The sequence below is a fragment of the Diceros bicornis genome, chromosome 38, assembly GCF_020826845.1.
Source record: "Diceros bicornis minor isolate mBicDic1 chromosome 38, mDicBic1.mat.cur, whole genome shotgun sequence".
NCBI classification, from domain to species: domain Eukaryota; kingdom Metazoa; phylum Chordata; class Mammalia; order Perissodactyla; family Rhinocerotidae; genus Diceros; species Diceros bicornis.
Window position 1 is genome coordinate 30,123,137 of NC_080777.1, and position 68,991 is coordinate 30,192,127.

The 68,991-nt window shown below is 49.5% G+C and overlaps 3 protein-coding genes across 15 annotated transcripts; all 3 read left to right on the forward strand.

Moving 5' to 3' along the window:
* Positions 1–4,425: 4,425 nt before the first annotated feature.
* Positions 4,426–16,055, forward strand: TIMM17A (translocase of inner mitochondrial membrane 17A). Its single transcript, XM_058533810.1, has 6 exons — positions 4,426–4,504; positions 7,820–7,919; positions 8,035–8,098; positions 12,254–12,382; positions 13,167–13,277; positions 15,346–16,055. Exons 1-6 carry the CDS (start codon positions 4,479–4,481, stop codon positions 15,429–15,431), a joined length of 516 nt encoding a protein of 171 aa, XP_058389793.1. The 5' UTR covers positions 4,426–4,478; the 3' UTR covers positions 15,432–16,055.
* On the forward strand, positions 13,196–45,392 carry RNPEP (arginyl aminopeptidase). 8 transcript variants are annotated; one of them, XM_058533798.1, is made up of 12 exons: positions 13,196–13,277; positions 28,111–28,245; positions 32,333–32,473; positions 32,789–32,937; positions 37,334–37,450; positions 38,145–38,380; positions 40,200–40,313; positions 41,222–41,334; positions 41,472–41,580; positions 42,665–42,889; positions 43,712–43,854; positions 44,847–45,392. In XM_058533798.1, the coding sequence occupies exons 1-12, from the start codon at positions 13,275–13,277 to the stop codon at positions 45,003–45,005; spliced, it is 1,644 nt and encodes a 547-aa protein (XP_058389781.1). In that variant the 5' UTR covers positions 13,196–13,274; the 3' UTR covers positions 45,006–45,392. The 8 variants fall into 8 exon arrangements, with proteins under 8 accessions (XP_058389781.1, XP_058389778.1, XP_058389779.1 ...); XM_058533795.1 differs by lacking the exons at positions 13,196–13,277; positions 28,111–28,245 and adding an exon at positions 28,604–29,068; XM_058533799.1 differs by lacking the exons at positions 13,196–13,277; positions 28,111–28,245 and adding an exon at positions 29,116–29,448.
* ELF3 (E74 like ETS transcription factor 3) lies at positions 43,766–53,504 on the forward strand. Of its 6 annotated transcripts, none has more exons than XM_058533805.1 (9): positions 43,766–43,854; positions 49,234–49,404; positions 49,742–49,963; positions 50,181–50,279; positions 50,455–50,574; positions 50,743–50,832; positions 50,989–51,105; positions 51,907–52,102; positions 52,726–53,504. In XM_058533805.1, exons 2-9 carry the CDS (start codon positions 49,242–49,244, stop codon positions 52,838–52,840), a joined length of 1,122 nt encoding a protein of 373 aa, XP_058389788.1. In that variant the 5' UTR covers positions 43,766–43,854; positions 49,234–49,241; the 3' UTR covers positions 52,841–53,504. The 6 variants fall into 6 exon arrangements, with proteins under 6 accessions (XP_058389788.1, XP_058389789.1, XP_058389791.1 ...); XM_058533806.1 differs by lacking the exon at positions 43,766–43,854 and adding an exon at positions 48,731–48,856 and having other exon boundaries at positions 50,184–50,279; XM_058533804.1 differs by lacking the exon at positions 43,766–43,854 and adding an exon at positions 48,732–48,856.
* The last annotated feature ends 15,487 nt before the right edge of the window (positions 53,505–68,991 follow it).

A 68,991-nucleotide genomic window follows, 5' to 3' on the forward strand; every position in this document is an offset into this window, starting at 1 on the left:
CTGCATGTAAGTCCCTGTGTCTGCTTTGACTCAGGTCCCACAATTCCAAACAGCTGGCTCTTGTGACGAGCCGGTCTGAAGCCTTCGGCTCCCTAGAGCCCCAGGGACTGCCCGCAGACTCTGAAATTCTTCCCCAGAGAGGCATCACAGCTGGGGCTGAAGGATTTGGCAACCCAGAGCCCAGAGCACAGCCTCCTCCAGCCCCTGCTGTGCGGGACCTCTGCCCCACCCACTCTGCAGGGGCAACCGTTCTCCAAGCTCAGAATCCACTTCCACCTGAAACAGATTCATCCTGAGTATCACGGGATTCTGGTGTGGCCTATTCCCCAGAGAAATGTTGTGTTAGAGGGATGGGCAGAGTAAGGAGGGAAAAGAGACCCCAGGCTCCAGCCAACATACGTGAGGTGGGGATATAGGGAACCAGGACCAACTTCACTAACGCTTAGGGTGGTTCTCAACTGGCTGAATGACCCCAGGAAGGTCACATCTTTAGGAATATAGGGTGGTGGTATGGCGTAGCAGATAAGGCCACCGGCTCTGGAGTCAAATGACATAGGCTCAAATCTGAGATGTGTGACCTTGGGTAAGTTATTTAACCTCTCTGAGTCTTAGGACATAGATGATGGGGATCATACCAGCACCTACCTAAAGAAAAAGGTACCTACTGCACAGGGCTACAGAGTTACCAAACATAGTGAATAAGAGAAGAAGACGATAATAAGACAGAGCATGTGAAGTGCATAACAGCATCAGACATGTTGTAAGGATCTATGTGTTACTACTCAATAAATAATCACACTGGTTCTCTTCTTCTGGGGAGGCTGGAAGTTTTTCCAGAGCAGCAGACTTGGCTCTGGAAGTGAGCCACTGGCTTGGCCCCGCACTGCTGGGATGGGCAGAAATGGGCAGAGGAGAGCTCTGAGACAGAGCACAGGCCAGACTAATGTCTCCCTGAAGGGACAGCAGGGGGAGGGAAAAGAGGGGAGAAAGAGACAAGAGATTGCCTCCCCCCCAACTCCCACCCTGGCCAGGCAACACCCTTCTGCCCACCAAGTAGGCCCAGTCACAGATGGAACCCCAAACCCAGGAGCTGGCTGTGAAACGAGCCTTACTGTCCATGCCCATCTGAGTTTCTTGGTGACCGGAACAGGTGGCACCAGGGGGCAAGGAGCCACATACGTGGCCTGTGACCTCCTGATGGATGGGCTCTTTAGGCCCCCAAGGCCTCTGGCTCAGTGGAGCTCAACCAAGCTAGCCTCTAAGGTGCTAAGCACTGCGTGTCAGGAGGGGCAGGCTCTGAGAACATCCAGCCCCTTCCTCCGTGGGTCGGGTCTGGGAAGAAAGGAGGATTCCAGGTTCTTGTGCTCATCTGTGGTTCACTCACTTGCACACTCCCCACAGAAGCTATTTAAAGCCTGCTCTTCACCCTATGACCTCACTGTCTACTGAAAAGACTGTCTCCTTCTAGAATGAACTCCCTCAGCTACTGGAAAAAAGTAGATAAGACTTTAATATATCTTTATTATCCTGGAAGGAAAACAAATATACTCCAGGGAGGGACGGGAGCCATTTCTCCTTTACTGTCCTGTAATGTAAATAAAGCTGCCCCAGAGGAAGTCACCATGTGAAAGACGTCAGCTCCTAACGCTGATGTGTAGAAACATGACAGGTCTCGGAGGACATCTCCTAGCACACAGCTTACTCCTTCAGCCTTGCTTCTGACACTCTCCACTTCCACTGCCCTAGAACTTCATCACTTGACACAGCCTCATTCTCTCTGCTTCTAGTCTTTTCTACTCTCCCAGTGGGGTCAGCAACCCATCCAGTGACAGCACCACGTCACCCTTGCCTTCATGCCTTCAGTGCTGTCGCCCCCTCTACCATGAATGCCTTACTCTCTCCTCTCCACCTTCCAACATCCCGCCATTCTTCAGGCCACAGCTTAACTGCCGGCTGATCACTAAAGTTTTGCGAGCACATTCTAGCTCCCAAGGTTCTCTCCTCTCTGACCGCCTCCTGTATTCATCATGTCTTATGGCACACATGTTGACATTTTAGAATTTTGACCCAACAATTATTTCTCAAGATCACATTCTTTCTCCCCAAGTACATTTTGAAGACCCTGAGGGTAGAAACCATGTAACTATTCTTTGTATTTTTTCCACTTCAATCTTAAAACTAAGGACAATCCTGAGCACACAGTAAGGGTCTTCTCATGGACTTGGGGTTCTGAATCCCTCCAGTTACTCTCTCCGTCCAGCATCACCTGTGCACCCTTAACATCTATCAGATGTCCATCTTTCTCCAATCCTAGCCTCTATCAGTGGCCCCTCCCCCAAGAAAACAGGAACTAGTCTACCTGTCCAAGAGTGGAAGATGAATGAAAGCTAATTGTGGGGCGGGGGATGGCAAGGGTGGGAAATTACTGTAGGGTGGGGAAAAAGGCACCAGAGTAACTGCCAGACTCAGCACCTCATGAGCTCATCCACCCTGGGGTTCCCAAGGCACCAGGGCATCTCTTCCTGCCTTCACCGGCTTGGCTGGGGAAATCACACAACAGGCCCTGGGAGCCACAGCTCTTTCCGTTCACACTGGACCTATTTTCCCCAAAGCAATCCCCAGAGGACCTGGCTCACAGGGGTTTCAGCAGCAGCCCCTCACACTGGGCCCAGAACACTGACTTTCACCAAAACAGACCCCAGTGTGTGGGACTACCAGCTCACACTCCCCTTCCTTTATGCTAAGTTTTCCCTCAAGGACCCCTACGCCTTTCTTCTATCATTCCTTCATATCATTGACCTTCCTTCAGGGAGGGCCATGCAGTTCCTCAGGCTCCTTTAAGACTCACTAGGAAGAGATTAGAGTACCAAACTCTTTTCTTCCAAGATGGAAATGGATATTTTTGAGGCAAGGGTGACATCTTCCTCCTCTAGCCAACAAAGGCCTAAGTCCTAGGCCTTGCCTAGCCAAAAATGTCCTGTTACACCCTGTCCTCTGTTGCTGTCACAAGAGAGCAGAGGGAGAGAAGTCTAAGAAAGCTCGCTGGCGCCCTGAGCAGTGCCTCCCGGAACAGTAAGCTCCTTTAGGACAGGAACTGTGGAAAGAAGTGAGCTGGCTGAGCACAGCCTAGAGCTGGCCTCCAGCTTTGTAAGCTCAGAATTATCACCATTCCTAGTGATCGATTTGATTCAAAAGAACCGAGCTCACAAGAGGCAAATGCATAAACCAATATAACTACCAAGTGGACAAGGACAATTACGAGCACAGGCCAGGGTGTTTTCTCCTAAAGGAAAATCTATTCAGAAACCAATAACAACCAGAAGATTGCATAATGAATATGGAATAAGGGCAAAGGGAGGTGGCTAGAGCTATGGGATATTTCTCTGAATCCTGGTGAGAACAGAAAGAAATATCCTCGCCCCATGAGAATGCAATCCTCCAGTTACTGAAATGTTTATACCACTAGATCTGGAGTGCGGACTAAACATCAAATTCTTGCTCTGCGTTTGTTTCTCTTTCTGGGTTCCATGTTGCCCATCTCCTACATTCTCTCCTCAGCCTGTACAATTAATTAGATTGAAGCGTTCCTAATTACAGTCACACATTCCAAAAAGGACTCCTCGAGCTTACATATCCAAATCAGACGACTAGTTTGAACTGTTCTTCTCACACACAAGATACATTTCACTGACAATCTTCAGTTCTACCAAGGGTTCAGTTATCTGCTCACCTTATTTCCAAGATTTTGGAGGGAACCTCTCTCTTCCCTGCAGCTTCCTATTATTTATTACACTAACTTTTCCATAAAATAAATACAAACATACTTTAAAGTCAATCTCAAAAGTGCACAATGGAGAAGAGCTCCTTTAACAGCCGTCACATGACAGGTTTGCTTGACTGTAGGCTAAAATGGGCCAGTGGGTCCCCATCATTTTGGTCTCCTCTTCTCTGGGCTAAACACCCCTCACATCTTCTGCTGATCGTTGGAGGGAGCCCCGGAGAGGCCGTGTTCTCGCTCTTCCCAAATCGGCAGGGCACTCCAGACAGCCCTGGTGGTTCCTGGTCACAAACATTTAGTGACCATCTACTACATTCCAAGCCCTGCGACTATGAAGGAGGAGGACACTGTTTGCCCTAAGCAGCTACATGTGGGAGCTTCACAAATCATGAACTGTCCTCACGAAGCCGGGCGAGCCCTAGAGGAACGCGACCACATGTATATCAACGCAGACCCTGCCCCCGTGGGCTCGCACGCCCGGCTCACACAGCCAGACCCATCCCCTGCGAGGACCTGGGCGGGGCCTATCCGCCCCGTGGCCCCGCCCCCTGCCCGCCGGAGTCCGGCTCCCATTGGCTGCGGGAGGCAGCGAGCAGCCAATCCCCGTAGATGTCAACGCCCGCCTCTCGGGATCACTTCCGCCGTGACCAGCACACGGTCGCCCGGTTTTCCCGGCACCCCTCGCGCCGCCGGAGCCAAGATGGAGGAGTACGCGCGGGAGCCGTGGTGAGTCTGCCCTGGGCCTATCCGCTCCACCCCTGCCCACGGTCCCGCGCTGCCCTGTCCGTCCCCGAGGGGCAGGCCCGGCTCCGCCGCAGGTTTCTCCGCCCCAGGCCGCGTGAGGCCGCCCCGCCACCAGCGCTGGTGACCTTGCGGGGGGCGGGGCGTTGAGGAGGTCCAGGGCTGGGTTGGAGGGACCGCGGGCCTGCCCCCCACCCGGGGCCCAGCGACCTGCTGCGGGGTCAGCGCTCGTCCCCTCTGCCCGCCGAGTGATCTTGGGCGCTCCCTGCGCCTCCCGCCCTGTTCTGGTTGAGCAGGGGAGCTGGGTTTCCGAGGGGCGCCCCTCTCGAGGCGTCGTTTATATGGTCAGATGTGTCCGCAGGGCCGAGCATCCTAGATCGCAGGAACGTAGATTTACCCAAATGGCCTAGGTGAGCGCCTGTAGGCAGGAGCCTCTTTTCGGTGCTTGGAATTCTCCCTGGGGGAGGGGGCTGGGCAAACATTATCGGGAAAATAGAGTAGCATGTGTCCTCCGGAAAGCTAGGAACAGAAATTCGTACATTCAGCATCTATGGAGGGAGGGCTCTGTCCTCAGCGCTTGGTTAGGTTCAAGGGATAGAAGCATGAATACATCAGGCACATAAAATAGTTATAAAACGGTGTGATTGCTATCAGAAGTCTCAGGTTGCCTGAGTTTAAGGCTTCTGGGGTCATAAGTGAAAAACCAAATCTTGTTATTTGGGTTAATCGTCTGTTTTATTGTGTAAGAGCAGGATCCAAGGTGTTCTCAAGTCGTGAAAGGGCCCAGGACATTTTATTATTACCTTCCCGACAGTAGCTGTGCTGCCTGCTTTGTGACTTTCTTTCCCTCTCAAACGGGATACAGGGTCTATGTTTCAGCGCCTTCTGGCTCTTTAAAATTACCTCTTCCCAAGGGGGTACTTCTCCCCCTTCCTGGGTTGTGCTCAGATGCGTGAGACTCCGCACGTTGTACACTGCTGTTATCAGCTGCTGTTGAATGTGGTCTAATGAATGACACAGGTTGTCAGGAGGGCGAGTTATTTAACTTTGTTGAGTTAAAGATGTTCTAAGAATCATGTTTTTACCTGCTAATTCATTAGGTAGCCCCTTTGCTTTCTCTTAGTATGTATGTCCTGAAGCAATAGTCAGTTGTCCTGTTAGTTTTGTAGTCCACTGCCTTGGTCTTCTGGACTGCCCTGTTTGGTAAGAGCATTTTCTCAAGTCATCCAAGCTCAGACTACAGGCATCTTTTTCCTTCTTCCGCACCCCCCTCCCCCAGTATGCATCTGAATTCTTTCAAAACTTCTACTGTTCAGATCCTGTTGTCAGGCATCCTTTATGCCTTTTACAGTAGCTTCCTTAATTGCTTTCCGTACCTCCAGCCCCATTTAATACATCATATGGACTTATCCTAAATACTCTTTTTACAGTATGTTTTCTTTTCAAACACCCTTAGTCTATCTATGGTACAGTGGAAGGAATTTGGGGGCTTTGGAGTACTAGGTTTTGTATTTAAATTGGTCCTACTAGTTATCACCTCTATGACCTTGATCAAGTTATTTAATCTGTGTCTGAGCTTCTGTTCATCTGTGAGATGGTGAGGAGACAGACATACTCTTTTTTTTGTAAAGTTAAAAGATTAGGGATTCTATAGGAAAATAACCTAGCTTTCTTGAAAATCATGTTTTATTTGCGTTGTAATGCACTTAGAACATAGTTGATACTTGATAAACGATAACTTTTAACCGTGTTACTGATTCTCTGTTGCCTGTATTTCTCTGGCACTCGCATTCTTTTAGAGTCTGGATTCAACCTTCCTTTTATGTAGCCCATCACTTCCCTGCTGGAACGTTTTGATTTAGCTAGACTTTGCTCAGAAGCTATTTCCATCTTGCCTTAGTTTTGGACATCCTCTCTTGGGATACTCTGGCTGCTCTCTAATCTGAATCCTGCTGTTCTTTACTGATTTTTTTTAATGCTCATTAATTTCAGCTCCAACTAATTATAAGATCAGTTAGGCTAGATCTTTTAATGTTACCCACCACTCAGAGGGAGCCACTAATTCATTCTCCTTTGTCCTTCCTCTTTACTTCCTATTAATGTTTCTATAATTTTAAAGAAATTTTCCTAATCCTTTTTAATCTCAAAGCACTGCTTCTCAAACTCTTAAAGTAAAACCAAGTCACCCGTGGATTGTGTTCAACAGCAGACTCTGATTCAGTAGGTCCTGGGTGGGGCCCAAGAGCCTGCATTTCTAACAAGCTCCCAGGTGTTGCTGATTTTGCTTTTAGGACCGTAGAAGCAAGCCCTGGGTAGCAAGGCCCCAAAGCATCTTGCTGACAACTGGAATATGTGCTACATGAGACAGTCATTCTGTACCAAGTCCTGATTTGTATTATATTTGAAAAGGGTATGGTGTTTTGACTCCTAGGTTTTGTGTTTCTGTTTGGCAAAGTCAGAATTACTCATTATATCAGATTCTCCAGCAGCAACAGTATGCTGAGTTCACACGTTTCCTTGAGCATGGATTGCCCATGGATTCATTATGGCATTTGACCTTCGAGACTAGATAAAAGAAATTTCTTTTGTTTATAGTGGGTTGAAAATGAAGTTAACTATTCAGAGTTTTTTATAAGCCAGATTCCTAGAATAGTGGTTCTGTTTTACTGATCGGATTACTCAGATTTCAGTGTATTGTGTAAGTTAGGGTGCTACATTTGGAAGCTGGGTTTACAAATTTAACTTCTAATTATTGGATAGTAGAGTATTCCAATGTGTTAAATGGATCTGATACAAACAAGTTCCGAATGCTAGCTGGGACGCAGTAAACCTGGGAAGAATTTCAGACTTCTTAAAAATTTTAAAAACTTGTTTTCCTCTGCACCTATTGAATCTTCATTCTTCGGGTCTCAGCTTTAAATTTTACGGCTGGAGAGCTTACCCTGATCCCTAGGAGACTGGATCAATTGTTGGTCATAATGTAATTTCCGACATACTTGTTTATTCACTGTTGCACAGTGCCTGACTTGTAATGGATACACTTATTGTGAAATGAATGAAGTGCTGTTAACAGTAGGGAGTTAAAGCCAGTTTCATTCCTTCTACCTTAGATGATTTGGGGCTGAGTAAATATGGGGATGTTCAGATTCCTTTATCTTTGTGTCTGTTTTATGAGCCAAATGTTTATTGGTTGCAGTGGGCCCTGCACTGGAATCTTGCGTTCCCTACTGTGTTAGCAAAGAAGATTTGATGGCTTGTGAATGAGAAACATGGTCATCTTTGTTTTTCCCCTATTCTTAGCCCCTGGCGAATTGTGGATGACTGCGGTGGGGCCTTTACGATGGGCACCATAGGTGGTGGTATCTTTCAAGCAGTCAAAGGCTTTCGCAATTCTCCAGTGGTAAGTGGGCGAATGGTCTTCTTTTATCATCACTTGAGACCTAATATCACTGGTGGCTCCATCAGTAGGTTGGAAATACCATACTTCTAAAATATTTCTGGTTGCTTCTTTATAGGGAGTAAACCACAGACTACGCGGGAGTTTGACAGCTATTAAAACCAGGGCTCCGCAGTTGGGAGGTAAGCAGAATTTTTGCATTTGTACTCCAGACTGTCTTCTCTGTATTTGAAGATGAAGCTCTGTTTTGTTCTTCTCTTTTAGATTATACCAATTGGTGATTTTAGTTTAGTCTAACAGCTTGTTACAAATTAATATCTCTGTGGGTTCTTCTTTACTTATGGTGTATTCAGGAAGTTAACTTGAATTGTTGCATCCAATTGAAAATCTTGTCTGTGTCCTTCAAACGCTCAGTGATGTTTTGTTTTGGTTTGGCTTTTTCCTCTTATCCAGAAGGAAGACAGTGTTTTTAGCTCAGGCTTGTGAGAGTCAGGAGTGACAGCCTCTGGGGTAACACACAGCTGAAGAGAATGTGGTCTGAGACTTGGAGTTTCCTGAGAGAGAAGCCAGTCGGCTCCTCTCCAGGGTTCACTTTTGGACACTGTGCAGAGAGGTTGGTGCAGAATGTGAAAAGATCATATTCATTATACTTCTACACTTGGTTATGCAGAACCTGGGAGAAGAGAGATGATAGAAAAGCTTGGAGGTTATGTTCACTTACAAAGATATAGTCGGGTGGGAGAGACCATATATAACAGGTGTAAAAAACTTAATACTTTGTCATCCCTGAGAAATTGTATGTGTGAGAAGAAGGAGCCTTCCCTTTGTTTTTAGCATGTTTTTCTGTAGAGGGCAGTAGCTAGTAGCTCCCACTTATTGAGTACTTGCTTGGTGCCGAGCCCTCTGCTGAGTGTTCACGGCATTATTTCATCCTCATGGCAACACAACGGGTAAGTACCGTTATCCCCATTTTCCAGACGAGGAAGTTGAGGCACTGGGGGTTGACATGGTGGTATATCTCTTTCCTTTTTTTCCCTCTGTGATAACTGTACGCCCTGGAAAGTAAGTAGTGACTAATTTTCCTTTGATTTATTGGTTACTGTGTTGTTCAGGAATGACAAGTAGTATCAAAGTGCACACCAAACCCTGAACCCCTGTATGTGCAGAAGTCATACAGGTTTTAACAGGTTTATTGAGAGGCTGCTTCTATCGCATTACACATGGTGAGTGAATAATAAAACAATCAAGTAACTGTCACAGCCAAGAGGAGCTTAAAGACACACAACGACTGGATGTAATATGTCCTGGGGCCGAGAAAGGACATAGAAACGAAGGAAATTGGAATGAAGTGTGGACTTTAGTAAATAAAGTATCACTGTTGGACCACTGATTGTGGCACATGCACCACGCTAATGCAAGAGGTTGGAAATTGGGGACACCGGGTATGCGGTGTATGAGAATTCTCTGTACTGTCTTCACACCTTTCCTATGACTCTCAAACTATTCTAAAATTAAAGTTGATTTAAAAACACAGTCAAGGTGAAATAGAGGAAAAGTATATCGTGGTACAAATCAGTTGGGATCATTTATTTCAAATCCTTGGGATCGGCATTTTTGGTTTTTATTTTTGTTTTTCTTTTCGGGCTGGAAGATTGGCCCTGAGCAACACCTGTTGCCAATCTTCCTCTTTTTGCTTGAGGAAGCTTGTCCCTGAGCTAGTATCTGTGCCCATCTTCCTCCACTTTATATATGGGATGCCGCCATAGCACGGCTGATGAGTGGTGTGTAGGTCCATGCCCGGGATCCAAACCTGTGATCTCCAGGCCGCCAAAGTGGAGTGCACGAACTTAACCACTACACCACCGGGCCGGCCCCACAATTGGCCTTTTTAAGGAAACTATTCAGAAATCTTTATGGTGTCTTGAATTTTAAAAATAGTGGGATGACATTTTCAATTTAACTTAGTGACCATTTACTGAGCTCTCCCAATAAAGACCCAGTGACAGGCAGCCTGAAAAGTCATGTTTGAGTCCTAACGGGTCTTGTACTTTCACAGGGGAAGGAAGATATGCTTTTGACATGTTTACCTCTTTGCGTTTTAGAGTGAGATACTCCAGGCTCGTCTGTACTTCCCCGCCCTAGCCCTAGTGTCAGCCACTTCTGCTAGGAGCCCTGCTTCCTTTTAGTTAAGAACGGTATTTAGAAGCCCAAACTTGGGCACAGATGTATCATGGCTATTGGGGGTTGCTGGTCCCAGGCCTTCTTTGTCATAGAGCTTGCAGATGTGTGTGTCTATATATATGAACACACAGTAACCGCATGCATATCCATACACAGATTTATATTTCTATGTATCTCTACATACTGAAAATCGTGAGTTCACATTCATACTCTAATCTCAGTCCAGCTCCACAGGTTCCTTATTTCCCTCTCCCTTTTCATATGAAGACCTGGTGGGCTGTGGCACCCCACACCAGACCGCCCTTCCACGTGAATACACTGGTGCACCATGCCAGGCAGTCCCTCCTTATGGACCCTTCCTCAGCCTGCTCTGGCTCTGGCTCTCCTCCCTGGGCCACGCTTCTCCATGGACTGCTCCTCACCCTGCTTGGACTCAAAGTGTCCACACTCATCAGTAATAGGAGCTCACTCTGGCAGTTATTCTTCGGGGGATGGGGAGATTTCAGACTCTCTGAGGGAGTGGGGGGCTCGTTTGAGGAGGTTAGTGAGGTGATTCTAATCTACTAGGCAGCATCTCTCCCAGGGCAGAGAATTACCAAGTTAGACGAAAGAACTAGTTTATTTTTTATATATAGCATATGATGTCTAGTATTGGACCAAAAATGAGAGGACTTATGCTGTGCTTCAGCTGTTATATGCACTAGGTTTAGTTGACCATCTGAGAACTGGGAAGGATCCTGGTGATGATCTGGTTCAGATGTGGTGGAACCCAGGTTATTGTCCTTATTAACGTCCCCACTGAGATTTTGGAGGACGGAGAAGAAAGTGACCAGGCCTCCTTCATGCAGCTTTCCTTCTTTCTTTAATCTTAGTAAATATAGCAAGTCTTTTCATGTAGTGCAAGTCATATGTATTCCTTTTAGAGAATATACATATTCCTTTTAGAGGATTTGGAAAAGAAAAGCACAGAGAAATGAAATCATCTGTTATGTCACCCAGAGATGCTGACAGTTAAACTCTTGGTGTTGTCTTTTTGGATTTTGTGTGTACTTATACAAGTATATGTGTAGGTGTTTGTTTTCTATTTTACAGAATTGTTACTGTGTTTAGGAAGAGTTTATTTTTAAGTGCAAAATAATCTGATTTAGGATTGTTTTTATTTTTATTTATTTATTTAAATTCTGGCACATTTTTAGATGAGGTTAAAAATGTCTCGATGTGCACAGGATGTAGGCAGAGGAGTTTTCTGAAGGAGGAATGCCTGAAGGCAGAAGGAACATCCGGTCTACTCTTGGGGAGGAGCTCCCGGTGGTAAGGACATGGGAGCTGGGGGGCCTCGAGGAAGGTGTTAGTTCGGGAGATGGAGGAGACGATCTTGCCGGTGGCGTTGATAGTACCTTCGCTGTCTGAGCTGGACTCAGAGTCACTGCTCCCGGAGTAGGCGCCCAGGCCTGGGAGGATGCCGATACAGACCGCAGCGGAGGAGCAGTGGATGGAGGGACCACTCAGGGATGTGCTTCCAAGAGACACGCAAGACTGGGCTTCTGATAGGCTCTGAGTGCGTTGCAGAGAGAGGTGAGACCTCTCCAGGGACTGGGACATTGGCGGCGGCCATTGTTGTGGCCTGGTGTGGGCGTGCTGACACAGATGCTGTTGGAGTTCTCCCTGGGGCCTCGAGGGTTGTTTTTAGTTTCCTGCTTGAGGAACAAAGGATAGAAAGGAGAGTGGAAAGGTAACTTCCATCCCCGGGTGTTCCATAATTCTGTTTGCATCATTGATTTGCCACGTAGAGCTAGAAAAGAAAAGGAGAAGAAAGGAGGAGCAGCAGGTTTCGTTCGTGTGTTGCTTTTCAAGCAGAGAAACATTGTTCTGAAAGGGAGATTGAATGTGTCTAGCCTGATCTTCCAGGCCTGGCTCGTTTCTTCTAGGCTCTGGTCCATTGCTGATTTTCCAACTGCTATGATACAACCCAAGCTTTGTTAAAAAGACAAATGTTCTGACTTGTTCAGTGCTCATTCAGAGTTGAGTTTTTGTGTGTATTTGGAGTGTGAGAGTTTATAATGAGTGTTGTTATTTAAACTTATTTTTGACAGCAATATTTTAAAATGTAAGATGAAAAAATGAAATTTGTATTGTTTTGTTTTTAAATACAATAGGTAGCTTTGCTGTTTGGGGAGGTCTGTTTTCCATGATCGACTGCAGTATGGTTCAAGTCAGAGGGAAAGAAGACCCTTGGAACTCCATCACAAGTGGTGCCTTGACAGGAGCCATCCTGGCAGCAAGAAGTAAGCAGTCATTATAGACATGCCAGTAGAAGCAAGACTTTTTGGAAAACCTCATCTGTCTTAATTTGGTGACATCTGTAATATATAAAACCGAGAATTGCTTAACTTGCTATAACATGAATATATATGGTGATTTGGGAAAAAAAAGTAAGGGATCTGTTTAATTGCAATGTTTGAGAATGCGAGATCATAGGTTCTAACCCGTATATGACAGTGGTTAAGAGCAGTTTAAGTTCCACTTCTGCCATTTGCTAGCCATGTGACTGGGCAGTTTACCAAACTATTTGTGCCATAGTTTCCTCATCAGTACTGTGGAATTAATCGTCATACCTGCCACATAGCATTGTTATGAATAAAGAGCTTGGAACCGTCTTCTGGATCTTTGGGACAGGGAGTAACCCAGAATTCTTTGGGCTTAGTGGTTTAGGCCAGGGGTTGGCAAACCTTTTCTATAAAGGACCAGATAGTAAATATTGTAGGCTTTGTGGGCTATGAGGTCTTTGTCACAACTTCTCAACTCTGCCATTATAACGTGAAAGCAGCCGTAGACAGTACATCAATGAATGAGCATGGCTGTTCCAATAAAACTTTGTTTACGTAAACAGGCAGTGAGCTGAGTTTCACCTGTGGGCCATGGTTTGTTGACCCCTGGTCTTGGCCAGGGGGGAAAGAGGGTTTGGGAATGGGGGTAGCATGTAGCCATGTGGACAGCTCTTTCCTTTACTATGTCTTTCATTAAACTGGATTTCTAGTAAAGTCATCTCTCTGTTGTTAATGTATTCAGATGGACCAGTGGCCATGGTCGGGTCAGCTGCCATGGGTGGCATTCTCCTAGCTTTAATTGAAGGAGCTGGTATCTTGTTGACAAGATTTGCCTCTGCACAATTTCCCAATGGTGAGTCTTCTTTCTGCTTAATACCGTAGCTCAGACATTTTGGAATGATTTCCTGATGTTTAAAGAAAACATATTTTGTCTGCTAAGATGTGGTACTTTGTGATTTCTACGTTGTGTAATAATATGCTGTGGTTCCTGCAGATTATAACAGGCTCTGGTTCTATTTGAAAAGGTGGACGTGGGTGCAGTCACTGTGTTTGATTAACCACAGTAACCAACATGCTTTGGTTAGGTCATTTGCTCTTGCTCTTTCCTTAGAGTTCTCAGGTTTGATCGGTGCTCATTTGCTAATTCTGAGAAATTGCTGGCCGTTCTAGAGGCGCTTGAAGAACGGTCCTTGCAGATGTGTAACAATAACGGCAGTCACCCCGCAGCTTCATACTGCTCATGGACGTGCCAGGCACTGTTCTGGGCGCTGTGGATCAAGCGGTGAATAAGCACTTCCATTCTGGTGGGGAAGACAGACTGATGCATTAACAGATATGTGGGATTATTTGATTGTAGTACTTGCTTTGAAGAGAGTGAAATAGAGTGGTGGAAGGTGGCTCATGTTTGGGAGGGTCACTCGAGGGTTCACAGGGAAAGTTTTTTTGAGAAGTTGGTAATATAATTTGTTGCTAATTGTTACTCTTATCCGATGTATAGGGGAAAAGTTAAATTGTGGGCTAAGTGATCATTACATTGTCATGGAATATCTGCTCAGCTGTTAACTTGTGCAGTTTCTTGTAACTGCAGAAAACTTCAGTTGTCTAAGTGAGGATGTTCCTTGACATTGGAAGGAAGCAGAAAGATACCGTGAGGATTATAGTAGTGAAAACTTGACCTGGCATTTGGGAAGAAGGAAATATGCAGAATAGTGAGACGTGTTGAAAATTATTTTTGGAGCTTGGAAAAGATTGCTCATAGAGTTAGGAACAGATCAGAGCTCCCAATTTGATTTGGTGTCCCCGAGGCACCTCGAGAGAGAGTCAGTGTCTTTGACACAGTTCACGTGCACTGCTCCTTAGAGGCCCACAGGGGATCCAGATGACCTCCTGGACCCTTTCTAGAAGGGACCTTTTTAGAAAGTGATGGTCACCTTCTAATTTTGCTTTTTAGTTTGTTTTTACCACTTGAGTGTGAAAGACTTCACAATCAGAAAAGTTCCATATTTTCAGAATTTCAGAAATTGATATAGCAAAAATTTAGTTGCATTGTCTAATTTAAAAAATTTAGTTACATCGTCTAATGGAAATTAGCCTTGCTTGCTTTGCTGTAGGCTTTTTTCCTCAGAGGGAATCTCCAAAAGAAGGTCATTTTATTTTAGACAGGAGATGTGGTAACAATGGTTATCTTTGGTTTATCTTTTTCACCCAGTATTTTCTCAAGTTTTCTACAATGAACAGATAATGCTTTTACTAGTGAAAAAAAAAAATGTCATTGGATTAAGGCAATGGAAAGTTTCAGGGAATATTATCACTGCCCTCTTTCTCTTCCTTCCAGATACTTTTTAATCTGCTTATTTCCCTGAAGATATAAAGAGTGATTATTCCCATAAAAGTCTTTTTTTAAAGAGCCACATTTTTTCTTAGTTCACAGGCCCTTTCATCCTTTGAAAACTAAACGTTACAAGACTTTGTTCTGCAGCAAGCTAGGGGATGTCTTCCCATTTCAGGGCTCATTCCCTACTTAACTGGTTGTATAATGGATTAAAACATGACTAAGGTACTTCAACTGTGTGAAAATAATCTTAAATAGCTACTGAAAGATATGTCAGGAGGGTGAGAGACTCTTCATTTGGCCGCTTGTTACAGCAGTTGCTTTAGAAACTCGAGTATGCTTCTTGCCTTGATTCATCCACCTGCCGCTCCTGGCACAGCGTTTGAGAACTGTTCCTTCTGGAGCACAAGAGAAGCCAGTCTGTTGTATGTTATCCACACTTGAAGGTACTCTTAAGGGAATTAGGCAGACCTACAAAGAAATTCAGATCACAGCTCAGTGCAGCACATTATTTTTATTGAATTGGTTGATTTAGTCTAATTATGTAATATTCAGATGGTTTTTACAATTTCTTTCTTTCTAATCACAGGTCCTCAGTTTACTGAAGACCCCTCCCAGTTGCCTTCAGCCCAGTTACCGGCCTCACCTTTTGGAGACTATCGACAATATCAATAGGACTTTCTCCCAGGATTTCTTTAACAGAATGAACTGTAGTTCAAGAGGGGATTTCGGAAGATCAAGTTACAGTCTGTTTTTAAAACCATGGGTGGGACAGCTATGGCCAAATAGGCTATGAAGAGACATTTAGCACATTTTTCTATTTAAAGGAACATGGAAGGGGGAGTGTTAAGAGATAATACATTTATTTATTCACATTTGGATTACATTTGTGAGCAAAGTAAATGTCTCATATCTTTAAAAGGAAATATAATAAGTGCTTAGAAGATGAAGGACCACAGGGCAGACAACAGGGAGACATGCCCGCCATTCCTTGGGGACTTCTCTGCCTGGATTTGTGCATTGTGTTAGTCAGACAATAAAAACTCCTGGAACTTGCTCTTTCTTTTAAGATAAGCTGTAGAGTTCTGCTTTTCATCCTCACATACTTCAAATAATGCAAAGTACTTGGAAAATAGCATGTTTTGTTGTTAGGCTCTTGTCTCTCTTGAGGTAAATTATGTCTGAGAAGAATCGTGCAGAGTCCACATGGATCATTCCACAGTAAATTCTGCATGGATTGAAAGCTAAGGTGAAGTACTCGCCCTTTACTTTGAAAATAAAATATACTATTTCTTGGTTTTAAGGACGTCAGATACAAAACTCTCTGTACCTTTGAAGCTACTGTGTCTTGGTTCTTGATCATCGGAGACCTCAGCAGAAACATCTTCCTTCCAATAGACCCGATTCTATGAGAAGAGTTCACGGAGGGGGTGGGAGCACTGGGGGTTTGGTGTTTCTTGTGTGCTGGAAATAGTGTGTGCTGTTTGTAATGTGTTCGAAGTCCCCTGAAGCTGACCTTCATAAAGGGTGTATTTTGGGGTCTGGTTGGGCCTGGTTGGGTCTGGTTGCGAAAATGGATTCGCATTTCACAATAGGCCACTTTACTGATTGTATTGGACAAGGTATGTGGCCTTACAGAAGGCATGATTCTATCATTAATCCCCGTTTGCCTACATCTGTGTGAAATGGAGAAGAAATCCGTGTATGGTGAGCACACATTTGTCTTTTGGCCTAATGCCGTATGCATAGTAAGCATTGAATTACTAATTGTGGGTTGATTTGTGTGTGTGTGGTAAAATAGACATAAAATAACATTTATCATTTTAGCCATTTGTAAGTGTTCATTCAGTGGCGTTTAAACATAGTCTCAGGGCCGGCCCCGTGCCTGAGCGGTTAAGTGCGCGCACTCCGCTACTGGCAGCCTGGGTTCGGATCCCGGGTGCGCACAACGCACCGCTTATCCGGCCATGCTGAGGACGCGTCACACATACAGCAACTAGAACGATGTGCAACTATGACATACAACTATCTATTGGGGCTTTAGGGGGGAAAAAAAAAAAAGGCTTGGCAATAGATGTTAGCTCAGAGCCGGTCTTCCTCAGCAAAAAGAGGAGGATTAGCATGGATGTTAGCTCAGGGCTGATCTTCCTCACACACACAAAAATAATAAAAATAAAAAAAATAAACATAGTCTCAATGTTGTGTAACCATCACCATTATGTATTCCCAGAACTTTTTCATCGTCACCCACATAAACTGTGTACCCATTGAACAATGACTTCCCCTTGGCCCCTGGTAACCACAGTTCTACTTTCTGTCTCTGAATTTGCCTGTTAGGTACCTCGTATAAGTGGAGTTATACAATATTTGTCCTGTGTCTGTCTGATTTCATTTAGCATGATTTAAGGTCCATCTATGGTAGCACATACCAAGATTTAATTCCCTTTGATGGCTGGTTAATATTCCATTGTGTGTATATACCTCATTTTATTTCTCCGTTCTTCGTTGATGGACATTCGGGTGGTTTCCACATTTGACTATTGTGAAGAAGGCTGCTGGGAACGTTGGTGTATGAATACCTGTTCACATCCCTCCTTTCAATTCTTCTGGGTGTATGCTAGAGGTGGATTTCCTGGGGCGTTGGTAGTTCTGTGTTTAACCTTTTGAGGAACCACCAAACTTTTCCACATCAGCTGCTCCATTTTATATTGCCGCCAGCGATGCACAAGGGTTCCAATTTCTCAACATCCTTGCCAACACTAATTTTCCTTTTTTAAAAAGCACAGCCATCCTAGTGTGAGTGGAGTGATGTCTCATTGTGTTTTTGATTTGCATTCTCCTAGTGACGATGATACTGTGCTTATTGGCTGTTTGTGTATCTTTGGAGATTTGTTTTTAAGTCTATAGCTCTAACTTTTCAGTCATAAATACAAGGAGATGTCTATCAGAAGAGCAATTCAAAGCTGAGAACATGCTGAAGTGCAGAGAAATGCTTTACCTTTCTTAAGGTCTGCTAAATTCCTTCTAGTAAATGGTGTCTCAGTTTGGAAATTAAGTTCCTTTCTTATGGGTTCTGATTCTTTGAGGGCTGTGTATATGTGATGCTGGTATGTTTTTACCATTTTATTGGCTAACTCTGATGACTTCCACTCAGCATATCTGAAGCAATCCTTGGTTACAGATGAATTTTCTGGAATTAGGGGTGGAGTGGAAGAGAAGCATCTTAAAAAAGATGGAAAGCTTGTTCTTTTTGAAGAACTTTAAGTTTTGTTCCTCCATATGCATGACGCTAGATGGGATAAAAAGCTTTCCAGTGTGTTCCCAGGCTTCCTGCCTCTTCTCAGTTGAAGCTCCTTGCTCGTTATCCTGCAGTTAGGAGGGGCTCTGCTCTGGTGAAAATGCTTTCGCCCCTTAGTGCTAGAGCCTGGCCTGAAGGCCTAGTTCAGACTTACCCTGATGTGTCCAGTCTGGAGATGGGAGCTAGAGGAACAAAGGGAAAACGGGAGAAACAAACCTTATCCCTTTAACTTGCTCCTTGAAACCTGAAGTCCCACCTATCCCCGGCACAGGTGTTGTGTGACCACCAAGAGCTTTTCCCATGCCCTTTCCTCTCTCTGCGCCCTTCCGTCTTGCTGGCTCAGTCCTGCAGCCTTCTCTGCTTGGGCTGGGCCGGTCCCTTCCTGCCCTGCCATCTCACCCAGCACAGTGGGAAAAGACTGTGAGGTTTGTTTTTTGTGTGTGTGTGAGGAAGATTAGCCCTGAGCTAACATCTGATGGCAGTCTTCCTCTTTTTGCTGAGGAAGGTTGGCCCTGGGTTAACATCTGTGCCCATCTTCCTCTACTTTATATGTGGGACGCCTGCCACAGCATGGCCTGACAAGCCGTGCATCAGTGCGCACCTGGGCTCTGAACCTGCGAACCCCAGGCTGCCGAAGCAGAGCATGCGCACTTAACTGCTACGCCACGGGCCAGCCCCCTGTTTTGGTTTTTTTTGTCCCCTCTCCCCTTTTCCCCCAACAGTGAACAGCTGGATACCCACCGCCTGGATTCTACTATAGGTATTAACTTTTTTAAAGTTTAGCAAATAATAGAAAACCAGGTGGTTTAGATTTTAATAAGTGTCTTCTTAAAGTACTGCTTTGAAATGTTTAATAAATAGTCTAAAACTAATTTTGGTATGCTACAGTAGAGCCTGTAATAAAAGGTAAAATAATCAAAACAAATAAATGGAGAAACAAGCAGACAGGAAGGAGGTTTTCCCCAGGTCTTCCCTGGAATAGTGGAGTCAGTTCTTCAGTTTCAAGGTTGAAATGTCCACCAGAAGGATCCCTCTGCTGCTCCCTCTTTCTCGGTAGCTGACACTTGGTGTGAAGTTGGCCGTGTAGCAGTGAATTTCTGAGCCAGGGTTTGGAAGATGGGACAGCTGCATCTACTAGTGGCGGTGCATCTGTATCCATAAATATGGAAGGTCTGCCGAGTGTGGAAGCACGGTCAGAGCTCCACCCTGTGGTCTCTGTTAATTAAAACTCGCCTAACTTCTATTCAGTCAGCTACATTGAGGGTCAGCAAGCTCCCTGCATGCTTTTTTTGTAAATAACTTGTTGAAACACAGCCATATTCATTCAATACATATTGTCTGTGGCTGCTTTCTTGCTACGATGGCAGAATTGAGTAGTTGTGACAGAGACTGTGGCCTACAACCAGCACAGGAGCAGGACTGAATCCCAGTAGAGGCTGAAATGGAATTAGGACAGGAACCAAATGTTCTAAAAGGTACTCAATAATGTGGAGTGAATGAATAAATTATAGGCAGATGTCTCTATAAAGTCTGAAGCTCTTCAAAGAAATGTATTATGAGCTATTTCAGGCATACAAATGTAATTTAAAAAATAAATGTCTGTATACCATCCACAGAGTAAGAAATAAACATTGCTCATGCTTGAAGCCTCTTGTGAGAGCTCTCTGATTCCATCACCTACCTCCTCACAAGAATTAACTGTGATCCTGAATCTGGTGCTTACCATCCCCATGTATTTCTTTGTATTTTTAATTCGTTGTTTTAATTGGAGATAATTTTAGCTTTATAGAAAAATTGCAAAAATAGGGAGTTCCAGTATAGCTTTCACCCAGCTCCCCCTTATGTTAACATCTTCCATAATCAGAAATCAGTTATCAAAACTAGGACGTTCACGTGGGTTACATTAACTAAACGACAGGCTGTTTGACTCTCACGAGTTTTTCTTGTACATAATGTCCTTTTTCTGTGTCAGGATCTAATACATGACCCCAAGTTCCATTAGTTGTCATGTCTCCCGAGTCTCCTCCAGTCTGTAACAGGTTCTCGGTCCTTCCTTGTTTGTGACTGATACTTCTGAAGGGTCGTGACTGTTATTTTGAAGAAGCCCTCAGTCTGGGTTTTTCTGAGTTTTCTCGTACAGTTATGTGTTGTTGGGAAAGACAACGCAGAGATGCCCTCTCAGTGCATCGAGTCTGGGTAGATGGTGTCTGTATGTATGACTGCTGGTGTCGACATTGGTCATTTGACTAAGGTGATGTCTACTGCTTTATCCACTGTAACATGACAACTTGTCCCCTTGTAACTTATAACTGTCTGGGGGGGAGAGACTTTGAAGCTCTGCAAATACCATGTTTTTCCTTAAACTTTGCCCACTGACTTCGGCATGTGGCGTTCTAATGGTGATTTTCTGTTTTTCTCATTCCTTTCACCTGTTTAATTGGAATTCCACTGTAAGAAAGAGTTGTCGCTTCTCTCATTTATTTGTCTGTTTGTTTATTCAGTTACTCACTTGTATTAGTATAGACTCATGGATGTTTATTTTATTTTGGGGTATAATCCAGTACTATTGTTATTTGTTTGCTCTGGCTGTTCTAACTTTGGCCAATGGGAGCTCTTTTAGGTTGGCTCTTATGCCCTTTCAATGTTGCTATTTGTTTTTGTTTTTTTGTTTTCTTAGCATTCATTACTTCCTGGCACCACAAGATGCTCCAGGCTCACCTACTTTCCCTATTCATGCGCTGGAATCAATCTCTTCTCCAAGGAGCCCTCATGCCTTTTAGTGGAGAATTGTATTTAGAAACCAAAATCTGGGTGCAAGGTGTGCTCATTGCTACTGGGTGTCACTGCTGCTAGTCCCTTTCAGTGGATAAAGCTAGGAAATGTATGTAATGTACTAAGCCATGCACATACACTTCGATATTTTTGTATCTATCCATGTGTATCTAAAACCAAATCCACGAGTCCCTCTAGCTCCAGTCCAGCACCCCAGGAAGCCATCTCTCCTTATTTGTTTGTAACAGCAGGACACCTGATTCTCATTATCTACAATGATTTACTTATGTGTTCAATCCTACTTACATGTAAGGTAACTTCAGAATTGCTAAACCATAACTCTGTGAGAAACAAATTTGCCAACTAGTGTAGTGTTTGTACACAATTCTTTTTAGTTTTTCAGCATCTACTCAAAACACTTTCCAAAGCTATTTTGATCCACTCCCTTCTTCCCCACCCCTTTCAGTGTGGTTATGTGCTTCATTTGCTTCAGTATTCATTCCATCTTTCTCTGCATGTCCTGGTTGATTTTTTTTTGTTTTGTTTTTTGTGAGGAAGATTGTCCCTGAGCTAACATCTGTGCCAGTCTTCCTCTACTTTGTATATGGGACGCCACCAAGGCATGGTTTGATGAGCAGTGCATAGGTCTGTGCCCAGGATCCAAACCTGCGAATCCCCAGACGCTGAAGCGGAGCGCATGAACTTAACCACTACACCATGGGGCCAATCCCAGTTGATTTTTTTTTTAATTGACATTCAGTAAAATTCACTCTTTGTGGTGTGCAGTTCTATGGATCTTGACACATGCATAGAGGCAGGTATCCACTACCACAGTTTGACACAGAACAGTTACATACCCCCAGATATTCTCATGTTGCCCCTTTATAGTCAAGCGCTCCATTCCCTCCAGCCCATGGCAACTACTGATATGTTTCTGTCTATATGGTTTTATCTTTTAAGGAGTGTTACATAAATGGAATCAGACAATATGTAGTGTTGGGTCTGATTTTTTTCATTTACCAAAGTGCATTTAAGATTCATCCATGATATGGTGTGAATCAATAGTTTGTTCCTTTTTATTGCTGAGTAGTGTTCCATTGTATAGATGTGCCGTTGTTTGTTCATTCATTCACCAGCTGAAGGACATTGAGATTGTTTGCAGTTTTTGGCAATTATGAATAAAACTGCTATAAACATTCACTTAATGATTTTTGTGTGAAGATGTTTTCATTTCTCTTGGGTAAATACCTAAGATTGCTGGGTCATAAAGTATATTTAATTTTGTAAGATACTGCCAAAATGTTTTCCAAACTGACTGCTGTTTTGAACTTCCACCAGCAATGCATGAGAGTTCTGGATGCTCTGCATCCTTTCCAGCACTTGGTAGCACCAATTTTTGTTCTTGTTTTTTAATTTTAGCAATTCAATAGGTGCATAGTGGTATCTCATTGTGGTTTTAATTTACATTTCTCTCATGACTAATGATATTGAGCATCTTTTCATATGTTTATTTTCCATCTGTATATTTTTGGTAAAGTGTCTATTCAAACCTTTCAGCCTATTTTTTAATATTTTTTCTTATTATTTGGTTTTGAGAGTTCTTTGTATATTGTGGATACAAGTCCTTTGTCAGACATGCAATTTGCAAGTATTTTTTGCACGTTTGTCAAAAATTAGTTGTGTGGATCTGTTTCTGGGTTCTCTATTCTGTTCCGTTGATCTGTGTGTCTACCTTTCATTGGTATCACACTATAGCTTTACAGTAAGTTTTGAAAGTGGGTAGTCTGAGTCCTCCAACTTTGTCCATCTTTTTTAAAATTGTTTTGGCTGTTCTAGTTCCTTCACCTGTCTTATAATGAGCTTGTTGATATCTACAAAAAAACCTGCTGGATTATTTGTTGGGATTGAATTTCATCAGTGTTTTATAATTTTAGCATACAGATCCTGCATATGTTTTGTTAGATTTAAACCTAGGTATTTCATTTCTGGGAGTGCTATTTAAATGATATTATTTTTTAAATTTCAAATTCCATTGTTCATTGCTAGTAAATAGAAATACAATTGATTTTTATATATTGACTTTGTATCCTGTGATGGATCCTTAATAAACTCAGTTACTAGTTCTGGGAGGTTTTTTGTAGATTCTTTGAGATTTTCTATGTAAACAATCATGTTGTCTGGAAAATGCATACTTTTATTTATTTATTTCCAATCTGTGTGGCTTTTTTTTCTCTTTCTTGCCTTATTGCACTGGACCTCCAGTACAATGTTGAATAGGAGTAGTAAGAGAGGGCATCCTTGCCTTGTTCCCTATCTTGAAGGGCAAGTATTCAGTCTTCATCATTAAGGATAATGTTATCTGTAGAATTTTTGTAGAGTCTCTTTATAAGGTTAAGGAAGTTCCCTTCTATTCCTAGTTTGCTGAGAGTGTTTGTGTGTTTTGGTCATGAATGGATTCCGCCAGATACTTTTCCTACATCTATTGAGACAATCACATGGTTTTTCTTCTTTAGTCTGTTAATATGGTGAATTACCCTGATTGATTTTCAAATGTTGAATCAGGCTTACACTCCCAGGATAAACCCCACTAAATCATGATGTATTATCCTTTTTATATATTTCTGGATTTGATTTGCTAATATTTTATTGATGATTTTTACATCTATGTTCATGAAGAATACTGGTCTGTAGTTTTCTCTTCTTATGATGTCTTTGTCTGGTTTTAGCATTAGAGTAATGCTAACCTTAAAATGAATTGGGAAGTGTTTCTACCTTGTCTATTTTCTGGAAGAGATTGTGTTGAACTGGTATTATTTCTTCCTTAAATTTTGATAGAATTCATCAGTGAGACCACCTGGGCCTGGAGTTTTCTTTGTTGTTTGATAGATGTGTGACTTTTTAGATTATCAGTTTATTCTTGGGTGAGTTTTGGTAGTTTGTGTCTTTTGAAGACTCAGTCCATTTCATCTCTGTTGTCAAGTTTATGAACATAGAGTTGTCTGTAGTATTCCTTTTGTCTGTAGTATTATCTTTTTAATGTTTAGGATCTATACTGGTATCTTCTCTTTTCTTCCTGATATTGGTAATTTATATCTTCTCTCTTTTATTCTTGGTCAGTTTGGCTAGATGTTTATCAATTTTATTGATCTTTTCAAAGAACAAGCTTTTAACTTCAATGATTTTCTTTATTGCTTTTCTATTTTCAATGTCATTGATTTCTGCTTTCATTATTTCTTTTCTTCTGCTTGCTTTGTTAAGTTTACTCATCTAGTTTCTTAGGAAGGAAGCTTAGATTATTGATTTTAGAACTTCCTTTTCTAATATAAGCATTTGATGCTATAAATTTCCCCCTAAGTACTGTGTTAGTCATGTTCCACAAATTTTGATATGTTTTATTTTCATTTTCATTTAGTTAAGAATATTTAAAAATTTCCATTGACGCATCCTCTCTGACCCATGGGTTATTTAAAAGTGGGTGTTTAAATTTTCAAACATATGGGTATTTTTCAGAAATTTTTCTGTTATTTCTAATGTAATTCTATCATCTTAAAACACTTTTTATGATTTTATTTCTTTTTAGTATGTTGAGGTTTGTTTTATGGCCCAGAATAATGGTCTATTTGGTGAATGTTCCATGTGTTCTTGAAAAGAATATGTATTATGATATTATTCTATAAATGCCAATTAGGTCTAGTTGGTTGATAGTGTTGTTCAGATCTTATATATCCTTGCTGGTTTTCTGTCTCCTTGTTGTATTAGTTACTGAGAGACGAGTGTTGAAATCTCCAGCTATAATTGTGGATTTGTCTTTTTCTTCTTTCAGTTCTATCAGTTTTTCTCTCGTGTTTTGAAGCTCGGCTGTAAGCTAAATACACGTTTAGGATTGTATGTTTTGGAGAATTGACTCCTTTATCATTATGTAAAATCCCTCTTTATCTCTTATAATATTCCTTATTCTGAAGTTTACCTTGATATTAATATCGCTACTCCAACTTTATTTTGCTTAGCAGTTGCTTAGTTTTATATCTTTTTTCCTTCATCCCTTTACTTTTAACCTATCTATGTCTTAATATTTAAAGTGAGTTTCTTTTAGATGACATGTAGCTGGTGTCTTGCTCTTTTAGTCAATCTAACAATCTCTTCCTTCTAACGGTGTATTTTGACCATTCACATTTAATGTGATTATTGATATAGTTGAATGAAAATGTACTATCTTGTAAGCTGTTTTCTATTTGTTCCATTTTTTCCATTTATTTTTTTTCCTCTTTTTCTGCCTCATCTGGGTTAATCAAACATTTTCAATGATCCCATTTTATCTCCTCTATTACCTTATTATTTATACTTAGTAAATTTTTTTATGGTTTTCCTAGAGTTTACAATACACATCTGTAATTAATCGGAGTTCTCCTTAAAATAGTAACATGTCACTTCACATGTAGTAATAGGGCCTTATGACGGTATATTCCCAGTTCCTCCGGTATCCTTTTGCTATTGTTGTGATACAGTTTACTTTTATATATCCTATAAACACACAATACATTGCTGCTACTTTTACTTTGTACAATAGGTTGTCTTTTAGAGCAGAAGTCAGCAAACTAAGGCCCATGGACCAAATTCACCCTGCCACCTCTTTTTGTATGGCCTGTGAGTTAAGAATTTAAAATTTTTAATGGTTGAAAAAAATCTAAAGAAGAAAAGGATTGCATGACACGTGAAAATTACATGAAATTAAAATTTCAGTGTTCACAAATAAAGTTTTATTGGAACATAGCCACAGTCATTTCTTTGTTTTGTCAATGGCTGCTTTCATACTTTCATACATATGGCAGAGTTAAGTGAAATATTTGCCCTTTAGAGAAAAAAAAATTGGCCAACCTCTGATTTAGAGCAATTGAAAATAAGAAAAAGATTAATTTTATTTTACCTACATTTATTCTCTTTCTAGCACTCTTCCTTTCTTTCTGTGGACCCAAGCTTCTTCTGACATCACATTCCTCCTGCCTGAAGAGCTTCCTGTAACATTTCTTTTTTTTTTTTTTTGTCATTTAATTTTTTTTTATTAAGACTTTATTTTTTTAGAGCAGTTATAGGTCATAGCAAAATTGAGGGGAAACTACAGAGATTTTCCATATAACCCCTGCCCCTACACATGCATAGCCTCCCCCATTATCAACATCCTCCCAACAGAGTGGTACATTTGCTGTAACATTTCTTATAGGATAGGTCTGCTAGCAATTAATTCCCTGAGGTTTTGTTTGTCTGAGAAAGTCTTTATTTCCTCTTCATTTTTAAAAAATATTTTCTCTAGGTAAACATGTTTTTTTTCTTTTAGTACTTTAGTCACTTCATTGGTGTCACGTTTGCATTGTTTCTGACTAGAACTTTGCCGTAATTCTTATCTTTGTTCCTCTGTATGTCTTTAATTCTCTGGCTGTCTTTAGGATTTTCTGTTTGTATTTTTTTTAATATGGTTTTTTGCTAAGGTATTCTTAAATTATTTATTTATTTTATTTGGCATTTATCCTTCTTGGTGGTCTCGGTGGTTGTGGTTTCACGTCTGTCATTAATTTTGGACAATTCTTGGCTATTATTTCTTCATACTCCTCTCTCTCTCTCCCTCATGTCTTTCTGGGATTCCAATGATGCATGTGTTAGACGATTAGACCATTAGATATTGTCCAGCAGCTCTTGGATGTCTTATCTTGTTTCCCACCCCCTCTTGTTTTTCCTTTGTATTTAAGTTGGGTAATTTCTATTGACTTATCTGGTTCTCTCCCTTGGCTGTGTTGAGTCTACTGATGAGCTCCATGAAGGCATTTCTCATCTCTGGTATTGTGTTTTGCATTTCCAGCATTTTCATTTGATTTTTTAAATAGTTTCCATCTCTCTGCTGAAATTACCCATCTTGTCTTGTGTGTTATTCACCTTTTCCATTAGAATCTTTAACATATTAATCATAATTATCTAAAATTCCCTATCCCAACATCTAGGTCACGTTTGTATCTAGTTCTGATCTTTTTGTGTACCTCATAATTTTTTTTGAAAACCAGATATCTGGTGTAGGATGGTACACTGAGGTATATAAAATTTGTATCTGGAAAAGGGAACACCTTTCCTCTTGCTAGGCCTTTAATGGGGGTAGGGGCGAGTTGATCTAGTTGGGGTTTGGTCTGGGTGTGAGGTTTGTTGTTGCTAAGTGACCTTCAGTGCACTACAGGCTTCAAGTTCCTATAGTGATCCTGGGGGTTTAGGTTGGGTGCTTGTTTGCCAGAGCAATGTCTGCCCTCAGCTTTAGCTCTTCTCTCTGCATTGCACCTAAGGGAAGGTCTCTGCAGGCTCTTTTTCTTCTGTCCCTCTCCCACCAGTATTGCACTCTTACTTGTTACTGGAAGTTTGTTAGCTTGGTGTGTGTTGGGGGGTGGTGTTGAGTGTTCTTTGTTGTTCTGACTGAGCCTCCGGTTTAGGCGGACATCATGTCCCTGGGACTCAGCAGGGGAGCCTCTCCCTCCCCTGTAGTCTGGTCCCCGCATATATTCCTGCCTGTCCGCCTGGGATGCATTTTCCTTTTCCTGTTCCCTTCCCCCACCTGCTGAGTTGGCACTAGCACCGTGAGGATGACAGTGTCTGCTGCCCTTCTCCCACAGGTGAAGCTTTGTGTTCTTTAGGGAAATACCACAGTGGAGTTCGTTCCCTTCCAGCTGTGGCTGTTGTTCCCTTCTCCCAGGTCTGCACCGCAACAAACACTTCCTTGGGGCTCTGCCTGGTCTTTTCTACCAGCTCATAGAGAAAAAAACCTGCAAAAGGATGCAAACTCCTCCAATTTCGGTGGTCCTCCAGTAGCTCACCAGCCCACTTCCGGCCTTCCCCAATCATTAACCATCCTAACTGAACTATTGCTGGGGTCTGGTTGCATCTACCCAGTCAGGGCCCCTGCTCTGCTCTGCTTTCTGGTGCCTGTCTCTCCTTAGCTTCTCGGCCAGTTGCTTGTTCTGGGAGGACAGTTCTCTGATTGGTTTGAAAAAGGCTGGAAATTGTGGTTTATCTTGTCTTTTTTCTTTGAAAGGGTGCATGCATGGTTTTTATAGTTCCCTTCATCCCCTAGTGGAAGCCAGATGTCTTTGTATTTTTATTATAAGTGTAGGATGGAAAGGGCCTGGAGCCCCCTGGGACGGACCTTGATCGGCGTGGAATTCTGGGCTGTTCACCGCGCGTGTTTAGACACACCACCTGACTGAGTTCGCACGATTAACTCGTGAGATACATATTATTGGTCCTATTTTACAGGTGCAGAGAGAGGCTCAGAAAGATTCGCCTTTCTTGGGGGAGAACTGGAACCCAGACCCTTCCAATCCAGGGGCCAGTGCACACATCCTGCGGCCGGCCGGGAAGATGAGGACACAGGAAACGCCAGCAGGGAAGGTGAGCCCCTCGGACCATTGGGCAAGTGTGGACCAAATTATCCCACTGTCCTCTTGTCCAAGTTCTGAGGCACCTGCAGGAAGAGGGGGGCAAGGGTGGGGCATGGGAGAGGGGCGGGGCATGGGAGAGGGGCGGGGCCTGCGGTGGGGCGGGCCCTGCGCGGGTCTCCTTGGGAGCGGGGGTCCGCGCGGTGGGGCGGGGCCTGCAGCCGGCCCCCCTGGGGGCGGGGTCTGCGAGACGGGGCGTGGTGTGCACGAGGGGCGGGGCCTGCAGCGGGTCTCCCTGGGGGAGGGGCCTCCACGGCGGGGCGTGGTCCTCGGGGCGCGCTCCGGGTCGGGGCTTCCCCGCGCGTGCACATCGCCGCGGCGGGACCATGGCGAGCGGCGGGCTTTCGGGCGGCGGTGGCGGTGGCCGGAGACCCCTGCACTCGGCGCGGGCGGCGGACGTGGCCTCGGCGTCCAGCTTCCGGACCTTCGAGCTGCTGCACCTGCATCTGGACCTGCGGGCCGAGCTGGGTCCGCCGGGGGCCCGCGGGCTGAGCGGCACAGCGGTGCTGGCGCTGCGCTGCCTGGAGCCCGAGGGCTCTTCCGAGCTGCGGCTCGACTCGCACCCGAGCCTCCAGGTCACGGCGGCGGTGCTGAAGCTGGAGCCGAAGTGGCTGGGCCCGGGCCGCCTGGACGGGCCGCCCGGCCAGCCTGTGCCCTTTTACACACGTCCGTTTGCGCGCTACGGCCAGGCGCTGTGCGTGGACCTCCTGGGGCCCCGCTGGGCCGGCCAGCACGTGTGGCTGCAGCTCACCTACCGCGTGCGCGAGGGGCCCGGGGTGAGCACGAGGGGGGCCCGGGGAGGGCAGGAGTGGTAGGGGGCGTCCGCGCAGCTCCCGGGGGCTCGCGCCCCTCCTTCCTGGCGGTGTGGCGGGTCTGGATCGTCCCTCGTCCCTTCCAGTGTCCCCTTCTGCCGGAGGGAGGGTCTCCGGATAATGAACGGCTCACACGTTGAATGTGATGTCGCGGGGCCCTGGGTCTCGGTCCTCTGATCAGCCGGTTGACTTCTGCTTTACGGGTCCCGGACTGTGCTGGTGAGTCAGCACGATGCTGGCTCAGACTTGGTTCTGCGAGCCCTTCCGGTGCCACAGGGTGAAACGACTCAGAACCCAGATGATTGCTGTTGTTTCCTCCGTGAAGTCCAGGACTAGATTAACAGGTGAATTTGAGTGAGAGTGGGAACTGGAATTAGGGTGTGCTAGGTTATAGAGTAACCTGGCCTTCTCACTGTTGACTGACTCTTAAATCTTAAGTTTGGGGGGGAACAGATATTGGAAATAAGAAGATGAAGGTTATGTGGCCTGTCTCTGCGAGTCAGGAAGTCCTTGGTGGAGGGTCTTTAGAGTGTATTGCTGGTCATTTGCCAGACAGGGTGGGGACCAGTTTCACAGGCGCTGTGTGCCCACAATTGAAAGTTTACTTTTCTGGCCAGTAGTTCCTGGTTTGCTCTTAGAACTGGCTCAAAGGGCAGTTCTGTTTCCATCGTTCACCATTCTGGGAATAAATGAACCTTATGATGGAGCTTGTTTAAAAAATGAAAGTCCGAAGCAGTGGGAACTGACCTCTAAAGGAAGGAAAATCCCAGCGCCCCCTAGGGATGACATAACTGCTGGGTGTGTGTTCAGTTGCTCTGCTGTATTCTGGTTCCTGGTTTTTGGCAGGAACTAGGAATTAAAGAAGATAACTGGAAAAATTAAGCCCTTCCTGAATTTGCCTACTGAAAGTGGCACCTCAAATTAAATATCAAAACTAACTAGCTTTCACTTAAGACATAATGGCAGAGATCCATGCTTTGCGCTGTGAAGGTCCACATTAATGGCCGTTATATTTATTCCTTCTCATTGCCACCATCCCAGTGAGGGCTCTCACCCTACTCGCCGTGGGTAATAGCCTCTCCCTGACTTCAGACTCTCTAGTGTATGTACTGCCAGGCTCCTTCACTCTCCTCACGTCGTTTAAAAAAAAAAAAAAAAAAAAAAAAAAGGAGTGCCGGCCCCGTGGCTTAGCGGTTAAGTGCGCGCGCTCCGCTGCTGGCGGCCCGGGTTCGGACCCGGGCGCGCACCGACGCACCGCTTCTCCGGCCACGATGATGCCGAGTCCCACATACAGCAACTAGAAGACTGTGCAACTAAGACATACAACTATCTACTGGGGCTTTGGGGGGGAAAAAAATTAAAATTAAAAAAAAAAAAGCAAAGATGATGCATAAGGAATTATGGTAGAGAGGATGATGGCCAATGTTTATTAAGATATGCCAGGCACTAGTCTCTGTGCTTGACAGAAGCTACATGAATTGTCTTTATCTCCGTGCCTAATACACTGCCCTGGTACCTAGTGAGAGCTCTGTGTTAGCTCTTATTGTCAATTCATTACATTTCTTTCATTAATAGGATTTATTTTTTATAAAACAGTTTAGATAGAAAAATTGAGCACATAGCGCATCGAGTTACCATACACTTCTCCACAAACACACTGTTTCTCCTGTTATTAGCATTTTACAAGTATGATACATTTGTTACAATTAATGAACCAGTATTGATACATTTGTTACAATTAATGAACCAGTATTGATACATTATTATTAACTAAAGTTCATAGTTTTCTCAGATTTCCTTAGATTTTACTTAGTGTCCTTTTCTGTTCCGGGATCCCATCCAGAATACCACAGTGTAGTTAGCTTGCATGTGGCCTTCCGCTCCTCTTGGCTGTGACAGTTTCTCAGACTTTCCATGTTTTTGATGACCTTGACAGTTTTGAGGAGTCCGATGCCCCTCTGTTGGAATTTGTTTTGATGTTTTTCTCATGATTAGGCTGAGGTTATGGGGTTTTTTTTAAGTAGACTTTATTTTTTACAGCAGTTTTAGTTTCACAGAAAAATTGAGTGGAAGTTCACAGAGGCAAAGTGCGATTTTTTTCTTCCATTATCTTGAGGGTACATAGTGTCAACATGACATATGACTGTTGCTGTTGGCCTTGATCACCTGGCTGAGTAGCGCTTGTCTGGTTTCTCCACTGTGAATTACTCTCCCCCCCGCCCCATCTGTACTGTACTCTTCGGAAAGAGACTCACTAAATTTTTCACACACACACACACAAACAAACACTCAAGCAAAGAAAAACCCAACATCCCAATGTAGCTTCCTTATGCCTCTTAAAAATAGGTCCTCAACTACCTCTGTGTGCAAAGCCCTTCATTACACCTGCCCAGGTGTGCCTCCCACCTCTGTATGTGAAAGCCACCACCACTTCCCAGAGCCTGCCTCCTTCTAGGCCTTTCCTCAGGTTGCTGTCCACATCCTTGAGAAGGTCCTCGCCCTTCTTTCCAGCCAGCTAAGTCCTCCCTGCTTTTGAAGGCCCAACCGGAAACTTTTCTTACCCTGTGAAACCTTCCTGGAATCATCCAATCCTTCTCTAAATTCCAAACGGCATTTGGTGCAGACATACTCCCTTCCCCCACAGTTATATCTGTTATAAGTGAATTTCTTTTTGCTGTTGGCAAAAATTGGGTTTGTAATAATCATTCAGATTTGCCCTTGGTGCAGGACTAACAGAAAACAAATTAGAATCATAGCCAGTGCCTATAATGTAAAATACGTTTATTCTGAAAGGGTAAATTCTAGGAATGGAGAACACTTATTAATCATGGACTCCTCCCAGGTGGGTGATAGTTATCACAAGTTCACATACAGCTGCTTCTGTTTTTGTTTTTTGATGAGAAACTACTACAGGGAGAAGGACACGGAGGAGGAAGACAGGATGACAGGGTCAGAGGCTGGGTCTGGAATTCTTGAGGCAACCCATGGGGTTCAGTGAGGAATGGACCCATTGTGGAGTCTCCACCCTGTGAAGTGGACGCCATACCTTGGCATGGATCCCAGGGTGGATTAAATACACAGTAGGAGAGAACTTCCCAGTCAGAGCCAAACTGGCCGGCAGAAAGATTTAAGGATAACCTAAAATTCTTCCTGCCAGACAACTCCTTTTCTCTGGCTGGACTAAGCTCCTGTTGGGGGTATCACTTCTGAAATGTTCTGTTCTTTTAGGTTTGCTGGTTGGCTCCTGAGCAGACAGCAGGAAAGAAGAAGCCCTTTCTCTATACCCAGGGTCAGGCTGTCCTAAACCGGGCCTTCTTCCCTTGCTTCGATACTCCTGCAGTGAAATTTAAATATTCAGCTCTTATTGAGGTAAGGGGGCTAAAGTTAAGTATACCTGCCCTGGGATTGAAAATATAATTTCAGATCTATCAGGTCGCGTTTCAGTTGGTAAATGATAACATCACTCCAGTGGTACTTCTGAAAACTTCCTCCACCTACAGAAATTTTATTCATGCTAAATCCCATCAGTTTAGCACAAATTTAGTTTCTTGAAACCTTTGTGCTTCCCAAGATGGACTGCAGGTCGTGATCGCCACCATACAGGTTGCTGGTCATGCTGTTCTTCAGGCTAATCAAAGGGAGACTCTCTCCAGGGGGGATCTCCTGAGCTGTCTCTGTTGGCAGGTCCCGGATGGCTTCACAGCTGTGATGAGTGCTAATGCCTGGGAGAAGAGAGGTCCAAATAAGTTCTTCTTCCAGATGAGTCACCCCATCCCCTCCTATCTGATAGCTTTGGCCATCGGAGATCTGGTTTCTGCTGAAGTTGGACCCAGGTAGGAGACAGAGACCCCGCAGGCAAGGTTGGATTGACCTCCGAGCCAGGAGGTCTCTGACTGGTGGACCTGCTGGGGTCCTTGGGGCAATCTTGGACCCTCTCTGCATCTAGAGCCTTTCTGCCGCAGAGCCGCGTGCTGGCCGCATAAGTACAGCTGAAGTCAATGCTCTTTCCGGTCGCTACCCTCGAGCACCCCGCCCCCCCCCCGCCCCTCGCTCCAGTTCTAGTCCTGCTTTCAGGAATTCGATCATCAGTCCTGGGCCACCTTGCAGAGTGAAAGTGGAGCTTAGGCAGCAATTGTAGAAGATTGATCTTTATTTATTATCTTTAAGTTCTAAATTCCCTTCTAGCAACTATATTTGCTTTTTTATCTTTTTACCAAATCTCCCCATTTTCTCAAGCACTTAATTCCTGGAAATATATGACTTTGATCTCATTGTTTCACTCTAGAAAGGAAAGGGGAAGCTCCTTTTTTTGTCTGCTCCAGATGTATAAACCTGAACCTATGGTGACAGAGAGACCTCCATGAAGTGAGTTGTTGGGTTTAGTGCAGACCAATAAAGATTTTGTAAGGTTTCCTGAGAAAAAAAGTTTAACCAGGAGTATAAGTTCTTCCTGGCTATCATGTGGTCTGCCAGGATAGCTTAATTCCAGTGTAAGAGGATCAAAGGTTGGGCAGTGACGCTGTGATGCTTTTCCTGGCTTTGCTGTGTTCTTTATCTCTGGCCTTGCGCTCAGTTCCTGGAGGCAGTGGTGTCCTTGACAGGACTGGTTACCAGCCTCAGACCTCGTAACTGGGCTCGGTAGCACTGCCAGGTTCCTCGGGGTTAGAGGGAGTGGCTGGGATCCCGTTGGCATCTGCTTCTAGCACACACACTTCAAACAAGACCAGTTCTGAAAGCCCAGTGCCTCCTTTTACGGAGCGCCATCTTCCTGCTGGAGAGGATAGCAGATAACCAAAGCAATGTCCACTTTGCAGTTGACAGGAGAATAGAAAAGTAAAGAACGTCATTATAGAGAGTTGACTAAGTCGGTTAGTGAGAGTGTGTGCTGTGAGTGGGAAAGAGAGAACAGTAGGTTCTGAATACACTGGAGAATGAGGAGTGTTCTGAACCGTCTGTAATAAAATGACAGCACGGTACATCAATCCAGGTGACAGAATCCATTTTCCCAGTGATGATGGTGTGTTCCTTCCCCTCTCAGGTGGACAGTCCTGGCCTCGTGGGTCACATCCTAGGGTCTTGTGGGGGTTTGTCAAATGAGAGGGTCTCTGGCAAATACCTCCAGTCACAGTCCCTGTCACCCAGCAGGAAAATCAAGAGTAATGGGTATCTCCCAGTAATCCCTTTTATGTGTAGTCTTCTAATCCTTTACAGACCCAGTGAGGGAGATCCTGTTGTCTGCATTTCGCCTTTAAGCACACCGAGGCTGTGGTGAAATGGCTTGTGCAGAGTCGCGTGTTTGGCAGAACTGGCATTCACACTCAGGTATTTCTATTGCAAATCCAGTGCTCTGTGCACCAGGAGCCTGGTGGTGAGATTCCGGCCTGCCTGAGAGCATCCCGGTTTCTTTGACAGAAATCTGTGTGCTAGTGGAAGTCTCCTGGATGTCCCCGGTCCAGCTTGGCCTTAACTTTCTGTCTGTAGCAAGCTGAGGTGCCATGGGTGGAAGGCTGTTGTGAATTATGATACCCAAGCTGGGGATGGAGCAGTTCACAGAGTAATTCCTTGAAGACTGACTCCTGTGCTGTGGTCCTTTCTCAGCCTGGTGCCCTGTCGCATTATCTTTGGTGACTCTTTTCTCCATGTGGTGACCCACCTAACACCCAGGGTTGAGGGTGGCCACAGGTTTCTCGACCTTTTCTACTCAGGGAGCCCTCTCCACCCGACTCAGCCTCCCACATGCCCAGCCACACTCGACAGCCTAGGGCTAGCCTCAGACATCGTTGTGAACTGTACCGAGTCAGAAATCTCCAACACCCTGGCCTCATTCATTCTCTGACCCCACCCTGCCAACCTCCCAGCCCTCTGGTGGCCTCACTCCCACTGTTTCTGCCCCTCTAGCTCACGGAGGCCTCCCTTCTTCAAGCCGTGCCTTCCCTCCTGGGCAGTCGGCTCTCTGGCCCAACTTCTCTCCCTGGCCCAGGTGTGTGTTGATCACCTCTTCCCAACACCCCAGGCCGCCTTGCTGTGTGTGTCCTGCTGCTGTGACACCCACCTCTGGGTCCTACAACTCTCTTCCTCCTCTTCTATGCAGTGTTCGAGAAATGGAGAAAATAACGAAACTGCACTGGTACCACTACACATTGCTGGTTTCTTGGTGAAAAGTTGGAATTAAAGCAACGTTGAAATAGATGTTTGGGTAGTTTTCAGGAAAACTGACGAGTGTAGTCTTCAGCTGCAGCTGTGCTTTCAGTATCGCTCAGCTGCCCTGTGTTTGTCTGTCTGTGTCACTCCAGGCAGGTGACCTCGTCTCCTCACTCATGGACATTATTTAGTCTGTCAGGTAGGATAATGTCAGCCTCCTGTCCTCCACGTACAAAGTCGTCGTCCTCTGCTCTCATCCTTCCCTCTTCCCTCCAAACCCTGACGAGGGGTCCTTCCTTCTGTCTCAAGCCAGTCTCTTCTCCCAGGCCATTGACTCAGTCCCTCCCCATGTCCTCTGGGCTTTGCTCCCTCACTTACCCCTCTCTTCAAATCTGCAGCCCCCCCCGCCTTCCAACCTCAACCGTGTTCCAGTCTCTCGTGGCTCTAAAACAAAGTGGAAAATGAACTCAAACCCCAGACTCACTGACTCCACACCCCCTCTGGCACCCTCTCCTTCCTTTCTGGCCACGTTTCTTACAGAGTGGGGTGCATACACACCCTGTCACGCGTTGACACTCCTTGTCATGAGAGAGGCCGTTGGCCTCACCGTGGACCACACACGGGGTACTTTTTGGCCCTCGTCTTAGCATTCTGCTCTTCATCATCGGCCTCTGTTGACCCTCCTCTGGCTTCCGTGACATGACTGTCCTGGTTCTGGTATCCTTTGTGGGCTCTTCTCTGCCCAGCCCCTCGAGTATGGTGGCCCTGGGCTCTGTCCTGGATCCACTCTTCCCTCTGGCGGAAGCTTGCTCACTTTTGTAGGTTAACATATTTTCTGTGTACAGCAGCCAGAGTGGTCTCTCTCAGGACTCAACCTGATAATATCACTTGTTGGCTTAAAACACTCCACGGCTCTGCAGGAGCAGCTGTGTGACCTGAGCCTCGTGGGCCCCTCCCGCCCACCCCACTCGAGCTGAGAGTGAATGCTTGCTCACTCAGGAAGGCCCAGACTCGGCAGTCTCACCTGCATGGGCGGTTTCCGCGGTAAGGCCTTTGCTGCTGCTACTTGGGCAGCACCTGGGCTGGTGACCCTGTCCCTTCTCCTCCTGGAGCAGTTCCTTAGGCCCTGCAGGGCAGGAAGGAAGCCTCCCCTCATCCTGGCCTCGAAACCACCGCTTTGCTGTCTATCTGTCGATTCAGCATGTCCATGTGGCAGGGCAGCTCCGTGGAGCGTTGGGGGCTCGTGGCCAGGGCACAGCCCTCGCTATAGGATCCTTGGATTCCAGGGTCTCCCTATCCTGGAGTTCAGTGAACGCCTCAGGCCGGTCACGCCCCTCGCAGCCTTGACCTCTGCTGGGCTGGATCTGCTTAATTTTTACCCCTTTTTCACCTCTGTTTCTCCATCTTTTTATTATGAAAGTTTCATTCAGAAAATTGAAAAGATGATGCATTGAACACCTGTATGCCCATCGATTTTGTCATATTAATCTTATTTACGTGTAGGTTTGCTTTTGGTTTTGCTCGACCGTTTAAAAGCAAGTAGATCAGGATGCTTCTGCTAAGAATAGACACTCTCCCTCATAACAACACACCGTTACTGCACCTGAGACAGTGAACACTTTTCTGTTAACATTAATAGGTTTATCTCCAAAGTTTCTTTCAATTCCCAAGATTCTATCATGAGAATCTCTCCTGGAAGGGAGGAGAAGGAGACCGACCTTTGCTCTGTAAGCTACTGTATGAGGTGCTTGAGGTGCTGTCTGGCGGCATCCTCACCACTCATTTTACAGGTGAGGAAACTGAGTTCAGAGAGCCTGAATGACTTTTCGCAGATCGCCTTCTGTGTGGAGTCATAAAATTATAGCGCTGTGGGTCTGAGCCCGTTGCCTGCAGGAGGCAGCTGCCGCCTCCCCGGGGCTGTCTTGGGTTCCAACGTCTCAGAAGTGGTGAGCAGTCTCTGGGGTCTGTGCAGGTGATCTGATCTTGCGTCTCCTGTCTGTGGCTGCCACGTTTCCCCAGGGGCTTTCAGGATCGGGTCACCACAATGGTCCCTAAACGCCACTCTGTTTTCTGCACCCTTATCTCCAGGAGCCGGGTGTGGGCCGAGCCCTGCCTGATTGAGGCTGCCAAGGAGGAATACGACGGGGTAATAGAAGAATTTCTGGCGACAGGAGAGAAACTCTTTGGGCCCTATGTTTGGGGAAGGTGTGGTATCACCCTGACTCGGATGTCTTGTTCAATGGAGTCCCTGCTTTCCCGCTGTCCCCCTTCTGATGCTGCTTCTCGTCCTGTGCCCAGCCCTGGAAGTGAGGGAGGGCAGGGAGATGAGGAGGAGGAGGAGGAAGGGATAAGCCAGGCCTCATTCTCTGTTGCAGAGGAGGGAACCCTGGGAGGGTGGGTTCTTGGAGTGATGGAAACATACCTCGCAGTTGCTGAGTTTGGACATGGGGAACCACCACAGGGGACCTTTGCTGACTCATCTTTCCTGGAAGCAGCCCCATGCTCCATTTTTCTCTTTGACGTCTTCAGACTTTAGACTCCTTAGATGAAAGGCTCTATTAGGTCTTTGTGACCCCAAGTGGGCCACCATTGAGCTCAGTGATAGAGCTGAAAAGGTGCCTACACCCTGCTTGGAAGGAGGACAGGCGCAGAAGGTTTTGACGAGCTGCTTCCGTGAAAGCAAACGTCACCGGGGGAGGGAAGTCCCAGCGAGCAAGGGGCTACTTGGCAGAAGAGCGAGGAGCCTGGGCATCACTCTCAGCTCTGGGCCTGGGCTTGTACACTGCCGGTTTAGTGGCAGCATCTCTCAGGCCAGAAGGAGGCTGGGGGAGTCATGGCTGGGAAGGGAGGCAGAGCCTGCACTGGGCAGTGTTTCCATGACCTCCTGCCTTCTTGGCAGGTATGACGTGCTCTTCATGCCACCATCCTTTCCATTTGGAGGAATGGAGAACCCTTGTCTGACCTTCGTCACCCCCTGCCTGCTAGCGGGGGACCGCTCCTTGGCTGATGTCATCATCCATGAGATCTCCCACAGTTGGTTTGGGAACCTGGTCACCAATGCCAACTGGGGGGAGTTCTGGCTCAATGAAGGCTTCACCATGTATGCCCAGAGGAGGATCTCCAGTGCCCTCTTTGGTAAGCCAGCTCTCAGGGGCCTGTCCTTCTCCAGGGGACCCTGCCCCCCATTCCTAAGCCTGTGACGCCACTGTGGTCTCCTTTGGGGTTTCAGGATACAAGTGGGCATGAAGGGGGGTGGTAGTCTTGCAGAAAGCTCCAGTGAAAGGCCAACTCTAGACTGTTGTTCTTTTTAAGTAAATGATCCCGGTTCATGAAGGTCACTGAATCTGTCGTGGCGGTGGGGGAGGGGTCTCAGGAAATACCTGTTGACCGACTGAACTCCAAGGTGACGTGGCAGTGAAGGACCCCCTCATCTAAGCAGAAGCCACACTTAGTGCTCTGTTCTCCCTACAGCCGGGCACAGCCTCTGGGGGAGAGTTGCCCGGGGTTGTCCACCCAGATAGCTAGTTGATTTCATGCATGAATCATGAGGTCATTATACCCATTACCTTCACACCTACACACCAGCTGTGTAGTAGGCACCCGACAAAAAATTCATCATTTGACAATTTCACAGTAGCCCTATGAAATAGATATTATTATTTCCATTTCATATGTGAGTTCACAGTGATTCAGAGGGTGAAGAAGTGTGCCCATGCCACCTAGCAGGTGAGGGCAGAACCTCAAATCAAGCCCAGGTGTGCTTTCAAAATACTCTCTCAACACTCTCGTTATTGAAAACCCACGGTGTATCAGGTGCTTTTAAAAATATAACACTTGTTATTTTTTTTATTTGTCTGATCAAAATCTATTTTGGTGAATACAGAAAGCACACAAAAAATTATCCATAATCTCACTGTTCAGAGATAATCAGTGTATATCCTCTCAGACATCTTTCTGTGCATGTGTGAATCATCAGACCACACATTGTTTTCCAGCTGCCTTTTTTTCCCTTAATAAAGTTAAACATTCTCCCAGGTCATTGAATTTTCTTCTACAGCTACACAGTATTGATGTGCATAGAACATAGTATTGATGTTTCATAATTTATCCAATCTCCAGTTGTTAAATAGGTTGTTTCCAGTTTTCCAGTGAAATAGTATTTTGACAAACATCTTGACATATGAATATTAATACATATCACAGATGATTTCAATAAGGCTAAATTCCTAGAAACATAATTTTTGGATCTAAACATTTTAAAGGGTTTTTAGCTCACATTGTCCATTGCCTCCCAGAAAGTTTGTCCAGGTTTACACTATCATCCAGAGTATGTAAAGCAGGAGCCTATGAGCCTAGTTGTGAATGTTCTGAGCAGCCACTAAGAGTCCTGCAGGCTGTGTTGTCCCCTCACTGTGCAGGCGGAGAAGGAGGCTGGGGGAGGGTAAGTCAGGTGTGCAGAGTTAGAACATCTGGCAGGTGGCAGAGCTGCTGGTTCAGACCCAGTTCCCTCCCCTCCACCATTCCCAGTCCCTTTAGAGCCAGGAGGACACTTAGTGAGCCCTGGAAAAATTGTGGGTGACAGTTTCTCTTGTGAGTGGAACAGTTAGATGAAGATACTCTGTTTTCATAGAAGATCACATTACTGTCTCTAAAAATAGAAATACATGGCTAGGGGAGGCAACTGTCAGAGGAAAAGGTGTGACCCCCAGTCCTCACGTAGGGCAGAACCTGACACCTGAGCCAGACAAGGGCCTCACAGCCCAGAACAATGAGGGCTGGGACTTCAGAGTCTGGGTCTCTGTTGTGGCCCCAAGGGGATGACAGTAGTAAGCTTCAGGTGTCTGGCATTGTTCTTCTTGTGGCCGCGAGGGGGCAGCACGGCCTGTCCTGTCAGGAAATGTACAGGGAGGTGGCGACAAGCTTTCTTGGGGCCTGTGGTTTCTTTCTGCCGCAGGGGCTGCTTACACCTGCCTGGAAGCTGCCACTGGGCGAGCTCTGCTTCGGCAGCACATGGACATCACCGGCGAGGAAAACCCGCTCAACAAGCTCCGCGTGAAGATTGAACCAGGTCCGAGGCTCTCTGTCTACACCCCTCCCCTAATGAGTTTGGAGCCCCATGATAGCCTAGCCGAGCTCCGTGTTGATCAGCGCACACCTGGGCTACTCTCCTCAGGGGTAGGAGCCCTCCGAGCTCCTGGCGGCCATTCCCTGGCCTCTGAGCAGAGTGGACCCAAGCGTTCCAGCCCAAGAGGAGTTCTGTCCAGCTCTGTGCAGTTCCTAATGCCTTCCTTGTCGCTTTGCCTTCGTACAGGTCCATGTCCCTTTGCGAGGCTCTTTGCCACTTCTTTTCTGTCATCCAGTCAGACCTGTGGGTTTTGTAGAGCAGATTAGCCTTATTTTACAGAGGATGTGACTGAGCACCAAACAAGTTAAGTGACTTGTCCAAGGTCGAGTGTGTTTGTTTGCTAACATTTTTCTTTAGTTCACATGTGACTAACCTAAAACCTTTTTGTGCAATTGACGCTTATGTTCCTTGATGCCACTGACTATGAAAATGAACTTCTTGTAGACTGATAATCAGTTTAGTTTAGTCTAGAACATTCCTAGAAACAACCCGTTGTTCTGGGAGGGGAGGCCGAGTGTAGGTGGCCACCAGGACTGGAAGAGGCACAGAGCCCTGGGCTCAATCCTAAGAGTCGATGGGACCTACCTGGGCAGAGCACTTCAGGAGTAAGGAAATTTGGCAAATCCCCTGGGAGGCCGGTGTCTGTGTCTTCTTATTAAGGCCACGGTTAATGGTCGTTTAGGGTCTCCTTTGAAGGGCCCCGGAGAAGCTGGGATGGGTCTGGAAACACCTCTGGCCTGGCCGTCTGTGGGGAGGCTGAGCTCTGCTCTCTCCCGTTCTCCTCTGGCCATGGAGCCCGAGCAGAACCAGGATGGGGAGGGTCACCAGTGTCAAGTGCTGTCTGCCCCCAGGTGTTGACCCGGATGACACCTACAACGAGACCCCCTATGAGAAAGGTTTCTGCTTCGTCTCCTACCTGGCCCACTTGGTGGGTGACCAGGAACAGTTTGACAACTTTCTCAAGGTATCGTCAGCTTGGAGATGGGTGGGCAGGAGGACGGGCAGGGAAAGCAGCTGGGCCGTGTCGGAGGGTGGAGGCCCTGAGAAACGGGGGTCCCCACACGGGACCCCAAGTACCTGAAAGTCCTTCCCTCCTCACAGGCCTATGTCAATGAATTTAAATTCCAAAGTATCGTAGCTGAGGACTTTCTGGAATTCTTCTTGGAATATTTCCCTGAGCTGAAGGAAAGGAAGGTGGATTCCATTCCAGGTGAGCAAGGAACCTGCCCACAGGCTTCTAGGAGATAGCAAGAATTCTCTCTAATTTACATTTGTGAAGACCAGGTGGGGCGGGAGAACAGGGAATCAAGGTCACCTAGCACTGGCACTTTGGGGAGCAAACCAGGGTCCTGGGCTTTGTTCTGCAGCAGCCACTTCTCAGCTCATCTTGGCCTCGTTTCCTTCCACCTGGTCTCCTTCCTCACGCCTGGACACACATAATGAGACCTTTCACTCTGCTGCCCCAGCTGAAGCGCACAGGCCAAGACAGTGGCAGCAGCCGTAAGAGTATGGAGTTGCCTCGTACGGCTTTGGAGTGAAGGAAGCTCCCGGTGGCTGCCCTGATTTTGGCTCGGGAGACACTGCTTCCTGAGAGAGAGTGGAGAGCCTCCGTCATGGACGGGACAGCCCATTAGACACACCCACCTCATGCTGTGTGAGCTGAGTCACGGCATCCACGGCAGGGACTGGTCAGACCCTGTAGCACACACCGCCCGCTTGGAGGCTGCACTTCAAGGTCATGAGGCTCTGAACTGATAGTAGTTAGTAATTACTGAGCGCTCAGGATGCACCAGGCAGCGTGCTGAACTCCTCGTGTGTTTGTTTATGATCCCCACAACTGCCAACCCAGGCAGGGCCTCACCCCCATTCTACAGGTAAAACTGAGGTGCAGAGATGTGAAGTGCATGCCCCTGGCATCCCAACTGGCTAATGGCAGAGCTGGGATGGGAGCCCAGGAGCTTCAGCACTGTGCTGTGTGGTCATCTGGGGAGGACATGAACTTGAACGAAGCTAGGAAAGCATCCCTCCGCTGGTTCTGACAGCGCAGTGTTAATGTGGAGCAACAAACACTTTCATGGCAGAAAAGAGGGCAATCCAGTCTAACTGTGACAGTCTCTAGGTATCATTACCCTGCTGGAGCAGGTGGCTGTGTGGGACAGGGTGTTAAATATGGAGGAAGAGCTTGGATGGAGAGAGGCAGACAGGAGCCTGAGGTCTCTGGGGGTTGCTCGGGCACATTGACCGTGACACTGCCAGAGGATCCTGACGGCGTCTTGTCTCCTTCTACCAAACAGGCTTTGAGTTTGATCAATGGCTGAATACCCCTGGCTGGCCCCCCTACCTCCCCGATCTCTCCCCTGGGGACTCACTCATGAAGCCTGCCGAAGAGCTGGCCCAGCTGTGGATGGCTGAGGAGCTGGACATGAAGGCCATTGAAGCTATGGCCATCTCTACCTGGAAGACCTACCAGCTGGTGTACTTCCTAGATAAGATCCTGCAGAAATCTCCTCTCCCTCCCGGTAAGAAAAAGGGGGTTCTTTCGTCAACGTGGTAGATCCGGGTTCCTTATGCACAGAGCTTTCTATCAGAGGCTGGAGGAGACTCAGAAAAAGCCGCTGTGGGCCTGCCCGGGGGACTTCCAGGTGTGAGGGAACGGGTGGCAGTTGGACAGAAGGAGCCCACAGAAGGAGGCAGGTTGTACGCACAGGTGCCCTGGGGAACAGAATAAGAAAGCCTAATGTTCATCGCATCCTCGGGGTGAGCAGGTGATTCTTCTAAACCCTTCACATCTCTGAAGTTGTTTAATCCTCATCACTGCTCTGCTAAGTCGGTGCTGTGACTGTAATCCCAGGTAATGGCAGGTCCCATGGCCAGTCCGTGGTGGGGCTGGGATTTGGACCCACCAGCTGAAGCTCTGAACCACTGATGCTTTGTTGCTGCTCAGCCAGAAACGATATCCAGCAGGAGTGTTATTCAGAAAAAAGGTTAAAGCTGGGATGACCTTTAGCAGGTTGGGAGTAGGAGAAAAAGTGGGGCAGGATATTTTAGGGGGTACACGTGCTTCAATCAGGGCAGGAAAATAGGATGATTGCAGAACATCTGTAATAATGTTAAGCGAAGGTTGAAGGCTAAGGGAAGAGCCTTAGAAATTAAGGTAAATGTGGGAGGAGTGCATTACTGGCTGGGAGTGTGAATGGGCCATGAGAGCTACAGCGAGTGGTCGGCACCCCTAAGGTTGTTCCCAGGGCCTGGGGAGAGCTACAGGCAGATGAGAGGTATCCGAGGGTGGGGCTCCACGGCTCTGCTGGCAGAATCATCGATGACCCATTTCTTGTCTCCAGGGAATGTGAAGAAACTCGGAGAGACATACCCAAAGATCTCCAAGTCGCTGAACGCAGAGCTGCGGCTGCGATGGGGCCAGATCGTCCTTAAGAACGACCACCAGGAGGATTTCTGGAAAGTGAAGGAATTCCTGCAGAGCCAGGTGGGTGACCCCACCTACTCGTCCCCCTGAGGCACACGGTGGGCCGCTGGGCCAGACTAGCCCTGTCCTGTGGGCAGAGCCTCCTCGACCGCCTTCTCTGGAGCAGAGCAGGGGCAGGGTAAAGGACCTCGGAGGATCCTCTAAGCGGTCTTCTTCTAAATGTGGCTGGTGGGGCCTCTGCTTGGAGACTCAGGGAGCTCTTTGCAGAACAGCTGGTGAGGCCTGAGGGAAAACAGCTCACCCCAGGCTGGGAAGAAGGGTAATGCATCAGCGGGGCTGGTCCTGGGGAAAGGGGCCCAAGGACAGGAAGGATGCGTGAGGCTGAGAAGGTAGGTCCTGCTCCCTGGGGAAGCCTGTGACTCGGGAGGCTCAGACGCCACCGGATCCTAGGGCACCTGTGAGAATTGCCCTGTGGGGCAGGGCCAGTGGCCCTTAGGCTGCCCATCCTCAGACCCCGGAGTAGGAGGAGCAGGGCTGGACACAGTGCCCAGATTCCCCCATCTGTGCGCGGTGGAGCTGCAGACTGCTGCAGTACCCTGAGCCTCTGAAGGCTTCTCCAAGCCTCTGGATTTCAGAGACTTCGATGTTCCTGTCTCAGGCTGATGTACCTTTGCCCTGTGGCTTTTCTTTGGCGTGGCTGCCGTGGGAGCGTAGGCAGCCCTCAGTTTTCTGTGCTGCAGCCCTTGCTCCCCACGCTAACTGGGTGGCTGACCACTCACGGCTTTCTGAAGGTTTGGGTCCCTATTGTGTGGTTGAGGGTAGACGTCCTTTGCTCTCGTGGGTCAAGGTGAATGCTGAGATCTGTCTGCACGGATCTTTGGCCCCAGGAAGACCCAGAGCAAGAGCACACGTGTCTGGGAAGCCCCTGATCCCAGCACTGCCACCACATTCCTTTTGGACCTGACCTGACTGCGGTTAGACGGTCCCGGGACGGGGGGCAGCACAGACCCGCCGCAGGCCGCTGAGGCTGCGTGCACATGTGTCTCCTGCAGGGGAAGCAGAAGTACACCCTGCCGCTGTACCACGCCATGATGGGTGGCAGTGAGGGGGCCCGGGCCCTCGCCAAGGAGACATTTGCGGCCACCGCCTCCCAGCTCCACAGCAATGTTGTCAGCTACGTCCAGCAGATCGTGGAGCCCAAGGACAGTTAGAGGCTCGCACGCACGGCTACAGGCTTTCAGAGTAATTGTGCCCCCATTCTGGCTCTCCAGTTAGCCTCTCAAAGTCTGCGTCCCTGGGATAATCTGTTCTCTGGGCTTGATGTCCGTGACCTGTGGGCCTCTGCCCTGGCAGGCGCTTCTCTGGCCTCTGGGTCCCGAGACCGGGACCTTCCGTGGCTCTCCCCGGTGTGGGCCGCTGGCTATGCAGCTGCCACCAGTCCTCTCCTTGTTCCCGCTGCGGTCCGGGGAAGAGAGAGGGGATTTCTTTTATTTTTCTTTTTTTGCTGATTCTGGAAGTACTATGCAAAGGGCTGCATTCTGATAATACTTTTTTCAGGCTTAATCTTTATTTTAATAAATATCTTTAAGTGAAAAGTATTTGAGTTGGAGTTATGGATTGAGTGACTGTGAAATTTCTTCTTCGGGTGTCCCCTCTGTGGGCAGGTGTTCTGAGAGGTCACTGGGGGAGACGCAGAGGATGAGTGTCTCCCTGTCCTTAGGGAACTCCCAGGCCAAAGGAGGGGTCCCACACAGGCTTATGAAAAAATACAGGGCAGCATGGCTGTAGCATGGCTGATGCAGGAGAAAGGTACAAATGAACCATGTTCCAGTTCCGTATGGAGGCAGCTAACTTCTCCATCTGCAGCCTCATTCCTGCTCATCTTCTCCATCGTTTAAACCAAATGTGCATTTTAGTGTCCTTTCTCTGTCCTTCTCACCATCCCTGGGGCCTCGCCTCTGACCCTGGACAACTGTTTTAATGATGTGGTAATAGAGTCTGTTCAGGACTTGGCACTAAGTTCTGATTTCCTGGTTTCAACGTGGGATCTAAGCAGTTAGCAACTTAGGTTTGGGGTGTAGGATGAGGGAAGGGTTGCAAAGAAGTATTTATTAAATGTATTGAAGTCACCTTTCCTAAACACAGGGTCCTCCTGGACCAGGCTCCACATGGCTCTGCCCTTGGCCTTGAGGTTCCCAGGACGGGCCTCCTCCCTTCCCTGCACAGAGAGTGGAGCCCTGTAGATGGATTCGCTCTCAGTCTCAGCAGAAGCCGGGCATAGTGGTGCCAGGGGCAGTGGGTGACGGCTTGGTCCTGGCACGCCCTGCGTCACCAGCAGAGCGAGCGCTTCGGGGCTCAGGAGAGGGCTTTGGAGGCCAGGATTCAGAGTCCCTCTGGGCCCTGGCATTTTGATAGCAAGCCATTTCCGTAGTTCTTTTGGGGCTGTTCCTAGTCATCGGTGAGGACTATTTTAGGGCCATCCAGATGCCTTCCCCGCTCACACCCAGGGGCTGACTTTCCTTGTTCTGTACAAAGACCCACAGCATCCCTGAGCCCAGGAATAGTGCCGGTCACCGTGGAGACAAAGGCCGGAGCGCTTCCTTTGAGCGCTGCCCTGACTCCACGACCTTGTGAGTCCTCACGTCTCGTGGTGCAGGGGTCCTGGGTAGTGTTGCCTGCCCTGCTCACCACCTTTCCACCCGACAAAGTCCTGCTGGGTGTGCCTGTCCTCTTATGGGCTGGGAGGCCATGCTCTTGCCATCCCCCACCCCGAAGATGAGGCTGCACTGTCTGGGCTAGCTCTGTGGGGAAGGTCAATGGGCTGTTGCTCTCGGCAGGGTATTAGGAAGGCCCTGCTGCACAGCTCCTCTAATCCTCTGACCACTATTATGGAACCTTTCCCCCCCATCCAAGGCACTGACCTCAAAGCTCAGTCTCTCCCACCTAGCTTCTCTACCATCACTCACTCCAGAGCTATTGAAGGCAGTAATGCGTCCTTCTGCTGAAGGAGGTAGGTGCCAGCCTATAGGAACTCCTGATCTCAGACCCGTTCCTCCTGTGATGCCCTGTGAAGGCAAGGGAGCTGCTATCCTTTCTCATTGTTCCTCCACTCCCTTCTCATCCCCGCCCCCCAGAGCCTCAGCCTCGGGTGTTCTCCGGGGCCAGGGAGCACGTGAGCAGTCCCAGGGCTGAAGCCGGTTCTCCCACATTCCAGGGTGAGGACTGGGCAGAGGGTGTGCCCGCCTCAGGCTCCTTGGGGGAGGCCCCCTGAAGGGCCGACCAGGCTCTCTGCCACCCCTGGCCCAGTGGAGGGGGCTCTGGACCTTAACCCCTTCTCTTGGGCACCAGCAGATTCAGAGACAAGGAGGATGAGAAGCTGACTCCCTGAGATGAACTTCTTAGTCCTTGGGCTACAGAGTTGAAGAAGCAGGTGGCTCTGGCGGTGGGGTCACCTTCTGTTTGAGAAACCACTGCACCATCCAAGGCTGAGCTTGGCCACGGACCACCCAGAAAGAGGCGAGGAAGGAGAAACGCAGATCTGATGTCTTAGGTACAGAAGACACTAGGTCTGGAAGAGATCTTAGGGATTATTAAGTCCAAAAAGCTGTTTTTACAGATAGGGGACTCACGCATCTCCCCCAAGACCACATAGTGGAGGGTCTCCTGCCTCCCCACCACCCTGTGCTGCCTCACGCAGGGTCTCCAGCGGGGTCAATCTGGGTCCTGGTGCTTTGGGCTGAGTTCAGAGAGAAGACCACAGACATGAAGGACTCACTGCCCATGGGGAGCGCAAGGGCTCTGGCCATGGAGCCGACTGGGGGACCCTGAAGCCAGGAGACCCTGGTGGAAGGAAAGAGCTCGAGTGGGTGGGTTTAAATCTCAGCCCCACCACTTAACCAGCTCTGTGTGGCCTGGGTGGGTCATTCAGCCCCTCCTAGCAGCAATTTTCCTGTCTATACAGTGGGGGAGAAGCACACATTCCTTACAGGGTCTTTGTGAGGATTAAATGGAGACAATGTTGAAAGTGCCTGGTCAACAGTGAATTCATATTAAGCCTTCCCTTTTCTTCTCTGACCACTAGAGGGTAGCAGGTCAGTACTAGTAAGCCGGGCGGATGAGCCGAGATAAGGTGGGAGACCAGATGAGGATAAACTTATGCATGTGGATTCTGGCACCTCCAGCAGCCAGGGGCAGAGAGGGCGCGTCAGGGGCGAGGGAAGTACTTTAGGCGGAGCCACGTCTCTCCAGAAATGGCTGCAGCAACCCTGAGGCTGATGGGGTCCCAGCAGGCAAAGCATATGCGAGACTTTGCCGACAAAGTGAATACCAGCAAGTGGGCCCTGCAGTGGGGACCCTGGGGCCCTGGGCTAGGCTGGTGGGCCGCCCCTCCCAGTAGCCCGTGAATGTTGTCCTGTCGAGAAAGCCTTCCTGCCTGAATCCTGGGCGTGGTGGGAAAAATCCCCACACCTCCGGATCTTCTCTCCCTACTAGGCCCCTTGGCCTCGGATCTCCAGACGGTTGGGGGCTAGCAGCCTTGGTGACCCAGTTCCGCCAGCAGTTCAGGGCCCCGCCCGCCACTCCCCTCTCCAGCCCATCCCTGGCCTGGCCCCCTCGAGGAATTTCCTGAGCCAGAGGGTGGCCGAAAGTACAGATGCCTACCCTAGAGACTCTCCTGCCGCCTGCCCAGGCCAGTGCCCTGTGCCCAACCCCAGAGGGTGCGGGGTGACAGACTCTGACAATCATTAAACCAGCCGGGCCTGATTTCCCAGCACCGCCTGCTCGGATCCCGGCCAAGTGGCACAAAATATGCAAATCACCTGGGGCCAGGAGCCCATTCTAAAGGCCAGGAAATCCCCTCGTCCAATGAGCCGCCGGCTCAGGTGACGCGGGCGTGCTATAAAGGCCCAGCCTGGGAGGCGCTCTGGCTGCCTGTATTTAGGGTGGTGGGGACGGGCCGGTGCCCCAGCGCTACCTGGAGGAACTCTTTGCCTCGTGGATTTCTCGCCTGCCTGCGTCCCTTAATCCCCCCTGCCTTCCTGCTGCACCCGCACCCGCCACCCTGGTAGGCCGCCACCTGCCACCTTCCCAGCCTGGGGCTTGGGAAGTCAGGGAGGGGTCCAGTGGACCTGTAGCTCTAACCTGGCCGCAGCGGCTCTGGTGTGCAGTCCCTGGGAGGAGTGTAGGGCAGTGGGAGTGTCCCTGGGAGGACAGAGTGACCATGACTGCCGGGCCCGCCCAAGGGCCCGGTGGGCTGAGGAGGGAGCCCAGCAGTTGGCCTCATGCCCCCACCCCCCGGCCCGGCTCTGCGGTCCTGGAGAGAAGGTGTCCGAGTAGATGTCGACCTTCGCGCCCTTGGGGCTGCTCCTGCCCTGGGCTTGGCTAGAGCAGGATGGCTGGAGGGGGAGGCCCTGGCCCTCACCAGCCTCACTGGCTCCCCAGGTCGCCCCATGGCCGCCACCTGTGAGATCAGCAACGTTTTCAGCAACTACTTCAGCGCCATGTACAGCTCAGAGGACCCCGCGCTGGCCTCTGTGCCCCCCACGTCCACCTTTGGGGCTGATGACCTGGTGCTGACCCTGAGCAGCCCCCAGATGCCACTGGAGGCCACAGGTGGGTCCCAGCACGGTGGGATGGGGTGTTTTGGGAAGCGGGAGACATCTATCTAAGAGCCCATTAGGTAAATGGGGGATGGGCCAGGGAGGAGGGCCTCCCGAGCAAATTCAGGGCCAGGGGCTGGGGTGACCTGTTAGAGGCAGAGGTGTCGGGGGTGTGGGGGCTGGACGGGCTGGGTGAGGTGTTGAGACTATCACCTCCTGCCCCTACACCTGGGGGGCTTCTCTGAGAGGTGAGGTGGGACGCACACAGAATCCCAACTGGGCGCCAGAAGGGGGCTGAGAGGGTCTACCGGTGGCCCGAGCTGACCCGTCGCTGTGCCGGCCCCTTGTAGAGAAGGCCAGCTGGTCGGGGGAGCAGCCGCAGTTGTGGTCAAAGGCCCAGGTTCTCGACTGGATCAGCTACCAGGTGGAGAAGAACAAGTACGACGCGAGCTCCATCGACTTCTCGCGGTGCGACATGGACGGGGCCACGCTCTGCAGCTGCGCCCCCGAGGAGCTGCGTCTGGTCTTTGGACCTCTGGGGGACCAGCTCTATTCCCAGCTGTGGGACCTCAGTGAGTCCAGGCCACTGGAGGGGAGATCTGCCTTCTGCCGTCTCCTTCGCGGTCAGGGAGGCTGCTCTAGGGGTCGGCCCATATCCCCAGCCGAGGTCAGCATGGCCGTGGAAAGGACCTGGAGTCCCAGGCTGGTGGACACAGCCAGGGAGAGAGCCCCAGAGGGGTGAGGGTGGGACACCGGCCTGGGCTCTGACCCTCCTTCCCTCCTTCTCAGCAGCCTCCAGCTTTCCTGACGAGCTCAGCTGGATCATTGAGCTGCTGGAGAAGGACAGCACGACCTTCCAGGAGACCCTGGGAGACCCCGGCCCCTTCGGTGAGAACCCGTTTTCTCGCTCCTTTCCCAGCCTGTCCTGTCCTGTCTCCACCCCTCCCTCCCCAGACTTCTGTGCCCCCAGCTGGAAAAACCAGCAGGTCATCACACCTCTGGGTAGCCTTACCTGTCCCTGCCGTCCTCCGACCCCTGTCTGAACTCTCACCTCCTCTTCCAGACCAGGGGAGCCCCTTCGGCCAGGAGATGCTAGATGACTGCCCACAGGCCAGCCCCTACTACCCGGGCAGCTGTGGGGCAGGAGCCCCCTCCCCGGGCAGCTCTGACGTGTCCACCGCAGGTGAGCGCCTCCATCATAGCCTCCCTTTCCCCTAAATGCCCCCGAGCCCTCGGCTCCCAGCAGTAGAACCCAGGCTTTCTGGGAGGAACAGGAGCCAGCCGGGCAGGCAGTGCCTCCAACAGAGGGTAGTGGCTGGAGAGGGACTCACGCTGACCCCGCCTCCCCTAGGGACAGGAGCTTCTCAGAGCTCCCACTCCTCAGACTCCGGTGGAAGTGACGTGGACCTGGATCCCACTGACAGCAAGCTCTTCTCCAGCGGTGAGTGGGGAGCTCTGGTCCCCAGGAGTGTCCCCTTGGGCAGTGCCCTGGCCGGCCCTTCCCCTCGTCCCACTCTCCTGCAGGGCTTTCCTGTGGAGGGGCTGCCCTCTCGTGCCCCCACGCCTCCCTCTCCTGACCTCCCACTTCCCTCCCTAGACCCCTTTCCTGACTATAAGAAGGGGGATCCTAAGCACGGGAAGCGGAAACGGGGCCGGCCCCGAAAGCTGAGCAAGGACTCCCGGGAGTGTCTGGAGGGGAAGAAGAGCAAGCACGGTGAGCTCCCGCCCGGGCGGGGCGTGGGAGGGCCGCGGCCTGCAGGGCTCCTTCTCCTGTGCTGGCTGGCTTTCCACGGCTCCTCCTCCTTTCTCACGGCTGTGCCCGCGCCAGGGCTGGGTGGTGCTGGTCACCACCGAGGGGAAATTGAGGCTCCTGTGGGAAGGCCCACAGGGCTGAGTCCAGGTGTCCTGCCACCCCCTCCAGCTCTCCACACTTGCCCGCATCCTGCCCGCCGGGACAGCCTCAGTGGTGGGAGGAGGCAGCTGGTGGGTGCTGGGGCCCAGAGAGCCTTGGGCCGTGGGCCTTGGACCTGGGGCGTGCGCCAGCCACTGCAGACCCCTGAGCGAGAGCCCCAACATGCTTCCGCACACGCAGTCCCCCGCACACGCGGCCTGGCTGCTTCCTTCTCGTGTCAGGGAGTATTTTCTCCAGGAAGCTGTCCCCTCGTCCCCTAGGCTGGGGTGCACTCTGTGGTCCTGTGCTTGCCAAGTTCTCCCCACCCGCTGGGGTGTTTGCTTTTTCACCGTGGCCTCCGCGAAACCGGGAGCTCCTCGAGGCGGCGGTGCGTCTCAGGCGCTCTCATATCCCAGCCTGACATTCGATCACTATTTGAGCCAGTAAAACATCGGTGCTGTGTGAGATCCCATCCTCTTGGGGCTCCCGTTCAGCGGGCAGGCGAGGAGGGACGCGGCCATTCCAGCACGCGGCCATGAGCGGGCAGAGTGCTGGGATGGGAGGGCAGCTGGCCCTGGTTGGGGGGGGACCCGGGACCGCTGGCTGATGGAAGTGGCCCTGCAGCCCCCAGAGGCACTCACCTGTGGGAGTTTATCCGGGACATCCTCATCCACCCGGAGCTCAACGAGGGCCTCATGAAGTGGGAGAACCGGCGAGAGGGCGTCTTCAAGTTCCTGCGCTCCGAGGCTGTGGCCCAGCTGTGGGGCCAGAAGAAGAGGAACAGCAGCATGACTTACGAGAAGCTGAGCAGGGCCATGAGGTGAGCCGGCGCTGGGCCCGGGGACCACAGCCTCCCTCTGACCCGCCTGCCGCCTCCTCCGGTTCTGAGGCTGGCGGCGCGAGGGCACCTGCCTGGGTTAAATGAGACAGAGAGCACGGAGGCTGGCCGTGGTGCACGAGTCACCTTCTCTACCACCTGCGTCTCTGTGTGGTCTGCGGCCTGTGCTAAGGGAGTGGGAGGAGCATCAGCGGAGGCCACCCCGAGGCCAGCTTCTCCCGTGGGGGAGTGTTAAGTTGCTTGTCTCTGGGCCTCAGTTTCTCCCTATGTACACACAACAAGGGTGAACTGGATCCCTGTGAAGGTCTCTCCCAGCCCTAAAATCACGTGGTCTTGTGAAAACCACAGGGCACAGCCAGCCACAGACATGAAGGAGCGAGGGCAGAACCAGGTCCTCTGGACCCACGTCTAGGCCGCGGTGCGTGGTGGAGCCAGACAGCTCCTCCCCGGGGCCGGGAAGAAGAGGGAAGTTTCCGAAAGTGGGTCAGGCTCGGGTTAGCCGGGCTGGAGCCCAGTGGGGCCGGGTCACCTGAGGAAACTGGCCTTGGAAAGGTGGTGTCCAGGGCGCCCCCTGCCTGAGTGCCTCTGACCGCCCTTCCCACCAGGTACTACTACAAGCGGGAGATCCTGGAGCGCGTGGACGGCCGGCGGCTCGTCTACAAGTTTGGCAAGAACTCCAGTGGCTGGAAGGAGGAAGAGGTCGTCGCGAGTAGGAACTGAGGGTCCCACCAGAGCCGGAACCGCACGCAAGGACTCGAAGCCTGAAGCCCCTCCAGGGAGGACCCCGGGCCTCCGCTGTTGGGCACGCTCGCCGCTGCACTGAGGAGAGGAGACGAGGCTCTGGGACACTGACAGCCGTCGTCTGGATTGGGGCCTGTGGCCTGTCCTCTCTGCCCTCCTCGTGGAATTACAAGCCCTGCGTTTGAAGGACTTTGCTGACTACATGCTGAATGCAGCTTCTCTCAGGCCCAACCCAGACTCCGCTGCGGGCACCTTCCTCCTGCAGACGCCTGGACTGAGCCAAGGAGGCCGGGGAGGCTGCAGGGGCGCCGCAAGAGGGGCAGGACAGGCCCCACGCCCTCTCTGGACTGGCTCCCGCCCCCTACTCAGTGCTTGGACTCCGCAGGCGGGGGTCAGCGCACTCCCTAATTTATGTGCTATAAATACGTCAGATGTACATAGAGATCTATTTTTTCTAAGACATTTCCCTCCCCACTCCTCTCCCACTGAGCGCTGGTGGCCAGACCGACTGTTCGAGGCTCTTGCTGGGCCAGTGACGGGGGGGGGTGATGCTGGGACCCTCAGGCTGGGCTCCTGGCTCCTTTCTCTGGGAATGGAGGCAGAGACCTCCAATAAAGTGCCATCTGGGCTTTTTCTAACCCTGTCTCAGCTACCTGTGCACTGAGATTTGGGCCTCTGGATGGGAGAAGGTCTCGTGTTGGTGGCAGGGCACAGGGCAGGGGGAGTACGGGGCTGGAGGTGAAGGCAAGGCAGGCAGGGGGAGGCCTGGACCTCTGAGCGGGAGGGGCGGGTTCGCAGACAGGCCTGCTGGGGGCTGGGAGGAGAGCAGAGGGAACAGGTGAGGCTGCTCACGATGGAGAACGCGTCGCAACTTCGTGCGAGCGAGGACATGAGCGTGGTAAGCCGAGCGAGGGCCGTCTGCCGCTGCCTCACAGCCGCTCGGTGACCGTGGCCAAGTCGGAACTCTCGCTGTGAGGCTGGGTTTGGACCTGATGTTCTCTAAGAAGTCTAGAAGCTCATCCCAGCCAAGCTGGCTGTCAGCTGAGTGTCTGTAATATGAATCCTAGCTTTCATTGTCTAACATGAGATCAGAAGTATGATCTTGTGGAGGAAAAACCAACAACACCGAAACAAGTCCCTGAGAAAGAGTTGGGGGTGGAACAGATGTGTAGCACCTAGACTGTACCGGGTGTGGCCACTCCACTCACTTGAGCCCAAGGAGAGAAAGAGACTTGTGCCCATTTTACAGATGCAGAAAGTGAGGTTCATTCAGGCCAGTGGCTCGATCCAGGTTGCTCAGGCTGTACCCTGAGGCTGTCCTGCAGCCTCCCTGGTGGCTTCGCCAGAGTTCGGGCTCTTGTGACCGAATCCTCGGCAGATGCCAGGACTGCGTCCTGTCTCCACAGTGATGGTTCATCTAGGTTTTAGGGAGGATATTTTGCTGATGGGAGCTGTATGCCAGGTTCCTTATGAAGAATACCTTCCAGTGGAAAGTTCCTTGCGTTTGAGGCTTCAAATTCCATGGAGCACAGTTAAAAGCCCATTTTGTAAGTTTGACATGCTACTTAGTTGTCTTGGAAATGTGGGGTTATATGCTTAAGGGATGCGGGTAAGGAAAGGATCTTAGAAAAAACAGGTGTGCATGTGTGTGTATGTGCAAGCATGTGTGTGTGTGCATGTGTGTGTGCATGTGTGTGTGTGTGGAAGTGGGGCTTGCTCTAGAGAGGCAAGACATAGTGGGAAGGAGAGTGGGGAGTGAGTTGGAGAGAGCAGTGGGGTCAAGAAAGAACCCAGAATCTTTGGGAGCCATCTCGGCAGAAGCTTCCTCCTGAAGGGGAGCACGTGGTGAGGAGGGAAGGGCACAGAGCCGCCCCACGCTGGCCTGGCCCCATCAGCTGGGGCTCCTTCGGCAGCTTAGCCTCATGGTAGCCCCATTTCTTGAGCATTCACGCGAGCTCAGCACCCATGGTTCTTGGGGAACCTCACTCCTGTAGAGAGGCCAGCCTTGCTCCTAACGTCACGCGGCCACAGAGCAGAGGAGCAGCCCTGGGAGCCCGGCGGGCGTGCTCGCTCTCCTCCAGCCCCAGGCTCTCAGGCTCTGAGAAGGGACACCAGCAGTGACACACATTGGAGGGCCCGCAGAGGCAGAGCGGGGACCGTGGGGCCAGCCCTTCATGCTCTGCCAAGGGCTAGGAGGCAGCTGCTCGCCGGCACGACACTCTGACCTTTGTCCCGACATTTTCATTTACAAGGTGCTTTCCTCATCGCATTATCTTGTTTGATCCGCACCACAGCCCTTAGAGGAGAGTGGGCGTCTCCATATCCCTGAGGAGGCCAGTGCTGGTCCAAGGTCACGGGTCAGGAGACCCCGGCCTCCAGGTGGGAGCCCCGGGGGCAGTGCCCCATGCTGGCTCTGCGAGGGGGACTGAGGAGACCCCTGAGCAGCCCTGGAGAGGGGCAGGCACAGAGGGATCCTCTGCTGGCGCCGAAGGACACTTCTCTTCCTCGGGATGTCTCTTGCCCACACGTTGCTTTCCACTCACCTCCCCCTTCAGGACACCTCAGAGCCAGGCACAGACCCCTAGGCTGGCCTTTCTCATCCCCCCTTGTGCACTCTGTTGGGTGTCAGCTCTCCCATACCCCCCATTCCCATAGGCTGAGCCACTGGAGCTCCCGGACAGACTCCCCCCGAAGACGGGCCCCTTCTCGCCCGGGGCGGGGGGTGGGGGGTTCCTTTCCTTGGGTGTGGCCAGGCTGTTTGGATCCTGCCTGGAGCTGCTGGTCACCTCTTATCTGCTTCTGTGGAATCGTGTGCTCCTGGGTAGGTCAGAGGGAGGTCACCCCCGCCTGCCGGGTTTGGGTGTGCCTGCGGGGCTGGGCTGCGGTTCCCAGATTCTCCACAGCCTGCCCTCCTCCCAGGGCAGGGGACTGGGGCTTCACCCACCACTGGTGAAGCGGGGACGCGGTGGTGATTTTATTCAGGGGTCTAGTCCATCTGACCTTCCCTCCGTCTTCGCACCGCGTGTCTCCCTGTGGGCTGTAGGCTCCTCGGGCAAGGAGGGCTCATCCATCTTGGAGAAGGAGCCCGATCAATATTTGTTAAACTGCCCTGTGACTCTCCCCGCCCAGCCTCCGCCTCCCCTATGCACACACTCACACGCATGCTGTGTTCTCACAGGCTCTCACAAACCCTCACCCACATGCACTTGCAGGCACCGGCATACGCCACACACACACACAGACTCACACACTGGCATAGACTCCACACTCACACCCCATACACATTCTCACACACCAGTCTCACAGCCACACCAATCAGACACACTCACACACACATCACACACTGCTCACACACACAACCTAACCCCCTCCCCCCCCCCCGCAGTGGATTAAGCCCCAGGACCACCTGCTCCAGCCCTTGTTTGCACTGCTGGTCTCCCACCTCGGGTCCCTGACCCCTCTTTGAAGCGTTTCCTGACTCCCGTCTGCCCTGCCTCCCCACCAGGCGGGCTCAGGCCTTCCCTCAGTCAGGACCAGCTGCACAATTTGCAGAGCCCAGTGCGAAATGAGAACTTGGGCCCTTGTTAAAAATTATTAAAAATTCTAGAACATTAAACCAAGTACGGGGCCCTTCCAAGCGTGGTCCTCCGAATGACTGCCCAGGCCGCACACCCACGAGGGCAGCCCTGTGGCCTCCCGGCCCCACCGGCCCTGCAGAGCGCTGTTCAACTGCGTGCTGCACCATCCCCTCCAGGTACGTCTGCAGCAATTGTACAAACACGAGCAAGTTGCCAACACTTTAAAATCAGGAAAATTTTCACAGAATGACTTGAATTTCTGGTTTCTCTTAAGAATCAGAAGGTCTGGCAGAACTGAGCCAGCTCTCCCGTGGCCCTGGACCTGGAGAAGCGGAAGTGTACCATTCCCTACACAGTCTCGGGTTCCCCATCATCGCCACCACACCGCACCTGTGTGGCCCTGAGGGCTGGATTTTCAACCCCGGGTTGGAGACATCTTCGTCTGCCCCCACCTACGGCTCCCAGACTGGAAGCCTGGCAAGATGATGGCTTGTTGAGGATGTCAGTAAGTAAATAGATGACGGCGGGGGGAGTCACGCTAATGAGAATGGAAACCCAGCCAGCACCTTCTGCTGTGAGGGCCTGGGATGGGGACGAGAGCCCCCGATACTTACTAGGAAGTACCCAATTCTCTCACCTCCAAGACCATTTCCAGCCCAGTTCGGTGCATGGCATTTACCAGGCACTCATGCACACTGGACTATTGGGGAATGACCTTCTGGGCTGGGCATGGCTGCTTAACCCAGAATGCCCACAGAGGCCGCCGCTGCCCAGAAGCCTCGTCCCAGCCAGGGGCCTCTCTCCCTACTGAGGGAGAAGGAGAGTTGGCAGAACCTCATTCATCTGTGCAACAGCTCTTCAAGCATTTCGTCCCTTAACCCCTCTCTTTTCAAGGAGAACGGTGCCCTGAATGAGTCCCTACGACATGACCATCTACCAATGGTTTGTAGAATAGAGCACCAGATCCAGGTGAATAAGCCCCATTTTACAGGGGAAGAAACTGAGCTCAGAGAAGGAAGGTGACTTTCTCTAAGTCACACAGCCTGCCGGTGCAGAAGCTGAGCTCAGTGTGGACGGCTAGCCCCTTAGCAAGCACCTCCTAGGTACCAAGTTAGTGCTTCACATGCATCACTTACTCACGCTTTAGGGAGCGTGCCTGGCTCCATGCTGGGGGAGGGGACCCGGTAGGGGAGAGGTCACCCAGGGATTGCAGCAAGCCTAGGCTGGAGCCTAAGAAATTCCTAAGATGTCTACATAACCTCCCAACAAGTCTCAGGGTAGGATGAGCCCCTCATTTCAGAGACTAGGAAACAGGCTTTTGAGAGGTGAATAATAGCTCGTGTTTTCAGAGGTGGTAAGTTTAGGAAACAGGACTAAAACCCTGGTTTCCTGACCGTTTCCTCAACCCCACAACTGACTCTGCTCTGAGAGGTGCTGGGCAACGCAAACCTTGCCCCGATGCACAGGTGCCTGAAATCCCACCACTGGATATGCATCTGGGAAGTGCTCTCAGGACACACAGACGGCCTGGGGTGGGGTAGAGGCAATCAGAGTGCTTTTCAGGGGCTCCTTGATGCTGCAGAAGAGATGGGAGTGCGGTTCCTGAGATCCTCATGGTGGCCCTCGCTGGGAGCATCGCCTCCTGTCATCCTGTCCTCCTGCCGCTGCTACGTGCAGGTCTGGGCTGGGGCGGCCACAGCAGCAATTAGCCCAGCTCAGCCGCCCGTTACTGGAATCTTCTCGTCAACTCTGGAGCAGATCCAGGAAACCACGCCCAGTGTCCCGCGTGACTCAGCCTCACCTGCCCACCTCCACACCTGCCAGCCCCAGTGACCAGGCCGCAACACGGAGGGGAAAGTCCCAGCATCCTTTGTCCAGCCTCGTCTGCATCGACCCCGAGAGTATGCAAGGCATGCTGGGATTTAGAGTCTGTATCAGCAGCTTGGTTCCCTGGCTAGTTTCCAGCCAAGAGGGAATGGTGCAGGCCGAGCAAGTGCTGGGGCTCAGAAGACTGAATCTAGGTGGAGAACGTAGACGGAAGCACCTGCTCCCTTTCCATCCTCGTCTGAAACGCAAGCGGCTGGAGACCGTGGGCAATATTACCTTTCCCATAGCAAACTGGCAGAGAATAAGAAGAAGGCCCCTCATGTCTAGAGCTGGTAAGGACGCGAAGAAACTCGAGCTCGACATAAACTGTTGGTGCAGGTGTGGGTTAGGAGAGCCTTTCTGAAGGACAACTTGACAAAATATGTAAAAGTCTTAAAAAGCCTGCATAACTTTTTACACAGCAATTTCATATCTGAGAACTTTTCCAAAGAACATAATTGGACAGGTGCACAGAGGTATACGTACAAGGACTTACATTGTGGTGGTGTTATAATTGCAGACAAATGGTGGCAACCTAAGCATCAGTCAAAAGGGGATTGGTGAAATTAACTGCGATAGAGATATTTATTCAAATACAAGGCAGCCGTTAAAGGGATGCTGCGGGGATCCATTGATTGACATGTAGAGTTGCCCATGATCTATTATTAAGTGAAAAAAAATAGGTTTGCATTCCTTGTGTATAGAATGATCCTACTTTTGTAAAATGTGAGTGGTTATCTCGGGTGGCATCACAGAAAATAACTATATTTTCTGAAAAAAATTAGATTGAGTACATATTACTATAAAAAAATTAAAACTAGTTCCCATTTTGAAAAAAAAGTGAGTATCAATGGGAGTAGAAAAAGTTTCTAAGGGCTATTATTCATATATCTCTAGACTTTAAAAAATGTCCACAGAGTGTTTCCTCCTTTCAATCATTCAAAGGCAGGAATTATTCCTTTCAATTTGGTGAGAAACCTTTGGCTCTGAGAGATTAAGCCTTTGTCCAAAGATTCATAGCAATTTGTGGTGTTCTTTTATCTATTCTTTCCTTCCTCAGCTGTGTTGAGTCTTGTGATGAGCCCGTTGAAACCATGCTTCATCTCTGACTCCATTTTTTCCAGCGCTCGTCTTGGACTCTCACAGGTTTTGCCTTTCTGCTGCGATTCCCCGTCTGTTCCTGCGTGCTGTCCACCTTCCCGCTGGAGCTTGGATACTCGGTTACCTAGAGATCTGCTTCTATCGGTTACTTCGTTTCTTGACAGTGGGATGTTGTTTCTTGGACCTTTTGTAAGTCTCATAATGTTTTGTTACATGCTGGACATCTGTGTGGGACAGTAGAGACTCAAATAAACAGTACGTATGGCTGGAAATGGGTACACCTCTTCTGCTAGGCTGTGTGTGTGTGTGTGTGTGTGTAGGGGCCTTAGTGCAGCTTCAGCTTTGCCGTCACTATGGTTGGCGCCTCCCATGTGCCACTGGCTTCATGTTCCTCTAGCGTTACCCTGCGCCTGACGCCCGATTTTCTCAAGGATCCTGCTCCATCCTCAGCTCTTGGCCCTTCCTGTGCACCTGCCCCACAGAAGGGCTCTCTCTCCACGCTCTCCTCACCCCCCACCCCGCGCCCAGTGATAGATGGCTGCTGCCTGTTACTTGGTGCATGCTAGCCTGGTGGCATGCGGGTGGGGGTCAGGAGGGTTCTGTTGTCCTGGCCCAGCCTCCGTCTCAGGCAGGCCCTGTGGGCCTAGGTCTCAAGGGTGGGAATTTTTCAATGATCCTGTCGCTCCTTCCTGTGGCAGCCAAACTGCCCTGTGTCTGTGGCAGGTCTTGTGTGGGGAAGAACGTCCTGTCTCCCCTGAGCCCTTGGAGACCTGTAATTGGGGGTTTCTTAACCTCGACGCTACTGACATTTTGGGCTGGATAAATCTTTATGGTGGGGGGTGTCCTGGGAATTGTAGGGTGGTCAGCAGCAACTCTGGCCTCTACCCACCAAATGCCCATAGCACACCCCCTCCTCCCCGTTGTGACAACCAAAGATGTCTCTAGACATTGCCCAATGTCCCCTGGGGGGCAAAATTTCCCGCTCCCAGAACCGGTGCTCTGACAAGGTGTCCATTTGTTTGCTGACTCTCCACAGAGGTAGAAAGTGTTTTCTTTTCCTCTTCCCCTCCTGTGCCCTGGGGGCAACAATTTGCTGCACCTCCCCCAGCAGCTGAAGGTCCTCCTTCTTCTCCTCCCCCCCCCCCCCGCCATCTCCCACTCCCCTCCTTTTTCTGCTCCTTTGGGTCTGGGGGGCTCCACGCCTTCCCTTAGCAGCAGGTGCCCCCTTCCACCACTGAGGGTGGCTGTCTCCCGCCTCCAGCATGCCCCCTCTCCCCTGAGCCCCTGGGGAGGTCTGTGAGTGAGTGCTGACGCCCTGGGAATGTGCAGCACCTACGACTCTTTTCTGTCCTGCTGGCCCTCACTCAGCCTTCCGCAATTCATCAAAAATACAGTATTAGCAAAATTCTTCTCATCCTGGCATGGCGCCCACCCCGTGTCTTCCGCCCTTGCTCTGCCGCAGGTGAGTCTGTTCTGTCCCATCTCTCCTGGGAGGGGCCTGTTTTCCTTGGGTTCTAGGTCACTTGGTTGCCCTGTGATGCCAGCTCTCTGATGGGTTCATGAAAGGTTGTGATTTTGTGGTTTATCTGACTTGATTTTGTTATTGGGGTAGGAGTGACACCCTTTTCAGCTTTCTACATCCCAAGTGGAAATACAGCCTCCATTCGCTCTTTATCCATATGGAGGTTATCGTCTACCATACGCTGTGCATATTGGTTCTTTTGGGGCATTCTAGACTTCTTTGACAGTCTTAAGAAAATGAAAATCCTTTTTCCATCCCGCCTCAAATGCACATATGCACATAATTTTGCCTATCAACAGATCTTCCCCTACGGCTTCCTTCAGCGCTTACTTCCTTTCTGTTTATTTATTTATTTGTTTGTTTGTTTATTTATTTCCCCCAAAGCCCCTGTAGATAGTTGTATGTCATGGCTGCACATCCTTCTAGTTGCTGTATGTGGGATGCGGCCTCAGCGTGGCCAGAGAAGCGGCGCGTGGGTGCGCGCCCGGGATCCAAACCCGGGCGGCCAGCAGCGGAGCGCGCGCACTTAACCGCTCAGCCACGGGGCCGGCCCAACTTTGCTTCATTTCTAGTGACTTATCCTCCAGTTATACTGTCACGCTGGTACAGGGATAATCATTGCAGAATTTTTTTTGAAAATAATAAAATATTGGAAAGAAATAAAAATTATGTATTAAGCACCTCCCACGTGATCATCTGGGGAGCTGCTGGCCTCAAATCTGCTTAACATTATTTCAAAGAGAGACACATAAGCATCTCTCCCACCATCCCTGGTTGACAAACAGGAAACACTCTGGTCTCGGCCAGGCTGCAGGAAGACTGGCCCGGCGTCACAGGCTGTTAGAGGGTCAGCATCGTTCAGTCCCCTGGACAACAGCTGGGCCTGGGCTTTAAAGATGTGCATATCTCCAATCCAACAATCCAACTTCAAGGAATGTATTGAAGCAAATAATCAGATAAGTGTACAAAGGTGTATCTACAAGGAGATTCATGGCATCATGGCATCCTAAATGTCCAAAGAGAAGAGATTTGTAAATAAATTGTCACATACAGACAACAAAAGACTATGAGATAATTAAAAATGACGTGACTATTTAATGACACAGAACGTTGTTCATGATAAACCGTTAAGTGAAGAAGGCTGGTTATAAAACAGCATGGGCAGTATGTCTCAATTTGGGTTTTTAAACGTAGAGGTAACTACAGCTGCATGTACGAATAGAAACAGCCTGGAAAGATAAATACTAGCCTGATGACAAAGGCCATCTTTGGATGTTGGGGTTATACCTGATTTTTACTTTTGTTTTTGTGCTTTTCTGTTGCTGAATTTCATTTTACAATAAACCTGTATTGCTCTTAAAATAAAAAAGAAGACAAATGCTTTTTCCATTTTGAAAAATAAACGTTAGCAATTCGAAAAACGTGAAACAAACAGCATGTCTAATCTTTGGGATCAGTGAACTAAATGTGACTCATCTATTTATAATCTAGAATACTACGCCTCCATTAAAAATGATGATTCACTGAAGAATTTGCTCTGTGCCAGGCATTGATGATCTAAGGGAAGCCGAGACAAGGACTCTACCCATGAAGTCATGGGGAAGCTGCTATTTGCCACACACTGGGATTATTAGAGTGACGAAAGCTCTGACAGAGTGATGCTCAAACACAGAGCAGAGGGCAGACTCTGAAACCTGGTGTGGTGGGTTCTGGGACGATGGATGGGAACTCAGCAGGGTGCAGAGATGGGGTCACCCAGGCAGAAAGAACATCGTGTGCAAAAGTGAAAATGCATGAACTGGTCCCATTTATACAGAGAATGGTAAGAAATTGGGAAGGATTGGAGCAGAGCATTCTGGGCGTGGCTGGCAAAAATGAAGCTGAGAGTTGGTAGATCACGAAATGCTTTGTTGGATCCTGAGGGTGATGGTGGCCGTGGAGCGGGTTACAGTGTTTGTAACAGGTAACAGAATTATATTGCTTTCTGGAAACATCCCGCTGATGGCAGTGTCGCGGGTAGATAGCTGGGATAATATTGAAGACAAAGACACCAGCCAGAAGGCTGCTATAGGTCCCAGGTAGAGGGAAGAGGACCTGAGTGACAGTGATGACAGCAGAGATGGGGGCTGGGCTGGGGTAAGGGGTCAGGACACCCACGGAGGTCTAATGTGAGGGACTCTGAGGATGAGATGTGGGAGGGCAGAGTCGGGAGGACATGAAGGCTCTGACTTACGTGGTAGGCACGTGGGGCTGCCGTTCTTTAGGAGAAAGAGCTGACTGCAACTGCATGTGGGAGACTCTGATCTAACAGTGGGATGTTAGCTTGGAGGGACTTGAGATGTTCAGTAGACAGATGTTCAGGAGGGAGATTTGGGCCCAAAATACAGGTTTGAGGGTCATCAAGCATGTACTTGATAGTTAAAGCTATGGGTATAGCTTTAGAAGATAGAGGGGGAAAAAGTCCAAGGACAGAGCTTCCGGATGTGCAGAGGCCAGGTGGAGGAGGAAGGGCTGGAAGACAGGCAGGTGAGGTCAGCAAGGTGGGAAGGAAGCAAAAACCAGTAGAGTGTGGAGTCACAGCCACCAGGAGTGGAAGCTTCATGGTGGGAAGGGTCAACAGTTCAAATATCAGAGGAAGCTGAAAACATTTTATCAGCAAAGTGCTTATGGTTTGGAAATATGGGTGAACAGCGGTTTCACTGGGCCCGTTGAGATGATAGTGGGTAAGAAAGCAATATGAGGAAGTGAAGATGGGGAACGCTCATTCGTTCAAGCAGCATTTATGGGCGTCTTCCAGGCGCTTGATGCTGCTCTGGGTGCTGGGACGCTCTGGTAGGCTGTGGACGGGAGAGGGCTGCTCTGTGCATAGAGTTCACAGTCTGATTCTCCAAGCTCTGCAAGAAGACAGACTGCTCTTTGAGAAGTTGGATATGACTACGTATGAGAATAGAGACAGGTTTTAATTTTTAAGATGGAAACCTTAGGCATGCTTACACATCAAAAAGGAAAATTCAGTGGATAATGATATGGAGCATTTTCCATATGTGCTAGGGGTTGGGATTTCCCACCAAAACTCTGAGAAATATAATTCACATTTTACAAAAGAGTAAGGTAGATGGAAGATCAAAATATCACATTTATTCCTGATGCAGCTGACACTGGAGCATGTGGATTTCATCTGTGGGCAGAAACACGGAGCTCACAACTAGATGGATTCACTGTCCAGTCATAGGAGGTGCTGGATGTGCTCTCCTCCACTTCCACAGCATTGAGGCCCAACCCTGAGACAGGGAGAAGCAGAACAGAGCTCACACTCCCTCACTCCAGAGAGAAAGGGGGAGGAAGGGGCTGGGCCGTGCACCCTGTTCACCCTCCTCAACTCACCAAATTCACTCCATCCTGCCAGGAGAGAAGTGAGGGAGGGACACAGAAAGGCCAGGAATGTCACCCTCCCAAAGAAACACCAGGAATGAGAAATAGGTCTTCCTCCTTAAGTCCAGGCACTCTGCTCATGGACAATCTGATTTTAACCTCACAACAACCCTGGGAGGCTGGGATTACCATCTTCCCCATTTCACAAGTGAGAAGAAGCCTAGAGAGGTTAAGCAAGTGCCTGGAATCACAGAGCCGAGCAGCTGGCAGGACCAGGCTCTGAACCCAAGCAGCCTGAGTCCAGAGACCCAAGTCAGCTCTAGTCATTAATGTCACGTGGCCTCAGTCCTTCAGGGGAGGGAGAGGTTGAAGAACGGCTGATGGATCAGGGCTCTGGGATGCTGAAGTCAAAGCCCTGCTGGAGGAGCAGCCATGGACAGGAGGGAGACTCCCACCTCTCCCAGGAGCGGGAGGGAGCAGCAGGTGGAGGAAGTGGAGGGCCTTCTCTGTGGAGGGCCACCCGTTTCTCAGTTAAGTGAGAGGCCAGGAACATGACTAGTTCCCTCCTCTTGATACAAGCTGAACTCAGTAACTCTGAGGAGCAGAGTGCAGGGGAGGTGACTCTGTGTCTTCCGACGCCTGACCACAAAAGGCAGTACAGTCTCTGCCTGGCTCATTCTCTTGGACCCTTGCTCTCAAGACCCAGCCACTGTGCTTGAGAAAGCCCGAGCCACATGGGGAGGCAACGGGTAGGTGTTCTGTCCACAAGCCCCATCTGAGGTCCTAGACAACAGCCAGCTTCAAGTGCGAGACGTAAGTAAGGAAGTATTCCATCTGACTGCAGCCATATGAGAGGCCCTGAGCGAGAACACGCAGCTGAGCTCAGTCAGCCCCGAGAATGCGAAAGATAACAATAAAGTCATTGTTGTTTTAAGTCACTAAGTTGTGGGGTGATTTCTTCGCAGCAGCAGGAAACTGCAACAGAACTGGAGGCGTGAGGCTGCTGCAGAAGCAGACAGACATCCACCCTAAACCGTGTGGCCTCGGCTTTAGGATCAGGTGGTGGGCAGAAGCTGGAAGAACTTGGAGGAGACTCTTCATGAAAGTCTACAGGGTCTTATAGAGAGTGGAGGTGCGAAGGTCACGGAGGGGCTGTGTGTGAGGGCATGAGGACAGGTGAGCAAAATGTTATTGGAGGCTGGAGGAAAGGGGGCCTTTGTTCCATAGTGGTGGAAAGTTTAGTAACAGTGTTGCCTGCAGGAATATGGAGAATTGAAAATGACCCTAAAGAGCTGGATGGTTTAGCCATGGAGACGTCAAGGCAGGGTGTTGAAGGTGCAGCCGGCTTCTTCTCACCATCTACAGTAAAACGAGAGGAGAAAGATGAGGAAAAGTGACCCCTTACATACAGAGGACTCAGGACTTGGTAGCTTCAAATATATTTCTCCTTCCCAGCTTCTCCAGACAGAAAATGATTCTCACAGTAAGAAGTAGCTCCCAGGGGCCCGCCCCATGGTATAGTGGTTAAGTTCGGTGTGTTCTGCTTCAGCGGCCAGGTTCGCAGGTTCGGATCCCGGCTCGGGCATACACCACTCGTCTGTGCTGTGGCGGCGTCCCACATACAAAATAGAGGCAGACTGGCACAGCTGTTAGCTCAGGGCGAAAACTCCTGACCAAAAAGAAAAGCAGCAGCTTCCAGGCAAAGAGCGAATCCAGGGCACATGGTCCAAAGATGACGTCAGGGATGCAACTGTCAAACTCTTTGTTAAAGCTTCAGTGGTCCTGTCTTGCCCGTTAACTCAGCTACCAACCCCCATGGCCGTGCCATAGACGTTACCAATAACCAAAACCCTGATCGTCACGTCCTGCTCTGACCACCACCTCCCATTTTTGCCCCTCCCCCCTGTAGGATTCCAGCCCCCGCTCCCCTTCAGCCCCACTGGGGTCTCTGGTTCACGGATCCATCTTCTCTCTGCCCCTCACCCCTTGATAATCTTTCTTCCCTCTTTATCCAGATTCAATCCCATGATCAGTCGTAATCGCTCCTTCAGAAACCCTCAACTCTCTTACCTCCTTTTACTTTGTCCTTCGCTCTTGTCAAGACCACAACCTTGATTAAAGCCACCCTCAGGGGACTCCAAGTCGGCACAGTGCTGATTCACAGCCACACGGACGGTCCTCAGTCTGTGTCAGTGGTTCTTAGTCAGGGCCAGTTTTGCTGCCCCCCGCCACCACCCCACAGACGTTTGGCAAGGTCTGGGGACCTTCTGATGGTCTCAACTGGGGAGAAGCACCGCTGGCATCCAGTGGGTGGAGGCCAGGAGGGTGAGTGTCCTGTCGTATACGGGACAGCTCCCCACAACAGAGACTTACCCAGCCTCAAATGTCAGTGATGCTGAGGTTGAGAAACCCTGGTTTAAGCAGGGTTCCGGGACAATCCACCACCTCTCCCCAGTGACTCTCACTCCCATCTCTCATCGAACCTCCTTCCTTCCCGGCTCCTCACCCTCAGGAGAACTTGCCTCACGTCTCACTGAGAAAATGCAAGCCAGGGAAATAGAACTCCGCCACCTCTCACCACTGCGCCCACCCTCTTACCAGCGTCCGAAGCCTGCGCCTGTCCCCTGTCCTGTTATTTCTGGGAACTGTCTGCCCTGTCCGAGGCCAAGCTCTCCGCTCCTGCGCCACGTCCCCTACCGTCTCCCTACGCAAGGGCAGTGCTCCAGCAGGTCTCGTGTCCTCAGAATTTCCCTCTTGACTGGATTATTCCCTTTGGCATGTAAATGTGCTTTAATTTCTTCCATCTGAAGAAACTCACAAAGCCCTCTCCTGACCCACATGCCCTTCCAGCCCCTGCCGGTTCCCCGTCCCCTGATGGCCAAGAGCTGTCTCCATTTGTGGTCTTCTCAACTCACACAGTCGGGCTTTGCTCCCCCTCTGCTGACAACGCTCTTGTCAATGGTCACTGGGACCTTCGTTGTGTTAAATCCCACAGTCACGTGCCAGCCTCATTTCTTCTTTGATCCAGCAGCACACGTGACACCACTGATCAAGTCCTCCTCCTCGAGACTTGTTCTCCACTTGGCTGCCAGGACGCCACCTCAGGGACCACTCCTCCTTGGCCTCCCTTCTGGGTGCCTCCTGCCCCCGACCCTGGACGTCGGAGTATTGGTCACTCCCCGTCACGGTGATCTCACTCAGCCCATCGCCACATGCCGTCTACGCACGGACGGCTCCCTGACCCCAGACTCGCACGTGCCGCTGCCTGTGTGACGCCTCTACTCGCGACTCCAACTCCAAGAGCTCAAACCCACTCCCGGGCTCCCTCTGAACACTTCTCCCACGGAAAAGGGAAGCTTCCTTCCTATGGCTCAAGCCAAAAACCCTGGCATCACCCTTGGCTCCTCTCTTTCTCTCACACTTCACTTTCCATCTGGCAGCCAGTCCTGTCGTCTTTACATCCAGAAGCCAACACTGCACCCGCTTCCACTGCTGTGAACCTGCTCTCTTATCTTGATTAACACGAAAGTCTCCTAATTTCTCTTTGTGCTCCCACGCTTGCGATCGCATAAATCCTCTGCTCAAAACCTCTGAAGCTTCCTTCTCATTCAGAGGAAAAGCTGAGGTCCTCCCGGTGGAATGTGACGCCCCATGCCGCTGGCTCCCCAACCTCTCTGATGGCACTTCTTACTGCTCTGCTCCAGGCACAGCCCTCCTCACTGCGCTGGGCACGTTGCTGCCCCAGGGGTTTTGAACTGCAGCTTCTGTCTGCCTGGAGTCCTCCTCCTCGTACTCAAATGCTTTAGTCTCTCCCCTCCTTTGAGTCTTGCTTAAATCTCATCCCCTCTGTGAAGTACCCATCTCCCTCATTAAATTGCAGCCCATCCCCACCCAGCCCTGCAGGACTCCTCACCCACCTTCCTGTTGCCTATCTCTCCATTGTATTAATCACCTTGGACACATGTGTATGGATTTATCTATCAGTTAACTGTCGTTCTCCCCCACGAACGTGTAAGCTCCACGAGGAGGTGGCATTTTGCCCATTTTGTTCACAATGCCCACTGCATAGAAGACCATCAACAAATATTTTACTGAATACATGAATGTACCCACCTCATACTTCACAAAGAAATTAATGGCCATTAGTTGTCAGCTTTGACCTCCTAATTGGTGACCTCTGGCATGGCCCAGGACCTTTAGCTCTGACCAGCAGAAATGTTGGCATCTTCAATACTGACAGGCTTTTCTTCGTTGTCCTTTTGGGCTGCACGGGGAAACTGTGTGAACCAGCTCATCTCAGGTCTTCCTCTCAGAGCTGACAGGGACTGGGGTTTGCAAGGAATTGGTATGAAAAAGCAGAGCGAGAGGGAAGGCAGGGTATCGGATGCCAGGTTGGCAGACGACAGTATGGGGGCAGCAGGCAAGATGGCACTGTGGCTCAGAGCGCAGAAGCCAGCCTGCCAGGGGGGGCCCCAGCAGCCTCTGCTGCTGGCTACTCCTAGGGTGGGCGCCTCCCTTCCATGCCTCAACTTTCCTGTCTCTGAAGAGTGGCTCATATGCATATCCACGTCCTGGAGTAGTTCCGAAGATTAAACAGGATGGTCTATGTAAAGAAAGCACCTGGCATGTGGTAGGGACTCAGAAACAGAGAGAAGGGCCCAAGGGGCTAACGGTGTGTCCTTATTTGGGGA

What these genes read in the sequence shown, in the direction of transcription:
- TIMM17A (XM_058533810.1), top strand. Translation starts at nt 4,479, where the DNA reads ATGGAGGAGTACGCGCGGGAGCCGTG. An exon ending in GCTTTCGCAATTCTCCAGTG is followed by an intron (nt 7,920 to 8,034) that starts GTAAGTGGGCGA and finishes GCTTCTTTATAG; the next exon opens with GGAGTAAACCACAGACTACG. An exon ending in CTCTGCACAATTTCCCAATG is followed by an intron (nt 13,278 to 15,345) that starts GTGAGTCTTCTT and finishes TTCTAATCACAG; the next exon opens with GTCCTCAGTTTACTGAAGAC.
- RNPEP (XM_058533795.1), top strand. Translation starts at nt 28,619, where the DNA reads ATGGCGAGCGGCGGGCTTTCGGGCGGCGGTGGCGGTGGCCGGAGACCC. An exon ending in TCTGCTGAAGTTGGACCCAG is followed by an intron (nt 32,938 to 37,333) that starts GTAGGAGACAGA and finishes CCTTATCTCCAG; the next exon opens with GAGCCGGGTGTGGGCCGAGC. An exon ending in GAAGGTGGATTCCATTCCAG is followed by an intron (nt 41,581 to 42,664) that starts GTGAGCAAGGAA and finishes TCTACCAAACAG; the next exon opens with GCTTTGAGTTTGATCAATGG.
- ELF3 (XM_058533805.1), top strand. Translation starts at nt 49,242, where the DNA reads ATGGCCGCCACCTGTGAGATCAGCAACGTTTTCAGCAACTACTTCAGC. An exon ending in GATGCCACTGGAGGCCACAG is followed by an intron (nt 49,405 to 49,741) that starts GTGGGTCCCAGC and finishes GGCCCCTTGTAG; the next exon opens with AGAAGGCCAGCTGGTCGGGG. An exon ending in GGGAGACCCCGGCCCCTTCG is followed by an intron (nt 50,280 to 50,454) that starts GTGAGAACCCGT and finishes CTCCTCTTCCAG; the next exon opens with ACCAGGGGAGCCCCTTCGGC.